At 44.0% G+C, this 60,948-nt stretch overlaps 5 protein-coding genes across 5 annotated transcripts; 2 read left to right on the top strand and 3 right to left on the bottom strand.

Moving 5' to 3' along the window:
- Positions 1-13,227: 13,227 nt before the first annotated feature.
- Positions 13,228-15,554, top strand: nanp (N-acetylneuraminic acid phosphatase). Its single transcript, XM_080017185.1, has 2 exons — positions 13,228-13,416; positions 14,707-15,554. The coding sequence occupies exons 1-2, from the start codon at positions 13,318-13,320 to the stop codon at positions 15,334-15,336; spliced, it is 729 nt and encodes a 242-aa protein (XP_079873311.1). The 5' UTR covers positions 13,228-13,317; the 3' UTR covers positions 15,337-15,554.
- Positions 15,489-26,138, bottom strand: polr1b (RNA polymerase I subunit B). Its single transcript, XM_080017183.1, has 15 exons — positions 25,955-26,138; positions 25,290-25,457; positions 24,840-24,986; positions 24,380-24,512; positions 24,109-24,245; positions 20,059-20,282; positions 19,755-19,926; positions 19,289-19,451; positions 18,650-18,931; positions 18,177-18,310; positions 17,916-18,086; positions 17,641-17,797; positions 17,320-17,516; positions 16,792-17,042; positions 15,489-16,617 (listed from the first exon to the last, which is right to left on the bottom strand). The coding sequence occupies exons 1-15, from the start codon at positions 26,123-26,125 to the stop codon at positions 15,741-15,743; spliced, it is 3,384 nt and encodes a 1,127-aa protein (XP_079873309.1). The 5' UTR covers positions 26,126-26,138; the 3' UTR covers positions 15,489-15,740.
- Positions 26,139-27,744: 1,606 nt separating this feature from the next.
- ttl (tubulin tyrosine ligase) lies at positions 27,745-33,731 on the bottom strand. The gene is made up of 7 exons (XM_080016150.1): positions 33,406-33,731; positions 32,723-32,801; positions 32,359-32,591; positions 31,899-32,034; positions 31,496-31,765; positions 31,062-31,205; positions 27,745-30,591 (listed from the first exon to the last, which is right to left on the bottom strand). The coding sequence occupies exons 1-7, from the start codon at positions 33,572-33,574 to the stop codon at positions 30,393-30,395; spliced, it is 1,230 nt and encodes a 409-aa protein (XP_079872276.1). The 5' UTR covers positions 33,575-33,731; the 3' UTR covers positions 27,745-30,392.
- A 996-nt stretch (positions 33,732-34,727) lies between these two features.
- Positions 34,728-37,924, top strand: fignl1 (fidgetin-like 1). The gene is made up of 2 exons (XM_080016762.1): positions 34,728-34,850; positions 35,688-37,924. The coding sequence occupies exon 2, from the start codon at positions 35,705-35,707 to the stop codon at positions 37,658-37,660; it is 1,956 nt and encodes a 651-aa protein (XP_079872888.1). The 5' UTR covers positions 34,728-34,850; positions 35,688-35,704; the 3' UTR covers positions 37,661-37,924.
- A 5,160-nt stretch (positions 37,925-43,084) lies between these two features.
- Positions 43,085-60,744, bottom strand: ikzf1 (IKAROS family zinc finger 1 (Ikaros); the record flags this gene model as incomplete). The annotated part of the gene is given in 11 exon segments (XM_080016243.1): positions 43,085-43,800; positions 44,614-44,748; positions 45,753-45,878; positions 46,746-46,913; positions 49,268-49,534; positions 54,377-54,487; positions 54,626-54,679; positions 60,360-60,514; positions 60,516-60,564; positions 60,644-60,695; positions 60,697-60,744. Coding segments are annotated over 11 exon segments (1,866 nt in total). The 5' UTR covers positions 60,730-60,744.
- Positions 60,745-60,948: the final 204 nt, after the last annotated feature.

The raw sequence follows: 60,948 nt of genomic DNA, 5'->3' as shown, positions 1-60,948 counted from the left end.
TTTCCACTTGGCGAGATGAAGCTTTACAGCATTTGTTGGAGGCGCCGTTCTTTCAAGAGACGTTTTGGAATATGTAAGCCATGATGGATGCAGGAAGACTCTACCGTGAATGTCTATGGATTTAATTACGGCCAACTATGTATAATTATAGATACTATTGAGTTTTGATTTTTTTTTTTTAACCCTTCTGGTTTTGACCTTCAATTGTCAGGATTTGCTCCTGACAGGAAGTACATCATCATTATGTTTATGAGTCCATAGATTTAGAATGTTTTGGAAATATTATCATTGCATTGTACTGTATATTGTACTGTATATTGTAATACCAGCACAGCATCTTAGCTGTGCTTAGGGTGATATAAATAAATAAATAAATATTTTTATTTTCTGTATCTTATCTTCACCAAAGTCTACGAGAAAAGTATCCGTGACCTATCTTTCTATAAAGAATGGTGATAGACACTGAGGTTTAATGACTGGACGTGATGGTCCACGAAGTCCATGCAGCCGGTTTATTGTAAACGATGCCGCCTAAAAAAAAGGGAGTTGAGTGGGAAGGGACGTGACACACGGAGAGTGAGCAGCAGAGCGAGGCACAGTCAGACGTCCCGTCTGACTGTGCCTCGCCAGAGGAAATGCCAATCCCCTCTGGGTCGGCAGAGTGCAGCTCATATGCAGTTCACTGTTCGGCAGATACTATCATCTGGTGGCACACCAGGTCAGGGTGTTGTAGCCCCCCCCCTCAAAAACGGATAGCCCTTATTTTTAAAACTGCAACAGTGTCCATGAATATTTTTCTTAGTAGATTAAAAATAATAATAATAATAAAAAAAATGACGAGCATAGAGATTTTTTTTTTCTTCCTCAAGCATCAGCCATTTGAAATAGCATGTTATTCAATGGAGCGACCGTTCTCAGTGCATTGAAGGGTCTTTCACGGACCTCAATCCTAAAACTCCTGAGATCATAGAAACCCATCCAAGTGTAGCATCCAAGTGTAGCTGTGGAAAACAATGCTAATATAAATAGTGGAATTTAGGTTCCAAATTTCCCAAACCCATCCATCTGAGTGGCAAAGTTATGCAGAATAATTTCAGACGAGGAAGATCGTACGACGTATGCATCATCACACTTTCAAGACAAAGAGATTGTTTCGGGGAGAGAACATGATGGACTCTTTTTCTACATTATTTTTGTACTCTTATGCCACGATATTTCACCCACGTCCCCCTCCTCCTTTGTAAGCCAAACGGAAAACTATTGAGGATCATGAATGAGTGTCACAGCAGATCTGGTTCTATGGAGAGAAGGAAGGTTTAACGGCAGCATTTGCATGTGTCACGGAAGCAAGTATGGTTGCATGTTTTTTAGTATTAAGTAATTTATAACATTTTACTGGTGCAGTAGAATAAAGAGGTCATATGTCAACAAAGAAATCCTTGAAATCTCTTTGATGGTTCTATTGTACGTGGGCATATTTTTCAATTAAAAACCTTGTGCGTACTTGTTGACTGTTTTAACCGTTTCTTTAATTTTTTTTATTGTATTTATCTTAATTGTCTTGCTAAATGAGATTCACAATGTTGACATCGCTTTCTAATTGAGGTCAAACAGAGGTGGCCATCAGCAGCCAGTGTTTGGGTGTGCCTGACAGTCCACAGCACAGGGACATGCTCTATTAACTCAGATTTAGAACTCTAATTAGACGACCATTTTTCTTTTTTTTCACACCCTCCACTCCCCTCCACTGCCACACGCACGCACACACACAAACATACGCACGCACGCACGCGCGCACGCACGCACACACACACACACACACACACACACACACACACACACACACACACACACACACACACACACACACACACACACACACACACACACACACACACACTCTACTCTTGCCCCAGTGGAGTGACAGACAGGCCTCCCCACCAAGGACCAAACCTCCTTGGTCTCCATCCCAGCTGGCCATGACCAACCCTCTACTTTTGGCAGCCAACCTTTTACGACACTGGAGCAATACAAACCGATTTCAACCCTTAAAATCACATTTTAATGTTAATAGGGAGGTGTAGCTTTGCTCCCTCCAAACCACACAGTGCCAGAGTCTCGTCGGTTTACTGCGCGGAGCCTTAACAGGGTCAGTATATCAAGGTGCACGCTGCCAGGACCTGATCGGACGGCATGGGAGTTTGATGTTTTGTTTCCCTGACTCGAGAATGAAAATGAATGAGTGCTGTCATGGCTTTGGTACTTTGGCGAGGAGCTGGGAGGCTGACCTGTCATTCTGGATTACTCCTGTCTCACCAGAGCTTTGATGTGCACTGACAGCTTTGGGTAACATTTACAAGGCGGAGGAAGATACACTTCCTCTCCCTGTTTGGGTTGGCTCCTCTATGCACCACACAGATACTTTTTGTCAATTGCAAACGTTGAGCGTGTGTGTGTGTGTGTGTGTGTGTGTGTGTGTGTGTGTGTGTGTGTGTGTGTGTGTGTGTGTGTGTGTGTGTGTGTGTGTGTGCATTTATTTATTATTATTATAATTTTTATTTATTTATTTATGTATACCTGTGTTTGGATATTAAAGTGTATAAATACAACCTATATGAACGTATTCGAAACTTACAGTATGTGAATTGGTTTGAAAATCGGTTTATTTATCTTGATTGTAATATCATCCTATTTTGCCCTCCGAGGCCCAGTGTCATCACAGTTCAGACAAATCTGAGGAGGCAGCGAATCGGGATGTTTGTTTGGGATGCAACTGCACTGTTTTATTTTTTTATTTATTTATTTTTTTTATGAATGGTATTGTTAGAAAGAGATTTTTTTTCCATTCATAAAAGTCAGAGCGCTCCGCTGTATGTCTTCCAAGTCGTCTCTTTACAGGTCGACTCATGACATCCTCTGAAGTTTACATTCTTTTTTCTCGCAGGAAGGTAATGGAGTGTGCGTGAGGCTGAGCGAAACACACCAAACTGGACGGGCAAGGTCGCAGAGGGAGCAGCACTCGAGGGCTCCAAACTCACACACGCACGCACACACACACACAGGCGCACACTCCCTCCGGGTGTCGTGACACACATCACACCTCAGAGTTTAATTTGTTGAATTTGTACATCGTCCCATTTTTAAGGTCTAGGAAATGAACAAATGCAATTTGAGTGCCTTTTTTTTCCTCTTATGGTCGATTTGTTATAAATGAGATTTAGATTCGGGGCGCACGCGCGCACACACACACACACACACACACACACACACACACACACACACACACACACACACACACACACACACACACACACACACACACACACACACACACACACACACACACACACACACACACACACACACACACACACACACACACACACACACCGGCGGCACAGTGACTCAGTGGTTAGCACTGTTGCGACGCAGCAAGAAGGTCCTGGATTTGAACCCTGGCCCAGGCCCTAGTGTGGGTTTCCTCCCACCATCAAAAGACATATATGTTACTTCTGTCAGCGCCCTATAATTTGCATATAATGGCAAAAGAGCTGGAGTTGGGCGCTGCACTAACGGCTGCCCACTGCTCCTAGGTATAGGATGGGTCAAATGCAGAGGATTTCATTCTCCATGTATGCTGAGGTATGACAATAAACAATCTCATATTTATTTCCTGTTTACTCTACAATGAACAGGATTTACAAAGTCTTTGAAGACTGTGATTTATTCGTGAATTTGCACGCTCACCCTTTGTAACACCGGAATTTGCGCTCGGCTTCTCAGTAGCTGAGAGCAAATGAGGGTGTTCAGCGGTAAGATGATCTGTTGGGGAGTTATTGTTATAGCAGCCGTCACGTGTGGCGGCTCTGCCCTGACAACTCTGTTGCACCGTCTTCTCACGAAAAGCTTGTGCGAGGGAGGGGAGGTGTTACCGCACAGGGAAGTATCTGATGAAGAATCTCTCAGCGGCTGCACGAAGGCTCTCATAGGTTTCCAACTGTGATCTGTTACATCACAGATATGTCATACACTCGCATGCCATGTCAGACACTCGCATGGATATCAAGATTTGGTCGAAAAGTTCCTTCCCTAAACTGATAGTGCAATAGAAATATGATAGAAATTCCCAAGGACATACTCAGTATGCATTTTTTTAAATCCATGAAATAAAATAGAAATTTTACATTTTAAATTGGATTGATTCAGGTTATCACGAATATCGCCTTTTAAGGGTATTTTATATATCCTAACTAAGAGTTTCATCTTGCAAAATCTTTTCAATTATTTATTTCGAGAAGCAGATCTTTATCTTTATTATATGTGAGCTTTTTCTTATTTCTTAATTTTTTTTTTTTAATTTTTTTTTTCATTTACAGCACGTTAGCACCGTTAGAGAATGTAAAACAATGGCTGATCGGCTTAAGCTGGACGTGGAGAGCAGAAATTTTGCCAACCAATAGCAGGATTCAACAGAAATACATATAAAAGATTTATCTCTTGTGTCAATACAAGAACAGCAAAATATGTTAATAAATAAATAACTAAAAGTGATCACATAGAAGGGACCTGCCCTGAGCACTTTATCTTTTTTGTAAAAAATTAAAATAAAATAAAAAAAATAAAAAAGTTGTTTCTAAGTCTGAATTTATAGGAGCCGAGTCATTGTGGCTGTGCGTTGTCCGTGACAGAGCAAACATTGGCCAAGAGATCCAGATTCTAAAAGACAAAACAAACGTCAAAACAGATCAAGCCCACAAAGTGAGTAATCTGGGTGTTAAAAAGGGAGAAAAAGAAGCGTCTTTAGTGGAAACAGGAAGTGAAGTTTTCGCGTGTAATTCTCACCAAACCGGAACACACTTCTCCAAATCAAATTCCTTTTTCCTTTTTTCTATCATGGGAAACATGTTGACTTCTTGCGTATTATTGCGTATGTGTGGGTGTCCCCACGGATAACCATAATCCAGTCCTTATTCTATTTCCAAATAGTGAGATTTGTGCTGCTCCTAATCCCCCCTCAATCAGAACGGTTGCACTGACACTCAAGCCAAGCCTCTTTCACCTCCTCAAAGGATGGGACGTGTCTGACATAGGTGTTCCATAATTGCCAGACTGCTGTTAGTGGCATTGACAGCTCCCCATTGTGCTGGATAAGCCCTGCCAGGCCTGCCTGGCATTAAGAGGAGTGTGCTGAATTCAACACTTTGGACTTAGTGACAGACCTTTGTTTTCATTTGTTTGCTCGTTGCTAATTGATGTCAACATGTGGGTAGCCTGCGCTCCTCCCACTTGTGATATTTATAACCTGCCCTGTGCCTGTGCCTGGAGAACATCCGGAGGTGAAAGCAATCAATAGTTTAACGTTGGAAAAAAGACAAAGGAATTCATCGAGATGTACAATCGTGCACAAACACAATTTAATGCACCGTCTACCTTAATCTGAATACCACGACTCTGAGATGAATATGCTGTATATGGCCATGCAAAGTCCTTTCCAAATGAATATCATCGAAAAAGTCATAATAGTTGGTATGATTTTACAGAACTTGACCAATCTCTGAGCCTGAGCCACCCTGGGGGTAAAAACCAGCTTCATGCACCGACGACAGTAGAACTTGTTTGAACCAAATTGATTTATTAACTGTGCTATACATGAAGAAATACACTAAAAACATCCGAACCGGCTTGCACTCCTTTTTGTTTGCATACAGATTTGTACAGCATACTGTATACCTTCCTGAACGAGGCTTGCGCTGTATGCGATAGCGCTATCAGGGCGCCAAGTTCTATTTTGAAACGCTGTAATTGTTCTGATCCCCTGGTTGGGAAAGGAATCGAGCCAGGCAAACAATACCGTGGAGCCATTTTGTCTGTTGTTGTTCATCCCTAAAGCTTCCTGGTTTTGATATAGGATACAGGGGGGAACAGTCGTTGCACAGAATACAGGGGGAAGGTATTACATTTGAGGTGACAAAATTTGATTAAACTGAAATAATTACAGAAAATAATGTGTGATTCAAAATAAAACGTTGTGTCTGGAAATTTCTTGTGTATCTGTATGGGTTATGTTTGCACATCCGTGTGTGTGTGTGTGTGTGTGTGTGTGTGTGTGTGTGTGTGTGTGTGTGTGTGTGTGTGTGTGTGCGTGTGTGTGCGCGTGTGCGTGTGTGCGCGTGTGTGTGAGTGTGCGCATGTGTGCGCGTGCGTGCAAGCATTTGTGTAACCATTGCGGTAGTAGCACTTAAGCACTATATTACTTGGCATAAGGCTATAATCTGGACTAAAGAGAGGCCCTGTCTAAGCGTGAGGAACAGTGCTGTGTTAAGAGGGGCACGGTGAGTAATTTAACTGATAACAGTCTTGAAAGATTCCTAAAATAACCTGAGGGCCACCTGAGTTAAAATCAGAATAGTATTAAGCTGTCTACGGTTCTTTTAAAGTACTGCACGGATCCCAATATGTTTCTCTACAAAAAACTGGACCTGGAGAGTCCCCCCCCCTCCCAGGCACTTGTTTCTACAATCGTCCCAGTCTCTCGGCGTAATTCCTGGGTTGCGATCCCTAGCCGTTAGACAAATGAAAAAATGTTTTAGAAATATTGCTCTGCAGACTTATACATGTCATGGGGAGGATAATCCAGCGGCTGGATTAAGGATTTGACACCCAACAATTATCCGTGTTCCAAACATATATTTCCTCTGACTAGCCGTTTTGAGTCACACCACAATTCTAGGAATCTGTTCTGAGATTCCCTTACTCACCGCAGTCACCCTAAGTCATGGAAAGGTGTGCTTCACCCTGAAATCATTACACGACTCATCGAGACAGTCGTGTGTCTTTAGTTTGTGTGATTCACGGAAGCGGGGGCAGATAACCTGCACGCCAAAATGGACAAATGTCCAAGATTGTAAAATGGAAGGTTTTTATCCGTGTTCTATCTTCATACCATCACCTCGGGGATGAAACCTGTTTTACATTGGGACCCTGAACTTAATTCCGCCCGTTCATGAGGGGCCCCTCATTCCTCCTCCCGTAGAGGTAAGAGCAGAGCGGTGCGGCGAGCCTCTGCCTCCCAGGGGCTGCTCGGCGCTCCGCGCGGTGGGCTTGCTCTACGGCACAGACAGAGGTGTAATTATCCTCCAGGTAGAAGTTATTGATGCGAGAAGGAGGTCACCGTCTGCCATAGGAGGCTCTTTGTCGGCGGAGGCCACGGCTCTGCCATGCCGTGCCAGCGACAAAGGCTCCCTTTGATTCTGCCGGCCGGGGTCAGAGGCCGGCTCACTATCAGCCAGGTGGGATATATAGAGGGCCCGTCTATCATTCTCCCTGGGGGCCATCTGTCGGCAGCCCTTATCGGGCCTCAGCGGGGCTCGTCTGGGATCCGGGGGGCGATGAGCAGGGGCGGTCTTGGTGATTTGGGGGCCCCATGCAGGACCAATGGGACAAGGTTTTTTTTCTGAAAGCAAGAGAAATTTTGCAACACCTCAGAACTGACAACTACTACTACTACTACTACAGTCAAGTGGAGAAGTGCGTCCAGCAGTAACAAAGGTCACAAGATGATGAGCCACAACACTGTTATTGTCATCAACTTTTCTTAAGGCTGAGATGGATGACGTAAAAACAAGGGAACGCGTCAGCTTTCAGTAAAGCAGCACCGACTGGAGCAAAAACATCTTTGTTTTCCGCCAGTTCTGAAGTGTTTCAAAACTTCCGCCACGCACGGCTTTCTCTCAAATAACCCCCTAGTGCCGCTATTCCCTTGTCCACTCCATGCATTCTCTGAGGGCCCCTTTGTCTAATTCTAATTATTGGGATACTTATGGGTTGTGAGTGATACACAGTGCCGATCACTAGAGAGACAGTTTTTATGAAAAATAAATAATTACACACAAATTCACGAGGCCCCCCCTAGCACACGAGGCTCCAGGCGTTTGCCAAACTATGCCATATGCCAACTATGGCGATAAGAGAACCGTGACGAGCCTCCCCCAACGAGAAGTTCAGTGGAGTGTGATGACTCCCAACCCTCAGTGACTCTCTCTCTCTCTCTCTCTCTCTCTCTCTCTCTCTCTATCCATCATGAATAAAATGTTTTATGGAGATTTACAGCACTGAAAACATGTATACTTTCTCTCTCACAGTATACATACAAGTATGTATAAGCAATGGCTGTGTGGTAAATATAGAAATGACAAATGTATCTAGACTAAATAAAATAACACTTGTAATATCAATGAACTGTTATAAATGTAAGGATATGTACATTAATATAGCCCTACAATAGTCTGATACAACTGAACAATGGCAGGGAGTGCAGGAGGTCACATTGGGATATTGCTAAAACAAAACGTCTTGTGGAGTATCAAGCACAATACCTTGCCACAAATATTTTGATCTGTATTGTATTAATTATACTAAACGTAAACAAAAGCAGCAGGATAAAAAGTATATACTATAATGATTATGATTATGATTATGATTATGATTGTGATTATTATTATTATTGTTAATAATAATAATAATAATATTATAATAATAATCATCACAATAATAATAATAATAATAATAATAATAATAATAATAATAATAATAATAATAATAATAATATAAAAAAAAAAATAATAAGAATACAATAAAGATAAGAATACAATATAAACAATAAGATTTTATAAATATTTTCAAATAAATACTACATAAAAACATTCTGCCAACAGACAAGGCTTGTGATTTTGTTATATTTCCTGGATATATGTGTGTGTGTTTGGGGGGGGGTTGTTGATTGGGTTTACAAAGCGTTGTATGTGTCTGTGTGTGTTGATTTGTGGTTTTAAATAAAAAATTCTACAGTCTGTTGTGACTGTAACAAATAAAAACAAAAACAAAAAAAAAACAGATAAGCTCTCTGCACTTGGACTTTTATATGTCATTTATCAGAGGTGGAATCACAGGTTTAGGCTCCACAATGAGCAGAGATCACAGACACAAGGTCTCGGGGCAATGAGACACACACACACACACACACACACACACACACACACGCACACACACACACTCATGCACACACACACACTCATGCACACACACACACAGGCACGCACACACACACACACGCACACACAATCCACATGGAGTCATGTCTCCTCGACGTCATCTCCAGGCCATCCATCTGGAAAGATCCCCTTTAAAAGAACCACCTCACTTGACAATGGAGATGTCTATCAACACTCCTGCAGTGCAGAGTGAAAGTGCAGTGCGTAATCAAAGAGGCATACACATAAAAACAACCATCTGTTTTCTCACACTGCAGGAAAAGTCTAGAGTGTAAAACCACTGTCAATGCCTACAGATGAAATGTTGAATAGAGTTAAATAGATAAGTCAAACTAATTAAGAATTTCATCTCACCAGGTCTTTTCATAATCTTTAGGAGGGCTTGTGTGTTTTTTCTCCCACTAGACCAACATAAGAACACAATTTTTGTTTTAAGCATTATAATCAGTTTTACTTTCTAATATAAAAATTGCATGCAAACAGACTGTGCTATGTGAATGAACATCTGAAATTTGCTGTCTGCGTCACATGTGTCAAAAATGCGGCATCAAAGCCTTTCCGACAGCCGGTCCGGCTCTCCTGTCTCAGCCTGCGCTGTCCTGCCCCGGCCTTGTCCAGTCATCCTGAAATGTGTACCTCTGGGATACAGTGACGTGATGCAAAATCTTCTCGAGGCTACCCATACCTCGTCTGTGAGTCAGGTGAAAGGTGAAAGGTGTCTCATAACACCATGATGTTCAGGGTGCATCGTATTGATTCTCCCCGCGTCCTAAACAGATGTGTAATGAACCTCCGCATGCTTCCAAGTTCAAGTTCATAGAAAGAAAGTGTATTCCTGGAGGATGTTCCTAATCTAACTTCACAAAAAAAAACAAAAAAAAAAAACCCTCAAAAAAACAATGACAGAATTGGATCCTACTGAGATTCAACTTTTGTCTCATTCCTCGACCGGCAACAGCCTGGCTCTTGAATGTCACTACAGATGGTTTTAACAAGACAAAAACAGCGGGGCGACTACTATTCAACCCATTCAGTCGTCCAGGCTCCCAGGGCTATACTCCAGTGACCACACATATTTAATAGGGGTGGCGCGGGGGGTTAAGCCCAAGCCCCTCTCCCCCTCCCGCTGCTGCTGCACTGGTTCACCGGCTGGTCAGGGGAGCTCAGGTGTATCGGCTGTGAAACGAGGGCTCTCGGAGGAGCTGGCTGCCTGCCAGTCCACTCCGGGAGGTCCCCGGAGGACTCTGCAAACTCTGGAGGTGGTGCACACACGCTGTCCCATGCTGCTCCACAGACAATGCAAGACAAAAATATGAAAACAAAACACGTGTAACACGTCGCACACGGACATACACTGTATACAACCACGTACATACGGCCGCTAATAATACTAAATATAATATATACTGACGATTTTGCTTACACACTACTGTCACCTTCAGGGCCAGAAGCGTACAGTTCACATAGGTTTAGCAGAGAGGTACAGTATATCTCTCCTTGATCACAAAGTACATTACATAACTGCCTGAGGAGGCACCATCCTGCCCCAGATCATTTTGTTTTTGTTTGTGTGTACGTGCAGGTTGCCAGTCTCCCCCAGTTGCCATGGAAAGTGCCATTAGGCACACCAGTGTGTCTCTCTTTAGACTGTAGTTCATACATTCCCCTGCCTTGATAAAATCTCACATCTATGTGTGTGTGTGTGTGTGTGTGTGTGTGTGTGTGGCCAGTGTCTGTCTTCATATCAGAAGTACGAACGATGCAAAGAGCTCGACGGAGATAAATAAGTTTAGCCCTCAATCACACATTTTTCACTTACTTTTCTCTGTCATGTATTATGACTATGAGCAGCCAAAATGAATATTTAAAGGGAATTTGAAAAAAACGGATGTGTACATTTTTTTATGCATAAATTTGAATGGTGCTCGTGATCTGCATTTTTATAACTGTAGCTCATGACACCTGATAGAATTTACCGTACATAGAGCTGCATTGGAATGCTAGGGTTCTGTGATCAATTGGATGAACATGGTAAGTTGCTTGAGGACAACATCTTAGTCACTGAGCTTTTTTCTTTAACAGGCGACTGGTTGTTCGGAACCACCCGCCCCTGTTGCTTGATAAGATTCTGTAGCCTGCGTGACTCTGGACATTTGCACAAATGTGTGTGGATGATGTATCACTCGTACACCCACAAAAAGGAACTGGAGTTAAAGGGTGACAGAACCAGGCTCTATAGTTTGTAAATATATTTCATTATTGTTGTTGCTGTTGATGTTGTTGCTTACACCTGCAAAATGAGTAAAAAAAACCAAAAACATGTGACAAAGATACAGGGGTTTTCCAGATGCTCTCGATAGGGTATCAGACTCTGATGGAACGTAACAATTGTTACTCTTTTTGTTGGTGTAGCACCCAGCTGAGGGATTGTGCACGTCAGTCCACAGCCACCCACAAAGATAAAAGAAAATGGAATGGTAATGGAAAAACGAGCTTGTAGATGCTTGCAATGGGAGCTATCTCGACATAAAGTTCTGTGAAAAAGATGTATAATTTTTTTTCAGCACATTGGGAAGGCCATTTTAAATCAGTGAGTACTTCCGCATATTGTGGATCCACACTGTTGAATCTTCATGGTCTGCTTTAAAGTTCGAAGGCAATTAAGCAATGCTTTGGAATTCATTTGCCAAATTTCAAGAAGCCTACTGTACTTCTCCCTCTCATGCAATCTGCAGGTGTTGTTTGTGCTGATAGATAATGACAGGTTAGTCTCGTGGATTTATGGCTCTTCATTTGTAGTTTATCTTCGACCTTCCAAGCCCGGGTGCTGCGTTTTGGCATCGTGAGGCGTCTCGCCGAGAAACGAGCTCTCTTTCCTCCCAGCTAACGTGAGAGATGATTGTTGTGATTTCTGATTTGGGGTTTTGGTTTTGACACAGAGCATGCTAAGCCCACACGAGATGGCGTGTGAACCTCTGGCACCTCGCCAGGCGAGAAAGCGAGCACAGGCACTGTTTGCATAAGAATTGAGGAAGTGTGTTTGGATAGTCATTGAATGAGCACATGTGACATCACGAAAGGCTCTCGTCCAAAAGCCGTCTTGACAGTCCACTGTTCACTCTCCCATTGCTTGGGAATGAGGACTTTGACGCTGAAAGTTGCTGTGGGTATATTTGTCTGTAGCGCACGCTGGCTTTCTATCGTAGCAACAATAATAAGAATAATAAAATAAATAAAATAAATTAGCACTTGACAAAGGTTATTAAAGTTCAATTATTAAATAAAATTTATATATCTGTACAATATATGCACATTATATATATATATATACATACACACGTATACATACTGTTCACACACACATACAGTATATTCATACATATATACATGCATTCTCATTTTCCTACATTTGTATTCAAAATGTGAATTGTTGGTTGCGCCGTACTGTTGTATACTGTGCTGTATTATCCCAAACACTACCTCACACTATTCACATTCACATGCCACTTTAATTCACATGCCACTTTAAATGCACATATCTGTATATACATAGGCATATTCCTTCTATATATTCCATTTTATTTCAATTTATTTTTATTGTATTTTATTCTATATATTTTTTTATCTTATTCTATAAGTATTCCACTTACTGTATTACGTTTTAGGAGTCAGTTAGTCGGTCTATTAGAAAGGAATTTTCTACTTTTTATTTTATTTTATTTTTGTACTTTTTCCTAGGACTTATTGTGTGCTATCACCGGGTGCGTTGCATTACATTTCACTGCATATATGTATGAAAGTATGTATATGTATGTGACAAATAAAAAATCTTGAATCTTGAATCTTGGTTGCAAAGGGTTTTTGGGTTTTTTTGGTCGTTTATTATTATTTTTATTATTGCGTTTTCTATTTTTTTTTTTTTAACGACCTGCTTGTTTTGATGCGAGCTGCCGTCAACGCTGAGATTCTTCGGCGTCTTTCTTTCGGCGAAGAGAGGCGCAGACTCGGGGCCGTCTCTGCCCCTTCTTCGAAAGGAAGCAGGAAGGGTTTCGAGGAAAAAAAAAAAAGCGGATCGACGCCATCCTGGAGGAAGGCGGCGACGTCGACGAGCCCGGACGCGTCCGTCCCCGCCGCGCCTGCGCCACCCAGTGGACGCGACGACGAGGCAACGCGCGGATACGAAGGACTACAACTCCCGGTGGAACCTCGCGGGGGGGTGACCCGCGCAGTCGCTCGCTCCGCCGGATCCGGTCGGAGTCGCGACGCGATGGACCGCAGGGCCGCGGGGGCCGCGAGGGCCGTGCTGCTGGATCTGGACAACACGTTGGTCGGAACGGCACACGCAGGCCGAGCGGCAATCCGAAAGGTGAGCGGAGCCGCCGTGAGCAACCGCCGCTGGTCGTCTAACGTCCACGCTGTGCTCGGCAAATCAACCGCCCCCCCGCGTGTCACGCGGAAAGCCGGCGGTAATTCGTGTTTTATAAAAGACATAAACCACGTTAGATCTTTTAAGTTCGTCACAGGACGGGTCATGGTTGCCTTTTAAAATCGCGTTTGCGGATACCGGAAGAGGGGGTAACGCTATAGAAGTCCCATGTCAACAAAAATAAACTCTACTCCACTACACCATGCATTCCGTGTGTGTGTGTGTGTGTGTTTTATTCAATAAACGCTGCAACAAGGTTACGTTTTTATTCGACTGCGTCACGACAAAAAGTCGCGAGATTCAGGGAAACATTATGCCGATTGCCCGGGGGGGGGGGTCGCATTGTGACGACATCACGATTCCCACCGTACACCCACGATTGCGGAGCTGCCGGTTTTTTTTTTTAACTGAAGCCCGTAAATGACGTTTTTTTTAATCTGATATATTAAAAAAATTTAAATGCACAGAGGTAATGCTAAACAACTCCCACATTTGACGTTAAATTACGCGACTTTGTGAGTCGTATCGGGTTTTAAAAGCTTTGCATCCGATTTAAAAAAAAAATAAAATAAATAAAATTCACACCCATATACGACGGATACTTGATGACAGAAGAGCCCGGTCGTGAACAAAGCCTCCAGTCCAACAAGTAGGAAAACGGACGTTTTTTTTTATTTTATTTATTTTTTTCTCATGGACTTGAACGAGGCTGCTCAGCTGTTTGCCTCTTCCGGTGAGGGGACGCCCCTTCCGGAAGCGTCTGTAGAAGTGCACTTCCAGGTGTTCGCCTGAGCATACCCACAATGCACTGCGAGTCTTGTTTTTGGTCTGAGTTCATGGAGGATCGCAGACACAGTGTGGGTGCGCAGCGCTACCCACTTTGGATTATTTACGCAAGACAACCGTTATTTCCTAAATTACGGGATGGGAGAGCTCCAAGTTATAAACCAGTCACATTTATTCAGTCTACATTCCAGTTAGTCATCCGCCGTTTATTATAGATGGTGTTATTCTCTTAATTTACCCGCCCTACACAAGGCAATGGAGCAGTTATGTTTACATCGTGTCTGGTGTCTACGCTGGATGACCGTGTAGGCCGCTCCGAATGGGGGTGGTGGCGGTGCACTGTGGCAGGTCGGACGTAAGGGAACGTAGGGACCCTTCATAGGAACCCCGTGGATCGGAACGCACCCAAAACGTAACGTCCCGCCGCCGTTTTGAATTCCGCAGGTCAACAAACTCCTAAAAGCGACGCTGGATCTCGACGACGAGGCGGCCGGCAGCGTCTGCGACAAGTTCCAAGAGAAGCTCCTGCTGGAGACCCCTGACCCCGCGGCGGCGATCGACGACGTCCGAGCGCGTCACTGGGAGGAGAGCATCCGGGAGGTGGTGGCGTGTGAGAAGCCCGCCCTGGCCGCCGAGTGCTACCGCCTCTGGAAGCGCAGCCGCTTGGACCTCATTGGCTTCACCCCCGAAATACGCGCCCTGCTGGAGGAGCTGCGGGGCGGGTACAAGCTGCTGCTGCTCACCAACGGGGAAAGCCAGACGCAGAGGGAGAAGGTGGCGGCGGCGCGGTGCGAGGAGCTCTTCGACGCCGTCGTGGTCGGGGGAGAGCACGCCGAGCAGAAGCCCCACCCCTCGATCTACACGCACTGTTTCTCCCTGCTGGGGGTGGAGGCTGAGGACTGCGTGATGGTTGGCGATTCCCTCGATACGGACATTCAAGGCGGCTTCAATGCTGGTGTACGTGCCACGGTTTGGATCAACAACTTTGGAGTTTCTCAAACTGGTTCGGTGAAACCAGACTACACCATTCCAACTGTGCTGGACCTACCAGCCATTCTCAAGGGACTTGATTAGATTCGACTAAATATGGAAATAGGCCATGTGTATAAAATCTTTCCAATTTGAGTCATTATTTGTGCATCATTTCAAGCTACGATGCAGGGAAAGGGTGACTGAGGCTTGAACAGGTTTCACTTTCTTCTTATTAACACACACAAAGACCAACATTGAAAAGAGTTACTATAAGTTTTATATTCCTTATTTAAACAGCCATAAATTCTGATTTACAATGAGTCCAACCGCTTGCCTTTGTTTCCAATAAAGTTCCATATGTTCTGTTTACACCACTGCTCGTAAAGCTTTAGTGGAGAAACTAGTACAAATATTTCAAATACATAATGACAGCTTGTCACTGAAAGGCAACGCAGCCTGATACGGCTCCATGTGACAATTTACATACTTTCTCTCAATGTCATCATTCACTTCACTTGCAATTTGACCTTGATATTCATTGCCGCGAGCTCGACTGCAAAGTAGCGGAAGACATGAGGCATGCTTATGGTGTCGATGGAGTCACTTTTGCCGCAGATGGCGCAGAAGGTTTTGCTGTGGCGGAGGGTCGACCAGGTGGGTTTCTCCAGCAGCGGGGAGAGCAGGCTGCCACAGTCGACGCACACTTCGACCACAGAGCGATCTGAGCAGTTGAAGAGTCTGTCGTGCAGCAGGAACGAGGTGCCGTGAGCGAGCAGGGCGTCGCGCTCCATCTCTCCAAAACGGACGCCGCCCTGGATGTTTCGCCCTCCGACCGGCTGGTTGGTTATCTTGTCCCGCGCCCCCGTAGTCCTCACCTGGAACTTGTCGGAGACCATGTGACGCAGCCGCTGGTAGTAGACCACGCCGATGAAGATGTCGGCTTCCAGCTCCAGGCCGCTCATCCCGCTGTAGAGCCGCTCGGTGCCGTAGTAGTTGTAGCCCGTCGCCTGCAGCATCTTGCCAAAGTGCTCCAGCGCAGAGTTCTTCTCGGAGAAGATGAAGGGCGTGGCGTCGTGGCTCAGGCCGTGCAGCGCGCCCGACTTCCCGGCCATGCTCTCGATCAGCATTCCGATGGTCATGCGAGAGGGGAAGCCGTGGGGGTTGAACAGAATGTCGGGCGTCATGCCGCTCTCTGTGAAGGGCATGTCCTCGGTGGGCCACAGGCGGCTCAGGATGCCCTTCTGCCCGTGGCGACTGGCAAACTTGTCACCAATGGTGGGGTTGCGTGGCACTCGCACTGTGATGCAGATGCGCTTAAGGTAGCCAGATCCATTTTCATTGCTGCAGATCTTTATGTTGTCGACCACACTGCCCTCTTTGGACCTGCCAATAGAGGGGGGGAGGGTTAAGACATTACATCATCCTCAGTGAACAACCATTTTAATGACTTCAATCTCCATATGTTAAAGATATGGAAATAAACAATTATTGAGCACAATTTTTTTTTCCTTCATTAAATTAGGGGCCACAAGTTAATGAATCTTTAGAGCGCCTTACTTGTAGAAACTGACATGACTCTGACCGGTGTTGATGTTGACATAGCTGTAATAGGGATCTCCATAGTTAAGCTTCGCCCCGATGAAGGGAAGTCCGTCGGCGTCCAGCTTGTTGCCCACCACGGGGTCACCTGGTTCAGCACGAAACACCAAGTTGTCCTCTCCATTATCCTTCACGCTGAGGTCCACCACGTCGGTCTTGTAGATACAGCCGTGGGCGAAGCCCCTCTCCCATGACGACTTGTTCACAATCTGTAGAAATGGAAAAAACGATTGGGCTATTTTCCTCAGGCTTCACAGATCAAAAGAGCGTGTAGCTCAATAGACAAACACTTTGGTCTATTGAATTATGCATTGATGGATGTTTTATTTATAAAAAAATATATATATACACTAGTTTCATAAAAATCTCAAAGAAATTAAAAGAAATACACCAGACCCAATTTATTCACATATCTTCTGTAGTAAAATTCTCATTGACTTTCTCCACATTGGGGTGAGTTGACAACACAAAACCCTAATGTCTCACCATTGCGTCCTCCATGTCATAGCCCGAGTAGGATATGACTGCCACGATGGCATTGGTGCCGATGGGGTATTCGTCGAGCTTGTAGTGGTCGTACATGTAGGGCCTGACCAGCGGGCTCTGAGGAGTCTGGATGCGATACAGCTTGTTGTCCGTACGGTCCTTGAAGGCGTGGAGGGGGAAGCCCATCGTCTGCTTCCCTGTGGAGATGGCAGCAGTTCATACTCTGGCATTAGTATATACTTATGCATCAGTGCAGGAGCAATAGACAATTTCTGGAGGACTTTAAATGTGGTATTTATTTCAGTCTAGTGTGATACGTACCCATCTGACACTGGTACATATTCCTAGGACTCTGGTTGTGGTCAGAGTAAGGAATGAAATTAGCCACCACACTCAGCATACTGTGGGGGAAAAGTTCCTGGTGGGTGGTCACACCGGGCTCAATTTCGTCTTCCATGACGGCCACATTGGCGTAAAGCTGCGGCGAGGTGCAAAAAAAATGACAGATCAGCCTCCACAGCGGCGCGTTTTTGATATGAGGTCCAACTCAATTGCGGAACAATGACACCATGTTTTCCCACCAAGTTTCCACGCACCTGTTCGAAGGTGCCAATCAACTCTTCCTTCCCCAGGGCGAGGTTGCGGACGGGCCGCACCATGCGATAGGGTGTGGTGAAGAGGTACAGGCACGGGTACATGCTGGCCTTGCCCGTGTTGGGGACCAGCACGACCTCCATCCAAGGCGGGATCTTCTTCTCCTTCAAAACCTGTGCGTAAAAGTTGATGAATGCGGGCATTTCGGAAGGAGGCGGACACCAACGGCACATTCATCCGTTCAACGTGTTTGCCTGGCATACCTTGAACCTGCGCAGTGAGTCAACCACGAAGGGGGCAAGCTCATCCTCCACCCAGCCAACCATGGCGCCGTCCAGGATGACTGGGTAGCAGTCTGAGTAGGCTTTACCAGGCGTTCCATCCACTGCAGTCACACCTTGTTCAAGGGAGCAGGACAGAATGCATTTTCACCCAAACAACCGCTTTGAACTTGCCCCCCAAGTTCAAACATTATTCATTCATTATTAATGTTGATTTTAATTTTACTGAGCACACTTTGGCAACGTTTCCATTTTGAAACAATGACCTTAATTCAGTATAATTCTATACAATTCACACCATATAAAATAAGAACATTTTGCACCCTAGAGAGGGAGTCAATCAATTTAGAATTAATCTCTACCAGTATCGAATATCTAAATGAGACGCGGCCCTGTACCCCTGCGCACACACACAAGCCACCGTCGCAGAGTACTCTTGGAAGGACCCTGCTAACCTAGGGAGCAGAGCAGGGCGGGCAGAGATGTGGTTAGCCAAGACTGGGACACAATCTCACAGCTGGCGGTCATATGGTTCATGAGGCCGCAGGGCTCTCCATCGGGTGTGTGGACAGGACACAAGAAGCCCCAGGACTCCGGCAGCAGCTTGCGCACGGTGGTGGTTCTCATCTTGGCGAACGCCGCCCCTCTGTGCACACAGCGGAAGTGGGACAGGTAGCGGATGAAGTTGAGCTTGTCCGCCACCACGCACAGGCCCGTGTATTGCAGTAAGCCTAGGCCTGAGGATTGGGGAGGAATAGCGCCTGGTTAGGAACAAACTCCCACCGGATTGCGTCTAGATCCAGATCACTGTTCATACATGGCATCAGAACGCGTCTCGACTTTTGAATTGGCTTCCCCTGCTCAAAATGCAAATACCCACGTACGCTCAAAATAAAAAATAAAATAAAAAATCGCCTGGTGGCGATATTAAACATCAAGCTTCCCTTTGGACCAAATAGAAAATTAAAAATCTTGTCTTGTTTGTGCTCCATCCACATTGATCCACTTTGCCATTCTCCCATGCTTTCATATGATGAGACGTATTTTAATGCCTGGTGTGAACAGGGCAGAGAAGCACCTTTGCAACCACATACCCGACTTGGACACCAGAGTCCCCGTGGCAAGAAGGTATTCAAAAGATCTGGTCTGGTCGACGGCAGCGTTGAATACCTTCATTAAGTTCATGGAATCGATTGTGTCTATCCGTCTCTTGTTCATTTGCATCATCACAGAAATTAACCAAGCATACATTCTTTCCTGTTAGGACAAGGCAGGAACAAAACAAGAACACACATTTAATTGCTTAGTTGATTATGACTTATAAGGTACACCGACATCGAATGTGCTGGTTGGTACATGAACAAAGGTGAACAAAACAACTAAAAACCTTAAAAGGGCCTATGTCAAAAAAAAAAAAAAAAATGTATTCCCTTTTTCAAAGTTAACCAACCAAAAAGATCTAATTCATGTAACAACAGCGTATGGAGGTTGCCTGGTGATCAGCATTGCATGGATGCCGTATGTAACAAGAATTAAAAATACATAAAAAGCGTGACGTGCCTTGAGAAACCGGAGGTAGAGCTGGCCAGGAGTGAGAACCTCCTGGCACATCAGACTGTCTGGGTTGTCCTCCATGCACTCTTGCTTGGCAAACCTAAACAGCTTCCTGGTCATCAGGCACAGCAGGTAGAACTTCTCCAGGTTAGTCTTGAGGTGGATACAGAGGCACTCGCTAGTGGAACAGGGGGGGGAAAAAAAAAAAGGAAGCGATTAGCGGCTACTTTACCTCTGATGTACCGAAACTGCGTTCAACCAGATGAGCTCATGCATTTATTTTCTGCCACGAGCGCTGCCAAGAACTTACTCAAGCAGGTACTCAGCAGCTTGGCAATTGGTGTACCACTCAGGCAGGCGGACCTTGACCCGGAAGCGCTCTCCGAGGTAGTTGAGCACTTGGCTGCGGGTGTTGCAGCCCTGCTCCATGACGAGTCGCAGCATCGCCGACACACAGCTCTTGTAGAAAGGATTGTTCTCTTGGCCCTTGATGAGCTCTTGGTATATTTGGAAGTCTGAGAAGTCAACCATGGCCTGCAAAAAAAAAAATCAATTAAATAGGATTCAAAATTTTTATATTTTAAAGACACGTTTTATCGAATTGTCATTTCCCATTTTTTAAATTGTCACTTTGAGATAAGAAATGAAGCCATGACATTTGTGCATCTCAATCGGGTACAGTGCATTTGGATCATAGATGGTAATCCAAGAAAGGACAGAGAAACAGCTCTGACCCATTGAGGCATGGACTCCACAAGACCTCTGAGGGTGTCCTGTGGTATTTGGCACCAAGACGTTGTCAGCACATCCTTTAAGTCCTGTAAGTTGCGAGGTGGGGCCCCCATGGATCGGGCTTGTTGTTCCAGCACATCCCACAGATGCTCGATCGGATTGAGATCTGGGGTATTTGGAGGCCAAGTCAACACCATGAACTCTTTGTCATGTTCTTCAAACCATTCCTGAACAGTTTTTGCAGTGTGTCAGGAAGCATTATCCTGCTGAAAGAGGCCACTGCCATCAGGGAATACGGTTGTCATGAAGGGATGTAGTTGGTCTGCAACAATGTTTAGGAAGGTGGTACGTGTCAAAGTAACATCCACATGAATGCCAGGACCCAAGGTTTTCCAGCAGAACATTGCTCAGAGCATCACACTGCCTCCGCCGGCTTAACTTCTTCCAATAATGCATCCTGATGCCATCTCTTCCCCAGGTAAACAACGCACACACTCAGCCATCCACATGATGTAGAAGTAAATGTGATTCATCAGACCAGGACACCTTCTTTTTCATTGCTCCATGATCCAGTTCTGTTGCTCACCTACCCATTGCAGGTGCTTTGGGCGGTGGACAGGGGTAGCAAGCTGTGATGCACTGTGTGTTCTGACACTTTTCTATCATAGCAGCATTAACTTTTTCAGCAGTTTGTTGGACAGTAGCTCTTCTGTGGAATCGGACCAAACGAGCTAGACTTCGCTCCTCACGTGCATCAATGAGCCCATGGGCGCCCACGACCCTGTCGCTGGTTGTCCTTCCTTGGATCACTTTTGGTAGGTACTAACCACTGCATACCGGGAACACCCCTAAAGACCTGCCGTTTTGGAGATGCGCTGACCCAGTCATCTAGCCATCACTATTTGGTCCTTGTCAAAGCAGGCATGCAAACTGTTGAGGGGTGAAAAAGGTGAGAAGGATGCGTGAGAAAAACACAGACCCACTAGGGCAGCGGTCGGGAACCTATGGCTCGCAGTATATGGCTCGCAGACAATTTTGAGCTAAGATTTTTCATCACAATTAACAAGTAATAAATAATTATTCTGTGTCATTTTAAAGTAAAACAGGTAAGAGAAATTACAATTTTGAAAATAAAATTCAAAATATAAATGTGATGGACAAAGGGGCGTAGTCAAGCACAGGCTGCGGACGACAGAAAGACTCCAAGGCGCCTTTTACTCGGTGCCCTGCCCCCCCCGGGTCTCTGCTCAGGCGCCACTTGTGGGAGTCTCTGCCCACAGGTGAGGGTTTAGGGAGGGAGACGGGAGTGCATGAGAGATGCGGGAGAGATGCGTGCTTAGCAAGTGACCCCACTCAACATTTTGATCTCCAGCAGCTAGCTGGCTTTACGTCCGATCTCCTGTAGTCATTCAAAGCGTGTTTTAGAGAATTTCGTGAGCGCTCTATTCTTTTTAAATTCAACACTCATACACACGAGTGTGCAGTGGACAAAGCCGACGTGACATGCATCCCCGGGGTCTGCATCAGAGACTTTGGGCTGGAAGTTGCTGAGCTGAAGGCTTCAGACATGTGGGTAAGTAAGTTCAGGTCTGAATGGAGAGTTGGAAAGACTTGTGCGACAGCGAGCAGAGCTGGCGAGTGAACACAAGTGGACAGAAATGGAAAAAACTTCAATATGTATGTGACAAATAATCTCTTGAACTTCAACCTGAAGACCAGCTGATTCTTAAAACTTGGAACGAGCTTCCCGTCACATACCACACAATGCAGCGTGTGAGTATTGCCATACTGACCATGTTTGGCTCTACATACGCATGTGAGCAGTCTTTCTGGCATCTGAGAAACATTAAGAGCAACCTACGCTCATGTTGAAGTGATGGAAGCCTCAACGCAGCATGAAGCTTAACCTCACAACGTATGAGCCAGACTACAAGGCCATCAGCAAAACCACGCAGCACCAGAAGTCCTATTAATGGTAAAAGGTATTTCATTTATTATTGGTTAGCTACAGTATAAAAACAATATTATTAAGAACAATAAAGAGTAATTTATTATATATATAGCACTTTTCTAAGTACTCAGAGATGTGTTATAGGTTAAGAATGTATGCCTTACTTGAAAAAACTCACACATTAAGTTGCATTCAATTTTATTAACTTTTATATGGCTCACAAGGAAATACATTTTGAAATATTTGGCTTTTATGGTTCTCCCAGCCAAAAAGGTTCCTGACCCCTGCATTAGGGGGTTCCGGGGTTATGGTCTGGGGGCGTTTCCTTTTTGAAAAGTAAGTTACTAAATGCTCATTTTCTATTACTTTGAGGATTACTTTAGGGTTGACTTGATCACAAGTTAAAAGAACTACAAGACTGAGCAAAATTACAATTTGGAGTACAAATTATGAATTTATTAAGTGCAAAAGGAAGCCCCACTAGGTACATAACTAATTACAAACTTAATACTCTCCAAGAACAATATTGCTAAACTAGACAATTCCGGGAAATTGTGTGGGCGCCTGCCAGCACACACCGCCAACTCAGTGCATGTCGTTGAGTTGCGTGGTGTGAATTAAGTGTGCAGTGGACGTAGTGGTCAGTTGCCAACAGAGCCGGTCCTGACCTCCGTGGGGCCCTACGCAAAATTCGATGTGCCTAATTCACCCTGAGGGTCTGTGTCAACGGAGAGGGTCCCTCTCACCAAGTTGATGTTGAGTCACTTTACTGAACACAATGGAATTATACTAATCAAAAAAACTTTTACCTACATTGTCATCATCACTTTCCACGTGACATGGAGGCGCTTTAGAGCTAAACACGTGTTATCTCCAATTGTTCACAACAGCGAAGGAGCCTCCGGAATGAGACAGCAGTTCTTCACGCCGGTGTGACGCATTCGGTCTCAAAATGCAGCCTACAAGGCTGCAACCCCTGAAATGGGACACAGCTTGTATGTCCATGTCCGTGCCCTCCTTGTTTTTCTTGAAGCCAGGTGACAGCTGGGCCCACTAGACGCCCGCGCATTTTGAGAGATCTGCATACAGATGGATTGAAACCCCCCCCTCTCCACAAATCACGTAGGTTGCCGATTTTGGTTTCAACACGGCGAATCTCGCTGAAAGTTGAAAAGTTTGCATGCCTGCAAAGTCGCTCAGATCCTTACGCTTGCCCATTTTTCCTGCTTCCAACACATCGACTTCAAGAACTGACTGTTCACTTGCTGCCTAATACATCCCACCCCTTGACAGGTGCCACTGGAGCAAGATGATCAATGTATCAGTGCGAGTAGCGTCGACTATGGTGGCTGAGATGCGCATGGTTGAGATAGTGAATTAATGGTGGTCATTTTGGTCTGAATTGGTTCTTTTTTCATGATAACCGCAAATGTTTTTAGGGCATACAATAGATCACAACATAGTCATGGATCTTGTTATGTAGATTTTTTAACCAATATTTGACTATTAGGAATCATGCCTCAAATCGTCCCCAGGCTTCGCAACCCCCACCATGTTCTCTGGCGCCCCTTTGTGGCAGCCAGGCACCCCAGGTTGGGAATAACTGGACTAGAGGGCTATGCTTTAAATGCCTCTGCTGCAACCATTGTCACTTAACCACCCGACAAACCAACTTACCTTGAGAAGAAAGCCCAGCGGTAAAAAGAACAGCTCTTTCTGGTAAATGAAGTTCAACATCATCGTCCCATTTTCCAGGTAATGTAGGTTCATGGTGCTGGCTGAATGCTCCTCCTTCACACTTTGCAGCGTGATACCTGCGGGGGATAAAAAAAAACAACAATATACTTTAACCTCTATTCCAGTCTGTATGACAATCCAGAAACTCGCACGTGACTACCAATTAAGCCTAAATATTCACAACAGACACTCTCCAAGCTGGTCTGCTTACCATATTGAGTATATCCCTGGCCTCTGTTTTTCCACTTGGGCCTGCACAGGACCATTGGGTAGTTCCTTCTCGGCATGATCAACAGACGGATCACCTTCTCCATCCCATTGACGATGAAATAACCACCCATTTCCTATACAGGTGGAGCGGGAGGGAGGAAATATAAGCACAACACACGGAGGAGATTTGATTGAAATACTGCAGATAGACACTTTATGAACCTAAAGATAAACAAATAAAGAATAAAAATGTGGTCATGTACAATAAACCTAATAAACATTAAATATAAGCCGATTAATTGACCACAAAAACAATAGCAAATAAACGTTGAATAATGTTGGCAATAAACCTTAAAAAATGCATCGTAAAACATACGCCTCTGTATCGACAAATTCTCATTCTGTCAGATCTGGCAGTTGTTCCACATGTATCCATGTCCATCTCCGCCTCCATGTCTTACCTCAGCCTCTTCGTGGTGTTTGACGAGCTGCGCTGGGGACATGCCATTCAAGTGGCACAGCTTGGACTTCACCATGATGGGGATGTGACCGATGCTCTGTTTGATGATGCCCCTTGGAACGCCATCGACTGACCAGGTGACATCCGCCTGAGGAGTCACACGGCAGGATGCATTAGATGCCAAAACAAAGACACACTTGGATCCAATCAAACACACTTGTTCGCCGTGCAGGAGGAGGAAATGTGTCATTATCTGCGTACCCCGTTAAGAAACCAAACACAGAAATGAAGGCTATGTCCTGTGTGTAAGGGTCATCTGGGACCTTTGCAAGAAAATGTGTTTTTATTACTGTCAGAAGCACCCCCCCCCCCCCCCAATAGTTTTCAACTTTCCATGTGATTAATAATCCATTGAGTGGTGGACGAGCAAGGAAAATCACCTGAAACCTACCACAAGCTTTCCTTTGTAGGTGCATCTTCTTCCCCTGCACTCTGCCGGGAAAACCCTCAGTTCCTTGCAGACGGCGTTCTTTGGAACCATCGGTTTCGTGATGGTGGCGTCGACGAAGGCGAGGGCGATTCTCTGATTCTTGTAGGCAAATTCCAACGGCGGGACAGCCTGGGAAAATGGACGTGACATTGCATTAACGGCGGCAGAATCCGGTCCCCGATTTTGATATACATAAATCCATATTATTATTATTATTATTATTTTAACCAGAGTAACCCGGCTGTTAGAAATATTAGATTTAATAAGATTAATAGAAGGGCACAGTTAGATATAAATATATATATATTTTTATTTTGAAATTTAGGGGGGAAATAGACGTGACATTGCATTAACGACAGCAGAATCCAGTCTCCTGATTTTGATATACTTAAATCCATATTATTATTATTATTATTATTTTAACCAGAGTAATCGGGCTGTTTGAAATATTAGATCTAATAGGATTAATAGAAGGGTACAGTTACATATAAATAAATATATTTGTTTTGAAATTTAGTGGAGTAAAAGTCTGAAAGATGGACTCGGTTACTTCCCACCACGTGTATGTAGTTGTAAATAACGCATTGAAGCGCAACCATTCCACAGCCCGAGCAGGACCCACCGACCTGCACCGCGCGGCTCAGTCCGTCGGTCATCGCCTGGTCGAAGGACTCGATGTGCGCCTTGGTCAGGTTCTGCGTGGCGGCGTGCTGGCGCTCGTTCAGCCGCCCCCCGTGCGCCAGGTGCTTTAGACTCGGACCTTTCGGCAAGTCGCCCCACATCGCGGAGGAATCCATTGCTCCGACCAGCGCGGAGGTGCGCGGCTTGTTTACCCACGTGTGGACGCGGTGACCCCGGAAGTACAACCGCTGACTTCCTCTGAACGACGACTTGGCGCCGCCCGCTGGTGGGAAGTGTGCGCGCAGGGATCCTAATCAATTTTCATTTTTGACGTTTGTTCTGTGATGTTCGCTAGTATTATTGAAAAGGGAGCTAAATTAAACTACAGGAAGAATTATTTTGAGGATTGCTGGTGGTCGTTCAAGACTTTCATTTGAGACGAATAAATCAAGAGAAGTAATAATTGATAACTACTCACTGAGTAATGATCATTATCCTTCAAGCTGTCTAAATGTATGACCCAAATCTGAAATTGAGTATATTTATTTATTTGTATCGCATGCCTTTTGTCTGCTTGCTTTTTGTTTTAAATTACTATTTGATTGCCTTCCACTATGTATGTAAAGTACTTTTGAGTTGCATGTTGTATATCAAAGATGCCTTACAAATTAAGTTAATGATTATTACTACTACTACTACTACTACTTCTATGTTCACCTCATTCAATTCTAAATTAGATTTCTATGGGAAATCAAATCGGTTTCTGAGGTCATAATAAAGACAAATATTGTTCTTATCACCATAACATTTACAAACTATTGAAAATTAGTAACACAAATTTCATGTTGACCACTTTGTAAGCCTTGCCAGACTGTGCAGGGTCCGAGGCATTTACATTTACATTTAGTCATTTAGCAGACGCTTTTATCCAAAGCGACTTACAATTATTCAAACACCGACGGACGCAGCCATCAGGAGCAATGAGGGGTTAAGTGTCTTGCTCAAGGACATTACAGCGTGCTAGCAGGAGGAGCCTGGGATCGAACCAGCAACCTTTAGATCACTAGACCACCAGCTCTACCTCCTGAGCTACCGTCCCCCCTAGTACTAGGCATCCTAGTATGCAACTCCAGCCTTCTTTATGTTACCTCCATGTACAAAAGTATGTATATATCTTTCATGCAGACTTAAACATACAAAAATAACAGGTGTGTGGTACAAATACGAACATCCGGAAAACAAGAGAGATGACGGATGGATGACAATTTTATTATGTATGTAACAGCATCTCTGATAAGGACAGGAAGATTTTCATGCAAGAGTTTGCTAGAACATCAAATAAAAAACACAGCAAAAGGTGCTTATTCTGACTCAGGATTCCTTCTGCTAGACCAGCTAATGGTGTAACTCTAATCACTAGCATCTACATGAAAAGTTCAAAATCACTCAAATCAACTTGGGGAAATAAACATCAGTATCTTTGGTAAAAAAGAGGGATATGGGATTTATTGTCAACATCGGCACTGAAGCATAAGAGAGGAATAATGTGCAAAGAATCTGTATGAGAGGAAATAATACTGACATTGTTTAACATTAAACGGTCGAAAAGTCTGGTTGATGAGGCAAATTCATTCCATACAATCAATCAAATAAATGAAGGTGCCTTTAAATGCAGGAGGTCAATTGCGTCTTTTTTAGGATAATCAACAGGCAATTTCCTCTAAGGCACCCCTTCCCTTTGATGGAAAGAACACCCCCCCACCCACCCACAAAAAACTATTTCAAGACACTGACTTTTAATATTTTAACATAAACAGCAACATTAAACATGTGCAGCCCATTTGTGCACAAAGCTATGACACAAATAACAATTTTCAATTCCAAACAGGATTTTTTTTTCCCAGGCTACACATGCTGGCATTGCTTCAGCTACACAAGAGCTCTTTTCAATTTCACAGACCTGGATTTATCCTTCAATACAATCATGTTATTTTTACGCTTAACTTTCCAGAACCTTTCCACTTTCACATAGAACAGAGATTTGTTGTTGTCACAGCGACTGGCGTTCTTTTTTTCATTGCTCAAATGACTTTCTTTTTTTCTAAACACAAAAACAGAGGAAATTAAAAATATAAATAAAATGTGTCCCTTAATTGCTCTTGCTTAATGCATTAGAGGCACGGCCTCACCAAATAAAATTGAGCTTAAAAAAAGTGTACTAAAACTGTGTTTACAGTAGAGAAATGCGAAAACACTTTAAATTACATTGTGATTTTGGGTGCAGGGGGTCATGTAGTGACTGTAATACTATGCTCCTAGAGAAAGGACCTATGCATCGTATGTTCATGCTGGAGACAACAGTGAATTTACAACAAGAAAGAGAGAGAACGAGAAATCAACTACCCAAACATGCATGTATCAAAACCTTCAAGCTATTGGAAGGTCTAAAGAGAAACCTACACATGACCCTTTTAACAAATAGTTAAACTCAAATAATAAAGATAATAAACTATGTCAATCAAACATGACACGTAAGATTTAGAATAAAATAAAAAAGATAACTAATCTACACAATGAACACACATTTAACTGAAGACAAAAAATTGCCTGAAGTAAAAAAGAAAATCCAATAAAAACATAAGAAAAAAAGAAGATGACATCACTGAATACAAAATGGTGTGCACCCACTTAGTGGCAACACGGCACAATAACTGAGGAGAATTTGTGGAACGGTGTTCGCGGAGGTGACCACTCTCATATTGAGGAGGCAGTGATGAGATATGAGTCATGTCTCACAGATTGACCATCAGATAGGTGCTCTTACTAAAAAAAAAAAACCTGTCGCAGTTTATCTTTGGTAAAGACAAGGAAAAAATAAAAGTGTGTGTGGATGAGTGGAATTGGGAGTTGGGGACTTGCAGTATACATTTACATGAGTCACAAAAAAACCTGCTACATGCTTACACACAACCATGCTCTTTTCCAAAATAATACACTAACAGAACGCCATCTGTAAAGCTATAAGAAGGATTAACTTTTATTTCCCCAACAGAATAACATAATTAGTTCTAGTTAGTAGAGTACTATCATAATAACCTTTAAAGCAATGTATGACACTTCAACATTTTGTATTCTGACTATTCTATACAGGTAATGGATGTGCCTTTTGAAGTATTCCGAAAAATGGCTTATTTTTGCAACTCAACTTGAAGCCAGTGGGCACAGATAGCTGCAAGAAAACCAAAACCGTTTCCAATTGATGCATAATCTTGTAAAACTCCAAAGCATCAAGGTATTCCTTCCTCTTCAACTTGCACGGATTTCACAAATTCATAACCTAAGAAGAACGACAGTAAACCGCACACCGACACACTTATTCGCCCCAAAAAGCAGCACTGAGGCCAATGGAGCAGCATCACGGTGGTAGAGGAGCAAGCTGAACTGACTGTCATCAGGGTGCATGGGTGGGACGTGTAAGGCACTGCAGTTCTTAGACCTAGAGCATCGTGGGAAACATCAGACGCGCCTCCATCCTCAACTCAACTAACGTTCACCATCTACTAGGGATGTTAATAATTAACCGTTTAACCGTTAACCGACAATAGGAATTTTGACGGATTAATACTATCAGTTAAAATCTTTTTTTTTTTAATTTATTATCATATATTTTTTTATATTAAAAAAAAAAAAAAGGTTGTTGCATGGTAACATAAAAATAGGCTATACAGTCACTTTCTTAAATACAACAATGGGGGGGGACGTACAACCACTCAGCTTACGCAGCCTTTCCCTAACCTGGAAGTGCCGGCCACGGTAAGCTAAGATGTCTACGAACTAAACAAAGTTATGAAATGAAAACGCTACATTTATAATAAACCGCTTAAAATGAATAAATGGTGTGTGACTGGATTATATATTATTTAAAGTTATGCAATCGTTTTTTACCCAATTAAAATTGTGTGCAACATCTAGTAAAAATGCGATGACTATACGTTGCATAAATACTGAGGTCCAGATCGAGTACTCATGCCCATTCCTAACCTTGTCAACAAGTCGGAATATTGTCATTATCACGATGTGAATTTTTTATCATATTAAAAATTATACCGGGTATTGTCGTGAACGATACAGCACACCCCAGACATTCGTCCACTCTAAATAATACACTATAATCTTGTCTGATAACGGTTAATGATCGGTTAACGAGGGTCGGCTATCGGTCAGAAAAAAGTATCTAAATGAGCATCCCTACAATCTACATCCACGTTCACACCAGTTCACACACACAGAGCGGCTCTAGGAGCGGAGAACGTATTCAGCGTTGCAGGGCAGCATTCCCCCGTGCTCGACAGGCGAGGGGCACTTAGGACTGGGACCTACAGCCTTTTGAAGGGATAGGAAGAGATGGGTGGATGGAGCACGAAGAGCAGGTGTTTTGTGTTCTTACAGACGGGTGAATGGCCCCACGTGGAGGGGGCCTCTCGGTTTGGGGGAGGAGCAGGAAGCAGTGGTGATGGAGGAGAAGGAGGGCGAGGAGGAGTAAGGGGAGGAGCAAGCAGCAGAGTCGCCACAGCTGTTGAGGGCGAAGACGGTGGAAATGGCGACATCCACAATACCCTGGCAGAGCTCCGGATACAGTTTCCTGGAGCAGGAAAGAGAAAAGTGAGAGATTGGGATTTTTTGTTTTTCTACAGTGGTTGAAACAACCTAATAAAACCCGGAAAAAAAAGGGAAATAAAAAGCGCGATTGGCTGCGTCAGATCAGAACACAGACCCGCCGTCCAGATTTGAAACTTGAGCGTGAACTCTGCGGCCGGATCTGTGTTTGAATTTCATGTTTTCGCAAAATATTAGAAATAATTGCTGGTAAAAATGGCGCTGGGTGCGAGAGAAGCTCTTCAGTTTTTTGTTTAAAATGTCATTTAGTAGTAGAGAGCGCTTTACTCATAATTTATGTGGATATTGTGATCAGATTGTAGTCTGACAACATCAAATTTTTATTTTAAATAAAGCCAGACCGACAGACAGACGGACAGACAGGCAGACAGACAAGAAGAAGGACATAGACAATAAAGAATAAACGGATCAACAGCGGAAGGTAAAAGCACTGACTGTGCGCAAGCTGGAGCTCCATTGATCTCGATCAGCCACACCCTGAAGCTCTCGTCCACCATGAAGTCGAAGCCGAAGAGCTGGAAGCTCTGATAGGACAAGTGCTTGGTGCTGATGGCAGGTTCGATACACGACAGGCAGCTCCTGGAAGGGCCACAGCAGAGCAATCGGTGAGGATGTCTGACTTCTCGCTGCGGTTAAAATAAACTAGAAAAACACTGAAGTAAAGACAACACATCGCATACTAAATGATTTCATCTAGAACAACGACTGGAAACATCACACGCTAGGCTTGGGCGATCGCCATATACGATTTTATTGGGGCGGGGTGGGGGTCATCAATGTCAAACGAGATCGATGGAGTCGATCGCTGATAGACCATTTAATCGCACATCTGCCCAAGCCTATCACAACCAAAACAAAAGGACGCATACTTGATGATTTGCTTGATCTGAGGTAAGATGGCCGTCTCCATGGTGACATTGTGGGTGGTCAGCAGGTACTTGCGGAACTCTTCGAAGAACATCTCGTTGCCCTCCTCGTAGCGTCCAAAGTTCTGGGAGTGCTCCTTCTGGATGCAGTGGTTGGTCAAGTGGCTCGTCATGTCATTGAGGTCAGAGCTGTTGTAGGGCTCCGAGGACGTACGCAGCACGCCCTCCCGGTACAAGTAGATGTTGTACTGGTGGTCCACCAGCACCCAGCTCCTGACAAATCACAGACCAGAGCACATGAAAACGAGCTGGACCGTCAGGATTTGGAATATCTCTTTGGACTACTCTGCTTGTTTGTGATATACTAGTATATACAGCATATAGAGGCCAAAGGGCGAAGACTTGCCTGATGTCAAACTTGCGATGACCGGGCTCCAGCAATAGTGGTCTCTCGAGATACTTCTGAATAACATGGACCTGCCCCTGATTATCAATGTACTCCAGCAACTGATTTGCATCATGGGATATCAAAATTCCAGCCCCTTTGTGAATTAGGAAAAAATGTCAAAACTCAAAACAACATATCTCTCTTCCTTGAGAAAAAAAAATAATTAAAAAAAATAAATAAATAAAAATAAAAAAGTCTTTCCATCATGTGCTTGGCATACATTTAATATCTGTCAACATTCCTAGATGGAGATAGCATAAATCGGTATTCCAAAATGAAGGTAATTTTTCCACACACCTCACTTAAAAATAATAAATAATAAAAACATGTTCGAAAGACAATGGACCTATGACTGGTAGCAGGTCGACTCTTGACACATGACATTATCGCGTACGTCAAATTACATTGCAAGGTTTACCTTTTGCTCCAGAAGACGACTTTGCTATCCACACTGTTCCCTCCCCACTGTCCTTCTTAGCAAGATAGGAGGCCAAGAAAACCTCTCGCTCGTCTGTCTTAGGGTTGCTCCTCAGGTGGCTTATGCCGTTCTTGGCTGGGGCTACCGGGGTGTTGAGGTTGGTGGGATAGATGATGTAGGACTCTGGAAACCAGTTGCAGGAGCCTGAGAGCTCCGGGCTTGTCTTTATAAGCCTACATTGGATGTGACAGAAGGAAACTGGTCAGCTAATGGTATGTCTAATGAATAATTTACTCAGAAAAAAAATAAAGAAGAGGCAAACAACATAAAGGCGATTTTTCATTTTTTAAGACAAGATACATACTTGACGAGGGAGGCTTTTCTGCAGAGCTTATCCGCACCTCTGTAGTAATTCACCAATTGCACCAGTCCGGGTTCGTGACCTGTAAAGGCAAACGGAATCACTGACATCATCGAACCACAGACTGTTCCAAGGCATCATCTTTGTGGTGACATGCATCTCAATATTCATACCACCGTCTCATCCCTAGATTAAATACATTTCCACAAGCAGAGATAGAATGTTACCCGTCACTCATCATAATATTAAAATGGCGATCCATAAGAACACCCGTCTTAGGTGGATTACATTACATATCCCATGATTCCATCCAAAACTCAACCTTTTTTTTAGCTTTACCCTCGTCTACGCTGTAAGACGGTGACTCTCCTATCTTGAAAGTTCGCCTTGTTGTGGTGGATTCATTTGTTTGGTTTTCCTTGGTCACTTGAGGTGGTGAGGACATTGTAATCAGCCGAGGTTGCTGATCCTTGTTCGTGAATGCTCATTCATGTTGTGAGTTTATTGACCAGTGCGAACAAGGCTGCTTTATCAAATTCACCACGGCTGCAGTTCCCCTATTGCGTTCCTGCCGATAAAGGCGGACCCCGCCACCAACAATGGAAGCGGCATATTGAGCATTTTTTTTTTTTTTTCAGCAAAATAAAACTGAGGGATTCCCACTTTAAAACGGACTCGTTTTTTACCTAGCCGTCCGAAGGGCAATCTGTTCCGTTCCCCCAGCATCAGGTTGAATCTGGGGTTGTCTCGCTTCAGCCTCTTCCACTGTCCGGAGGAAAGGAGGATTTTGGCAACTTCGGCATAAACGGTGCTGTTGTCGTCACGCGTGACAAAGGTATACACTGGGACGTTCATGGCGCCGCGGGGCAAAGCGGTCGAGGACGTAAACTACAAATGATATAAACTCAGTTGTTTGCGGCGGTTTCTCAGCTGGGCGGCACTGCAGCGGGCGGGCTGGCGAGGGTTATCTCTGTTTGCAACATGGTGGTAAGTCGGACATCTCCGATCGGAATGGCCGTAAACGCACCCACCGCAGAGTTCTGGGCACAGCCTAATACGAAGCGAGGCGGTCCACTTTATCTCGCATTACAGCCATACTTTCTGTCGGGGGGGGGGGGGGGTGGGGGGCGTCCGCAAACCGGGGTGTGACTGCTCTCGGTAGCGTCCGGGCAGAGGATCCTCTTCCCGGCTTTGCTAACTGACCGCCGCCGCAGGCAGCCCCGGGAACTTTCCGAGCAGCGAGCCTAGGGGACCGACGCTGACACGGTAAACGGGGAGCCAGCGACAGCCGGCGAGGCACTTTGACGAGGGTTTGAGAACGGAATCCGTGTTATTCTTCCCCTGCCGGACGTGGGCACGTCTCCCATCCTCTTGAGCTCGGCGGCGTCTGGCGTCCCCATCCGGCATCCTCGCCACAAAAGTGGACAGCGTCTGGGAAGTGTAGTTTAAGCCTTACAGCTATATTTCGAATCGTCGGCCAAAACGGCGTTCTTACGAAATGTCAACTATATTTTACGCAAGAATAATATTAGATATATAATTTATTCACACATTAAAATGTTAAAAAGGTTGTCATTACTTTAAGGAGTTATTTAGATAAGAGCGTAAATGATCGCAGAGGACTTCATATCCCAAGATGCAACGCGCCCAGCCGACTTCGGGTCATGAGGCAATATGGCCACAAGATGGCAGTGTAGACATCTCGCGTTCACGTTGTCACAGACCACGGTTAAAACGTGACGCAAAATAAACGCAGCATATTTTGATTTGTACTAATACGCGATCGCGCCCAAATGACACATGCATGCATACATAGCGCGCTATATAGAAGAGCAATTTCACGTTTTTAGCTTTCCCGTTTAAAAGATCAATCCTAAAAGCAACCCCCAAACACCGCAGGCAGGGCGAACCAGGAGGCTAAACCGAGCGTCCGCCGTCCCTCCCCCCAGACGTCATTCAGACGCTGTGGGCTGTGGCGCCTCGGACTCGTTTCTGGTGCGGGGGGTCTCTGTGTTCGTATTTCTAATGTTTGTGATTTTTAAAATTGGCATTTCGCTCAGTCGTCAACCCTGTAATTGCGAAAAAGTCATGTCAGGTCCGAAGGTCCGTACACGCTGAGGTTCTTCCAATCGTAAGTGAACAGTGTTTTAAATGAACTGGGCCTGCACCTCGCAGCCGGCGGGAAGTTTAATTGTTTTGAACGGCGTTTGTTTACCATAATAATGCACATCTAACTAGAAATGTGTCTTGTGAACATTAGTCTAGCTCTCTTGTGGTTAAGTTATGAACGCAGCGACAAAAAGTCATAACCACGACAAACAAATAATGTTTGTACTTGAGGTGAAAGTTGAAGAACAGCGTGTCTGCGGGGCCTTAAGTCTTAAAGACTTGAATAGAAGTTAGGAGGTCTTCATTTCAATAAAAACATGTAGTCTGAATTTCTTAAACCGTATATTTATTGTTGTCAAAATTACATAAAGAAACCAGAGTCAACATGGATGATGTTATAAAACCCTAAGCATACTTCTCAACCTGATAATTACCTTCATACCTACCTGCTATTTAGATAAACCAAACTCTCATTATACTTACATGTCGAGAGAAATCCAAGAAGATCCCTTTACTTACCTGTTTGGAATTCTGTGTGGAAAATAACAGTTCAATTAATATAATAATCATGTTCATAGCAGTCCCTTTCTACCCAATACAAAAAGCATTCCTAGATTTGGTAAAAATCTAGGACTTAAAAAGGCCTTCAAATGAATTACATTTTACTCTCTGGTACCTGCAGGCACCGGCTAAAGACATTCCATTTGCTCATTCTCATGCCCTGTAGTATCAAGGAGGTAATTGTTTTTTGCAGATGCAACTTTTTCTGTTTCAATGGATGATATTGTTTATAACGTCTGCCCTGGCTCTTTCTTGGGTCATGCATTTTTAATGACCACTGTCCATTCTCCTTGAGCAGGCTGGAGCAGGCCAGGCATGAGTGACGCACACCTGGGCGAGTGGCAGCGGAGGTCCTTTGACATTTCATCTGGCACCTGCACACCTGAACAGACGGCAGACGCCTATCGGGCACACATCCTCTCCATTCAGTATGCATGGGCAAGCTCCCAGCTCTCTCAGGCCGGCACGGCCAGCCTGCTCAGGACTTACTCGGAGCGCTACGCCGCAGTGCTAGACTCGGACGACCCGCGCACAGGTCTGAATAACTATGCGGAGAGCGCGTTGCACCTGGCCCGCAGTCAGAGGAACCACAGCGACAAATGGCAGTCGTCCCTGACCATGGAAAGTGTGTTGGAGCTGCCCTGCGTGCAGAAGATGATTCAGGCAGGGACAGGGGGAGCAGGTTCCCTGGTGGCCCCAGCAGATGTTAACATATCTGTTGGACAAGAGAGCAGAAGCAGCTTCCTTTCTGTTCCCTTCACTGGAGTCAAGGCAGAGCCTCCATTATTCAAATCCACAGGACCCCCATTGCCCAAAACAGAGGGTACCGGCGCCATCAGCAGTCCACTGGGTGGTGCCACTGAAAGCACAAATGGCTTTGAGGGTGTTTCCACTAACTCCTATTCATTCAGCCGCCCCACTGCACGCTCTCAGCATTTGTTTAGTCACACCACTACAGGTCCTCCCCAGGGAAACCCGGGGCCTGTCGGTACCACACACAACCAGCAGACGGCTTTCTTCCCCACCTCTAACTCATCTAAACGAAAGAATTTCTACAGCCCAAATGGAGAAGGCACCCGTGATGGAGGCCGGGGAATGCATGGGGGTCAGAGAGGCTCTGAGTCAAGATCAGGGGGCAACTTTAAAACGGCCCGGGAGCAGTTCATTGTTGACCAGCAGAAGAAACATTCTCACCAACCCCAGAGAGGTCAGACCCCTGGATTGGCCGCAGCCATGAAGAAATCCCTTGGTGCCAACAGGTCCAGAGGGACCTTCTCCAAGTTTGTGTCACCGCTACCGAGGCAGGAAGAGGAAGAGGGCTGGCCAAGTCACAGCTCCTCTGCTCAGGAACCTCAGATCCTGGACGAGCGACTAAAAAACTTTGAGCCCAAGATCATCGAGCTCATCATGAGTGAGATCATGGACCACGGGCCTCCTGTTGCCTGGGAAGACATAGCCGGCCTGGAGTTTGCCAAGGCCACTATAAAGGAGATTGTGGTCTGGCCCATGCTGCGGCCAGACATCTTCACTGGCCTCCGTGGTCCACCCAAAGGCATCCTCCTGTTTGGGCCCCCGGGAACAGGCAAAACCCTGATAGGGAAGTGCATCGCCTGCCAGTCAGGTGCCACCTTTTTCAGCATCAGTGCTTCATCGCTCACATCCAAATGGGTTGGCGAGGGGGAGAAGATGGTGCGGGTGCTGTTTGCCATCGCTCGTTGCCACCAGCCAGCTGTTATTTTCATTGACGAGATCGATTCCCTCTTGTCCCAGCGGACAGATGGGGAGCATGACTCGTCACGACGCATTAAGACAGAATTCCTCGTCCAGCTGGATGGGGCGACCACAGCGGCCGAGGACCGCATCCTGGTGGTGGGTGCCACCAACCGACCCCAGGAGATCGACGAGGCCGCCCGCCGGCGCCTGGCAAAGAGGCTGTACATCCCGCTTCCTGAAGCAGCCGCCCGGCGGCAGATTGTCACCCGCCTCATGGCTCGTGAGAAGAACCTTCTTTCTGAAGAGGAGCTTGAGGGTGTGGTCACGGGGACGGGCGGCTTCTCCGGCGCTGACATGACACAACTGTGCCGCGAGGCGGCACTGGGGCCGATACGCAGCATCCAGCTGAGCGACATTACCACCATCACCCCAGATCAGGTCCGCCCCATCCTCTACCAAGACTTCCAGGACGCCCTGAAGACCGTGCGGCCCAGTGTCTCCTCCAAAGACCTGGAGCTGTACGAGGAATGGAACAAGACCTTTGGTTGTGGGCGTTGAACATTGGACCTGTTGTTTCTTTGTAATTCTTTAATTCCTGTATCTCAAAGGTTTTTGTTTTTTTGGGGTTTTTTTATTGTTTAAAAAAAAAAAGTACTTGTATTACATTTGTTTAAACACATGAATGACAAAAGGAAGCACAATAGCAATGTTCTCTGTGTTAAGTCCTGTTAATAATCGTCATTTCATTGCCAAGCAGGTTCACTAGGTAATTGACAAAATCAAAGTTATACAATTATCTGTTTTTGCTCATTTCAAGGCTGTTGGTGCCCCTATGTACAGGCTGTGAAGTTGAAAGCGTTCTTATAAAATATATTTTGAAATACCTCTGTTGGGAAGCATTTTTCTTTTTCTCACAGAATGAAAACTCTTAGAAATGAGTATATGCAAAGCGCACTGGTGTATTCACTCCGTATCACTTTCCTGTCCAGTCCACAGAGGGCACTGTGAGCTCTTTCTTAAGACGTTTCCCTACATTTACTCTCAATTAGTGTCACTGACAACCTCTTCCGTGTAAATCTTTTCAGGCTCCCGAAGCGTTCCTGAGGCAGAAGTTGGGCAACACTCACTGTGTCCTGACCCATTTATAAAACAAAAACATCTCAGCTCAGCCTTTTCCTCTGTAGGCCAATAGAGTAGTGGGGTCTACATAATGACAAAATCTGCCAACTCAAATATTTTTAATATGTAACACATCTAAATGTTTCTCTTTATTGTAAGAATTGGTGATCACTGGTGGTTATGAGTTGAGGTAATCATGGTGCTTTTTATCTGATATCTAAGACGACATAATATTACGCAGGAGGTGATGTTAAATTCCTTGTGCTGGTATAAGGGGGCTACACACAACTTAATAGGTTAGTATCTTTATCGTGAGGCTGTGTCCAATTCATGTCTGCACTTGTCCTAAGGCCTCAGTAAGGACAAAGATTGCCACTGGCCACAAACTTAGTCAGGTCAGTGGCAAATGGTAGTTGTACAGAAAGATGGAGGGTCAACAGGGGCTTTGAGTATTTTCTGATAAAGCTCAATGTCTCTAGCCATACACTCCCGCTGAAGAAGGGAACTATTATAGATTGTCTACACATGAAATAAAATGTCATTTAATTTTCATGAAACAATCTTTGAGAAACTGGAAGACCATAAAAAACAAATTTCATTTATTTTTCATCTTTTTGTCAAGACCCTGTTAAATATTTCAGGGTCGTATAGTTGGCCTCGGTATCGAAACTTTGTTGAATTAGCCAGCAATGGAAGTAGTCACACATCCCAGAGGGTCTGGTAGGAGGCTTCTCAGAAAGCAGAGCTCCTCACAGCTGGACCCAGACAGATGTACACAATTCCTCTGGTACTGCCGGGATGGAGTGTCCATAGAGTATGGAATGAAAATTTCACCATATGCTGTGAGCTTGTATTTTAATTTTGTGACTTTGCAAGAATGGGTTTTGTTTTTGGCACATTTTAGGCACTATGATTACAAGCCCAACCAAAGAATACCCTCTAGTTGTAATTATGGATTGCATGCTTGGATTAACCTGCAGAAACACATTTAAAATCAAGACATACACCTTATCCCTTGGCTACAGTGAGGCTTGATTGCTATTTGTAAAATAAAGAATTCACCAAAAAGCAACATCAACGGCAATTCAACGTCAATCAAAAACGGTGATAAAGGGGTGGAAGCATCCCACCGTACTGAACATTTACTAGCCTACTTTAATTAATAAAAAAGTCATACATTTTGTGAGCATCAATTTTCGTTCATTCATTAATTCTAGAATTCCTAATGTGATGTAATCTCTTCTACTTTTAGAACATCAAAGACCAAACGAGGACTAAAAGCCCTTTCCAGGGTAAGCTCTGTAATCAATGTGACTTAATTATTAATTTCAGCATTTAACCTCTTTTCGTTTTTCTTTTGAATTATTGTAGTTCGTCAAAAAATGAAAAAATAAAAACATTTTCTCAAACCTGATCAAGTGACTTCATCAATATGTTCACTTGTAATAGGAGAATAATTCACTAATTGTAGAGGCAAGTAATTCTATTGGTTTACATCAAAATCATATAATAATTATATATACTGCTATTAAAGATATTAAGAAAATGATTATTGGAGTGTAGTGTTAACTCTAACAAAATAAATTTCAAATGGTTAACTATCATAGAGGCCCCTGAAATGAATCATTCCACACTGTCTCGTTTGACTGATCCCAGGCTTATTCTATCACGAGATTGGGAACTAAAACCAAAATACCCTGAACTAGTGAGCACCTGCTTCAACCTACACATCCTTGTTTTTTAAATGGGGTCCTTCCTCTTCTCCTTTTAAACCTTTCATTGCTTCTGTTAGGATAATAATAATGACACTCTGTGGTCTCTAAACTCACTTCACGTTGCCTCGTCCAATGGAATGAGAAGCTGGAAACCAATTTCCCTCCCCTTTGTGTACTGGAGACTCGAGCGTCTTTTGTGGGGTGGATGTATATTTTTGGGAAGGTTCAGAACTGCCTCAGCTCTAAGGCCTAAATAAATGTTTTTCAAGACATTTGGGAGTTCTCACCCAGAATGCATTGGGTCCATTCTGTTGTCCAAAGCAGTAACCTATCAAAAATATATCCAATTGCTGCATTATTGCATGGTGGGAGCAGCTCTTAGAAAATCTGATTTTGAGCCTGTATCTCTCCTGATATCAGCCACTCTGTTTATAGCACGTCACTACATACTTTATGAATCTTATAAACTATACACCTACAGATCACTGGAAAAGCCACACAAAATAATTTATTTATTTGTTTGTAGGGCAGACACTTTATGCACCCATGAAGCTAAAGCAATAAGTAACAAGGTAAATGAACCTACTCTTTTTAATTCTTGTTCAATCAAAACTTGATTAAGATCAAATAACAAAAAAAACACACACATTTTATATATATATATATATATATATATATATAATATATATAATCAATAAATAAATTTAATAAATAATCTTCACTGTCTATAAAACAAGGTGTGGGGAAAAATGCTCTATACTGTATATGTTTTTGGTCTACCTCGAGTGAAGGCATCTCCGCATTTTTGGACTCGGCTGCAGCACAACAGGATTTGGTTCACTTTGATTCGTAAAACTGTGGACTATTTCAGTCCACTGGCTGACAAAAATGGAGAAGTGAGATTTGGGATTCTGGCAGGGCCTGGCGGTGTTTGGCCAGATTACCCCTCTCATGCAAATGCCCGCCCTACCCCGTTAGGTCCCAGTGAAGCGTGGGGGGCTCGGCTCTGGCCTCAGCTGCTTCCCCTTTCTGCAGAATCCCACAGCAGCCATCTGGACGTCGCCATCGTCGCACAGCACTGATGAGCTCCTCTGCCCCCACCCTCCCCCCCTCTCCACCCCTCCACCCCACCCCTATGTCCCTCTCCAGAACAGCACTGGCTCTCTGAACCCCTGGTGCACCTCCACTCCTTCAGAGGGCCAGACGTCCGCCTGCCTACTCCCTCTCATGGTCCCTGACCTGACGTTTGTCAATATGCTCCGCTCCCCTCTCTCTCTTGGCGCTGCAGGTTCTGGATCTGCTTCCCCGATGCGTCTTATTGATGGGTTGGGCTTGCACCTTGGGCTTCCCTCCGTAGATCGCATAGAGTCAACATAAGTTTAGCTTTTGCCGCAGATAAGGCATTTTGAAGCTATCAAACAAAAAATGTTTTAGAGTGTTACAAAATATAAAGCCCCGCGTCAATTTTTACAATATTATTGCTATTATAGAGTAACTTAATTTTTTAAATCCATTGTTTATTCAGAACAAATCATCTACTTCAGAGTCTCCGACTGAATGAAAGCCAGTCATTCACTGCCTCCTTTATTTTCCTTGATGGTTCGGAACAAGCTACACCTCGAATTAAATTTGAGCTCATTTATTTTTGAAACTTGAAGCATCTTTTTCACTGTAAAATAAAAGCATTAAATTGAAACACGGTTAAATGGTGAACAACTTCCTTTCACCTCCAAAAAATCATTACGTCCATTTATTATTAAGGTGGAGAATATTGCTGCTTTATCAAAAAAAGATTGATAAATATATTCACTAATTATAAATACAATTTTCCAAAACATATTAACATCTATTCATACATTTTGCCTTAAGTGCTATCTGTAGTAAATAATAGACTTCTAGGTTAATCAATAAGAAGACAGTCATTCATTTCTAAAAGTCTAAATAAGAGACCATTGCTACCATTGCTATGGGAAGAAATACATAGCAATAATAACATACTTGAATCAATGTTTTAATGAATGAATTAAATAGTTAATGAAAATAAATAAACTGTCGTAAAAAAATTCTCTGTTATGTAAAATACCTTTTATTGATATTTCGCAAGCATAAATGTCCCTTTAAACATCCAAAATGTTCAAATTCTCTGTCCAATTTACAATTCTCGCCCACTCAGTTATAAAACAAGGACCAGGAAACCTTTTTTGAAAATAAGATGTAAAAAAAAGCCTTCAGCAGCAGTTGATTTTTAAGCTCAAACACATTTCATACAGTTGAACAGGAATATATGCAGTTTTTATAACTATTCTGCAGTCCAAAAAATAAAACACAGAAATAAATACAAAAACATACAGGTATGCAACTGTGACATAAATAACATAAATGCTTACAAATAGAATTACAAAACTGTGTTGAAACGGTGTCAGGAATGGAATATGCAAACTGAACAGGTATCTGGGGTCGTATACAGAGTTCATTAAAACTGAATTGACTTTTATTTTCACATCTTATAATCTTTGGAATTTGCTTGTGTTGCAAGCGTTTCACTCGTAGACATTTCAAACAGTTCAGTAAATTGATACGACGGAAGAAATCATTCATCAATTCTAAAACTAGAAAAAGAAAAATCGCTATGTCTATATGAGAAAGAGGAGACACGAGTATACACATTTTACAGATGCTTACTGAAATAAACGACTTCAGTCCCACAGTCTATACTGCAAGCTGTATAAACCAAACACGATAACTTGAGTCTTTTGAGAATGAAAATGAAACAAATCAGATGAATTTGCCTCCTTCTCGTGGTATTTCATATGAAATATAAATAATTTGACTTGCTTGAAAGAATTCAATGTTCAATCTTTTAACTGTGTTCTACAAACATGCATACTGTAATTAGTATTAAAATGATGACAGTGTATTTTACAATATTTAACTCATCTGATCTTGTGTGTGTGTGTGTGTGTGTGTGTGTGTGTGTGTGTGTGTGTGTGTGTGTGTGTGTGTGTGTGTGTGTGTGTGTGTGTGTGTGTGTGTGTGTGTGGTGTGTGCGTCTGCGTGTGTGTGTGTGTGTGTGTGTGTGTGTGTGTGTGTGCATGCGCGCGTGTGAATGTCGGGTGTATTTCCTTCTGCACATCTTTTTTCCTGCTGCTCAGTAGCGATGCTCCCCCCGCGTCATGTGAGAGGAGAACTCGTAGCGGTCCTGGCTGCGGTGGCCGCAGAGGTTGCATTCGAAGGGGTCTCTGAAGCCGTGGCATCCCATGTGGATGGTGTACATGACGTGGTCCAGGAACAGCACGCGGCAGTGTTCGCACTGGTACGCCCTTACCTGCTCGCCGCCGCCCGTCACCACCTTGAAGCCCTCGGACGCCATCTCTATGCTGGCCCGCATGGCCTCGTACTGCCTCTGCTGCTCCTCCTTCACCAGGGGCAGCACGCCATTGCGGCCCCCCGACGTGATGTGGTTGGTGAGGTAGATGAGCCCGGAGCCGCCGCCGCCGCCGGAAGGACGGTCCTCGTTGTTGCTATCGGTGTCGGTGGAGTCCTGCCCGCTGGGGCTGGGGGAGCCGTCCTTCTCACTGGATGCCGACTTGGACTTGGACAGCAGCAGCAGGTTCTCGGCCGCGCTGTCCTTGGCCGACAGGCCGTGGTTGTTCCCGGTGTGGCCGACCGACGGGGGCTTGTGGAGGGGGAAAATGGAGCCCAGGGTCACGTCGGAGGACGAGGCCGGGGAGGTCTGCACCAGTGGCCGCAGCGACTCGGCCCCCAGGTAACTGATGGCGCTGTTGATGGCCTGGTCGATGACGTGGGGCTGAATCAGCTCCCCCGGTCCCCCCTCGAAGGACAGGTCTGAGAGACGTTTGTCCCCTGAGAGCAAGGAGACATAGGAAGGGAACGTGAGACCACTTTACCCTCTGGACATTACACCTACCGCTCTAATGTCGTGAGACAGAAATCATTTTGACTTTAATATCACTGACTCCTTATTTCCACTGTGGGTTTTCACTGTTCTCTCATTGTCTCATACGTTGGAGAATGAAATTTAATTTTTATTTTAGCTCAGACTGGTCAGCCGAAAACAGCAATTACATAGAAACAATTGAATAATCTACACAAATCAAGTCATCTCTTAAAGGACGTAGAATAGTAAATAATAATACAAATCAACCCATAACTATTTCAAGGTGATTCAAACAATACATAAACCCTTTGAAGGGACACACACACACACACACACACACACACACACACACACACACACACACACACACACACACACACACACAGAAAATAAAGTACAGCATTGTGCTGTATTTAGTGGTGCAAAAGCTTGATGATGCCGGCAGTACCCTGTAAAGGCCAAATGCGCCTCCTTTCGTCACCAGAGGTACAAAATGACAAGGACGAGGACAAGGACACCAAGGACACAACGACGGCACCCGGGAGGGTACTGCCGGCGCACCAAGCCAATCGCACGCCTAAAGGTGCGATGCCGTACTTTATTTTCTAAGAGTGCATGCCGGTCGTGTTGATCCTACACTGCATGTGGTCTGCAGAGCCAGGGTGGCAAAGGAAAACACATCATGCTGACACAGAAGACAATCTGTCACGACAAGCAGAGTTTTAAGCAACAAGGAACAGCAGTGTTTGAATACAAAGGAAGCAGACTTCAGCCCTTACCCACAAACTTCTGTGGCATAGTGCTCTTACGTTTGGCTACATTAACAGCTAGTCTGTCTAGCACCAAGGCTCTGTCAGATCCCGTCTGGCTTAAGTCTTCCCTCTGCTCATTCTGGTTGCTTTCTTCCTTTACTACTGGAAAGCAAGACAGAAAATACGATTTTTAGATTCAAATTTTTTTAATTTTTTATTATTATTTTTTTTTTGGATCTGTTCAAAATGATGGATTGGTGTAAGAGGAGACTTTTCTTCTTCCAGAGCAGAGAGCTCTTCTGACGCATGTGAAGCACAGGGATCGGCGTTAACGTGTCTATTGACATTGACCCCAAAGGGTTCATGCAAAAAAAAAAATCGAAATAAGTACAAATAAATGGGTTAAAACGTTTTTTTGGGGGTTTTTTTAAATCAGAGACGATTTTCACACCGTGTCTGCAGATATCAGAATCAATATAAAAACCTTTTAAGAACTTTTGAAGTCAAATTGGAATGAAATTTAACACTGATCTTTGGATCACCTTTCTCTTATTCAATAATACATTCTTGCAGGTAAGTACTGTAAATTTAGTATAGGGCAGAAGTAAATATTTGTTAGATAAAGGGAAGGTTATAAAATAAATCATTCTGTTAACTGTTATTACGACACAGTTTCCCTTAGGTCAGATAGCAAGGTCAGTGATTAAGAGGCGGAATAAAAGGAATCATATGAATGGAATGACAGGTGAGTGTTAAGTCAGCTGGGTTAATCTAGAACAGCAGCATGTAAGTATGAAGGAAAGTATTCCGGCTTAAGGTTTTATAACATCAGAAATAACGACTGATGCAGAACTTGACTCGCTTTGAACTAAAGTTTATGTTGAAATTCAGAGTACATCAATTCAAAGTTGAGACTATTTAATGACTCCGAAGGCCTCATCTGCGTATAACCGAATCTAAGACATTTTAAGAATTTTTAAGGACCTGCAGACCAGTCACGCGGATGACATGAATTTGGTGTGACCCGCTGAATCAATTTGTCGTTGCAACACTGCGGACGCGGTGCACTGGGGTTGTGCACATAGCGACGGGTGCTGCGCCGAGGATTAACTGGGTCATTGTGCGTTCGGGTGGAGGTGTGCGCTGCGTCCCTGCGAGGCACCGACCGGTGTAGATGCTGTTCTGCAGTCCCATGCACTGGAGGTAGTTGTGGCACCGCTCCTTGTGCTCCTCCAGGGAGCTGCGTTGCTTGTAGCTCCGCCCACAGTATGCACACTTGTGGGGTTTTCCAACTACAGCAATAAACAGGGCAATTAGATACGATGCACCACACAAACATTTTTCGAAGTTGCAGGGATTGTGACAAAGTCTCGTAAGAATGCATGGTAGGACTACAGTGTGGACTACAGTGTGGACTTCAGTGTGGTTGTGAATAGTAATGAACCATTTTATTGACATGACACTTCCGCAAAATATGGCTGCAATGCATCTCTGGTTAAAGATGCAAGACAATGCCTAATACTTCCCCTTGTCATATTCACAGTTTGGTAGATGTTTCCGGCCAAAGTGCTTAAAGTGATCTGCTCTAATCTGATCTGGTATATAATTTAAACTCTTGTTCCCAATTAGTTATATTTAATTATGTGAGTAATATATTTGAACATGGGAATAATCTAGTTCCAAAATGATAATAAATAGTAATAGTAAATGCTGGTTATAATCACTCTCAGCCTCCCACATCTTGAAATTGCTTGATATGTCTACCCAGCAGTCCAAAACACAAATTATATTTAAAATGTAACATTGTGCTTGAGTAGCTGTCATTCTGTTTTATTGTTCATTGTCCATCATGTACGTGTATTATATAGTTTATTTTGTATGGCTGGCTTGGCCAGGTCTCCTTTGTAAAAGAGATTTTTGATCTCAATGGGACTTCCTGGTTAAATAAAGGCAAAATAAATCAATAAAATGATAAATGTGCAAATTAGAGCATTTTACATGATAAGTAATGATCTATCATTTAAAAGATAACTGAATTGAAAAAATGTTTGAGATACATTTTCTGTCAACCAGTTGAGTGATTGTTCGATTAATCACTTCTCCCCCGTTATAAAGTATACAGGTTTATTTTCAGCCACGGCGACGCAGAAAATACGAACCCGAGTGCGTGCGCAGGTGCCCGGTGAGGGCGTCCCTCCGGCGGCAGGCGTAGTTGCACAGGTGACATTTGAAGGGTTTTTCTCCCGAGTGCAGCTTGATGTGGCGCAGCAGGTTCCCCTTCTGGGTGAAGGAGGCTCCGCACTGGTTGCACTGGAACGGACGCTCGCCTGAGGATGGGAGCGGGAGCGAGAAAACACACGCACACGCACACGCGCACACACACGCACACACACACACACACACACACACACACAGGTGTGAGTAATTTGTCAAGGGTAATATTGTATACATTCTGGGGGTAAATATTTCAGATCTCTTTCGCGTCAGGACAGCAGGTCAGTGTTGGGCTCGTGATGGGTGGGAGCATGAAAAACTATCGTGCCCTTCCTGCTACCAAATTGTAACTTGTGCTGCAATTTTTTAACTGTGCGAAAGGGACCTTTTTTTCCCCCTACCCACATTGTTTTCCCTTTTCCATTTAAATGTATTGTGTTTCATCCCCTCCCTGACAGTGATAAAAACCAAACAGCATTCAGTTAAGCAGCCACGGGATCTGGCCGCCGCCGTGTGGATGTGGGGTCGCTCGCACTACAAGGATCCCCAACAGCGGAACACGGCGGATGACGGATCCACTCGGAAAAAAACAACAACAAGAGAACCGTCCAGGAGAGATTTCACAGCAGAGCGACACTCCATTTCTGCATAACACACACTCCCACACACACACACACACACACACACACACGCACACACACACACACACACACACACACACACACACACACATACACACACACACACACACACACACCATCCCTGGCCCGCTGAGCTCTGGCGCTCTGATCGAACAACAGCCTCTCAGACTCAGCCTGCCAGTTCCGTAATGCACCATTGCTTAGGTCAATTTGATCTGAAAATCTCATTTTTTCCTCTTCTTCGTCTCTAAAATAAGAGCCGCACATCACAATGCAAATTCAGCCTTATTTGAATAAAGCGAAAGGAAACACTTTGTGTTGAGAGCCAGTCTTCCTGATCAGCGCGTCTGAAATAAACCAATATCCAGCCTCTCCGAGTGTTGTGGCATTCTCTGAGAACGTTTTAATATGGCTTTTTTTTCAAAGGCCCCCTATAAAATACGACTCACCAGTGAAGCAGCAAAAAAATATAAAAAAGGAAACTCATTAAAAATGCATTTCAGGAGCAAAGACTCACCCCAGAATATTTTCTATTTAAATAGGAGGCACTTCATTATATCCTTTATTGTACATTCTTTTGCATTTACATTAGCCTAGTGTTCCTTTCTTCCATTTTGGGTTTCATTATTTTCTAAAGCTCGACAGTTAAGTGCCTTTTTCAAAAAATGTTCCCCACCACTGGTTTGGGCTCATTAGAATAGAATATCAATTTGGAAATGCGAAAAAAACTTTTAATAGTCGTATCATTGTAATTTCGCGGGGATTCCATTTAATTGCGACAGACATCACGTTTCCCAGCTGCTGTGTTTCTCGAAATGTATGTATCTCCTCCTGCACTTGTACGACACAACAAGCGGCCATCGGGTCAATCAGGAATAATTTAGAGAACAATAATAACTCCAAATGATAAGATCAAACTCTATTTCATATTGTGTACAGTCCGTATGCAGCTAATTGCACGGGGACGGTGGTGGTCACGGGTGAGTCACAGGTTGCTTTAAATTACAACAATCTCCTCAAACTCTTCCACTTCAACCAACACTGTTACTCAAGTGGCTTGGATAACGTCTAGGTATCCATTACAGTAAATGCCTGCGCTTTCAATTAGCGTACGCTTTGACGCCGTTTTGATTTCCTCCGGCTTCATTTGTGTGGAGGACCACCTCAGAAAACCATCTCAGCCCATTATTTAACCATTGGAAATGAAAGCGGTGCGATCGTTTACATATATATTCCTGATTCTCTCCCAGGGGATTAATGAAGTGTTATTTAATCTCTTGACCTCGTGACTTCACGTGTACTACTCGGCTTAACATAATGTGTAACATAATGTGACGTCCTAAAGGAAGTGAATAGGTTACTATACGCCCCAAAACAGTGATTCTCAACCATTTTTATGTATGAAGGACTGAGCCTCTGGGACCCCAATCTGAGAGGATTTCTATCGTTAGATGTGATTGAGTCCAAGCTTCCCAACCTGTCTATACTATAGTTACAGAGATAACGGTGAAACTAGGTTCAAAACAGTCATTGCTGTACATTCTGTAATGGTGCTAACGTCTTGTAAATTGAATAAAGGCGAAGCTTAACTATTAATAATTTAGCCGTTGACCCCCCATGGAGCACCTTGAAGGAACCTAGTGGGTGGACCCCGGAACCCACGTTGAGAACCACTGCCCTATAAGACGCTCCCGCTCGCTATACAGGGGGAGGGGGGTGCGGGTGGGCGGTAGCTGACGCTGGTGGGCGGTAGCGGACCCCCGGCGTCGGTCACACAGCACACAGTAAACATGGAAGGAAGGGCGAAAAGTATCGCAATGTCTTACCAGTGTGGCTTCGCTTGTGCACCATCAGCACATTGGGGCCAATGCAAACTATCCCACAGATATCGCACTTGAGCTTCCCGTTGGGGAGACGGATGCCCCCGGCCGAGGAGAAGGCCTTGGTGTCGGGGCCCACCTGCGAGCCGTTCACTTTGGCCCCTGAGGCATCGAGCACGCGCAAGTCTTCCGCACACTCCTCCTCCTCGCCATTCACGTCACTGGCGAGCCCATTCTCTTCGTCACTGCGCGCCTCAACTTTAATGTTACAGGCTGGAAAAGAGGGCAAGGGGGTGGCCACTGTTTAGAATCCCGGCATGGTTCTGTCATCATCTCACACAAGTGCTACACCGTGAAATACATAAAGCTCTATATCCGTATTTACAAGAGTGAAAATCTCCAAGTGTAAATCTCAGGTGGAATTGAAAAGGTAAAATACACAAATATGCAGAATGTGGAGATGGATAACACATCTTGGGCTTTGAGAGAGTCGCTCGTCGATGGGATGAGGAAATGCACGGAGCATCTCCATCTGACACCATCACACGTTCGTAAAACAAACGACAGCAAGATAAACAGGAAACAGAGAGACAGGAAACCGTGATGCTGGGGACGCCGGTGGTGTACGTTACACCAAAAGGGAGTGCAGCCTCTCTCGCTCTCTTTCTCTCTCTCTCTCACCCTCTCCCTCTCTCAAATAATGCTATTTTCTGAACGTCATGGGTTGAGGCTGTTCTTGCTGTTCTAAGCAATCCACATTACAAATGATTGTTTCTTTTTGTCTAAATATCTCTCTATCTTACGAAATATTCGTCAAAATTAGTAATATCAAGGTATTTGTCAAAAGAAAAATTGTGATATTTTGTCAATATCGCCCACCCTATATGTATGTATACAGTGTATACAGTGTATATAACACACACACATATATATATATATATATATATATATATATATGCATTGCTCCCAACTTCTCTGAATAGGGAAGTGTCCCGTGTGCGGAGCGGTCAGGCTCTCTCTCCCAGGCCAAGCGCTTGTGGCTTTGGCAACATTTGACAGAGCTCAAAATCTCGCAAGTCCCACGTCGACAGGCCTGTGGTTTTGCATGTCACCGTGGCAGCCCGATTTCCCCATGTCTTTACCTCTGTTTGTACAAGAGGAAGAAGAGGAAATCATGAAATATAGGAATCTATGGGAAAAAGGGGAAGCTTCAGCCTGTCTAACTGAAATACCAAGAATTATGGAGAAGTGACAGAAAGGGAAGCACGGACAAGGAATTGGCTGTAACTGAAACAGGCTGTTGTTTTTCTTTTGTTGTTTTTCGCTTGTTTTTTGAGGTTTTCACCGACAGACAGCGGAGGAACAACACTCCTGCCGTGTGTGACCTGCAACACGAATGTGACAGGATCCCAAAATGTTTAGTGCGGGCTTCGCATGTTCAGCCGCTCCTCACAATCTCCGTGATTTTATTTCATATTCAATGACAACCCTGCATATAAATGTGTTCGTAGCATCAACGGTTGTCCTTCGAATGGGACAAAAAGAAGGTACATCGAATAAATATTTTGGATAACCTCTGGGTTTTCAGTTATCGAATGTCATAACTGCTGGAGATGGATACTGATTTAGGGAAGGCTGACTAAAGCAGTTTTTTTGGTCAAATCCTGTTCAAAAAAGTATTTATTTTTATTTCCAAGATGTTTATAAGGCCTTGGAGGTGCAATGTATCAAGCTGGCTCTCGACCGGTGATTCCTAACCCGGGATGCCAGACCCCCAAAGGAGGTCTCCAGAGAATCCAGAAAGGCTTTGGACGATTCGAGGCACATGTTTCCTAATCGTCAAAATCAAATAGTGATTGAAAAAACTCACACGAGTGTCAGTTCAAATACAAATAAAATATAAAATCCATGACTATATGTAGTAATGTGTTGTGTTCTCTCAAAACGTTGCTCTCTCTGCCATGAAAATAAAACCAATTCGCCCAAAAACCACCAACCGTGAATAAATACACAAAACTAAGGCTATTGTGCCTTTTAAATAGGGGCTCTCATGAATCAGGTTTTATTGAGGTTGCCACTGAGGAAAAAAAGGTGAGCTGAGGAACCAGGCAGGACTGGGCCGTTTAAGGCAAAGGGAACCATGACTGCTGGGCTGCAGTTTCTCAGGAATATGGGGAAGTTGCGACTAAATCGGGAATAGGAAGAAGAGCTTTTACTTGATATCACAACTGTGGCACATCCCTATTTACCCATTTTGTGAAGCATGATAATATAACCAAGGGAGGACAAACAAAAGGCATGGCAAAAACGCCTTTGTTATCCACAGATTATAGATAAAATGGCGGTTATTCACCGAGTAAAGAAATTCGAATTTGCGTTGAAAAATCCAGAAAAGGCAAAATATCTGAAACGGTCTCAAATGTATTTCAGTATATGTACATGTAAAATCTACAATACATGTAAGACCAGCATTTCAGATAACCATTTGGAGACACGCTGCTGCGTTGGCTGCGCAGTGTGGAAGTAGAGGTGGCCGACTGGAAGTTCCTGTTACAGGCTCGCTCTGCTCTCACTGCCTGAAAATAGCTCAGTGTGCAAGGTAGTGGAACCACATGTGCTGAAACCACGCCATCAACACACTCGTCATGAGGAACACGGAAAACACAGTCTGCCTCTCCCTCGCACTTTTTTTTGAAACTTTCACATTTTTGGGAACTTGACAGCACAGATACAATCTGTCTGAAATAGAAATGGGCCCCGTGTGAGAGAGGGAGCGAGAAAAGAAAAAAAACTTCATCATTTTAGAGTGTGAATCTTCCCCCGTTCCGCGCTGACCTTTTCGTCTCCCCGTAGCAGCTTTATGCATCGAACAATTTGACAAGCACACAAGATAGGAAAACAAGTCAATACAATTAGTGCCAAGAAAGTTTAGGCCAACGCAACAAAGTACTGGAAGCCAAAGGCGTTTGTAATATAATTTAAGTGTCTGTGTGTGAGAACAGACCTGGCATAGAGCGCAGCGCACCGTGGAGATTTAAATACAATTCCTGAAATGCTTTGGGATTTCAACATAGTGGTACTAGTAGTCGATGTAATAGTAACCTTTTGGATCACAGGACTGTGAAATTCAAATTTGCACAGGAGACAAGCCAAAGCGGTGAGAGGAAAACAACTTGGCCTAGAAAGTTGACCTTTTTAAATGGTATTTTGAGGTTTCTGGACCACAACCCCCTGCACAACAAAAGCAAATTTGCACAAAATATAACAGATATAACAGGTAGATACAAATATAACAGATATAAATCAATTTCTTATGGGAGACCAAACCAGAGATCTCCCTTACTCAAGTTTCTCTGTCACCCTCATTCGGAATTCTGTGTGTATGTGTGTGTGTGTGTGTGTGTGTGTGTGTGTGTGTGTGTGTGTGTGTGTGTGTGTGTGTGTGTGTGTGTGTGTGTGTGTGTGTGTGTGTGAAGCGTGTGTGAAGCGTGTGTGAAGCGTGTGTGAAGCGTGTGTGATAGACTATGGAGACAGGCAGCTGCAATGAGATGAACACATACATGTCTTGAGCATCTTGTTGTGCTTGGGGTCACAATGATAGAGCTCCCTCATTCCAATGTAGTCGAGTTAAAACATCGTAACACATCATTAATAATTATTATTACTAGTTATGTCATTGATAATGAGTTGAGTTGCAGTTGAAATAGACGCCATCTTAGTTTTAAGCGGGAGAAAGTTTATCAGATCGTATCTGTGTTAAATATGTGTCTGTGGGTAAATGTGTGTAAATATATATATATATATATATATAAATATATGTGTATGTGTGGTTGTGTGTGTGTGTGTGTGTGCGTGTGTGTGTGTGTGTGCGTGTGTGTGTGTGTGTGTGTGTGTGCGTGTACGTGTGTGTCTGTGTGTGTGTGTGTGTGTGTGCGCGCAGGTGTGCGACCCGCAGCGATGCACAGCGCTGATCTCAGAGCGCCGCCCGGTTCCTTAACACTTTATCTCCAGGCGTGTTGAAACTACACTTCTTAGGAAACTCTTACACATCCTATTTCAGTTTCCTCTCACATGTGTGTTTGACATGTGCGGCGCTCTAAAGCCTTATCTGCGCCCTTATCTGGAGAAGTGGAAAAACACTTGCCGTCAAATTCTCTTCTCATTCCAGTTACTATCTACAGGGACATATTAGAATCCAGGTATTGTCAGATGGTGATTAAACATTTAATAATAATAAATAGGATTATCCAAGTACTGATAGAGTCCATGCACCAATAAATGAATGAAAGCTAGATCACTGTTTCAAGTCTGAATCCCCTCAGCGTGCAATAAAATTTGCTTGTCATTTCCTGCGGGTTTGCTTTTTTTTTTTTAATAAAAAAAATATCAGGATCTTTTCAAACCTCGATCTAAGACGTTTCCTGGTCTGTGACACACCAGCTCGCGTCCCGAGTTAAGCTTGTGCTTCAGATGTGAATCCCCGAACCAATCTCCTCCCTGATATGAACGATGTGATATTCCCTTGCTTAATGTTCACATCACCAAATCAAGGCCACATTAGCTATTCCCTAAGATTCTGTTTATAAATGACATGCCATGGATGAAAGAGCGTGTTTTAATCTCTCCTTTGCCAATGACCTAAATGCAACTCTGTGTAGATGTAAAGCAATGTTCTACCAGGGATTTAGAAAAGCAAATGTCTCCCACTGGATGTGCACGGAATTAAAGTTATTAAAGCACGTTCAGGATATTTCGATAAAGTCGCGTCCTAATTTTACCCTGGCAAGATTGGGTGATTTTGGTAATGGTACGTTTTCTGATTTTAAGGATTTTTCATGTGGAAAAGTATTCTCGTCTCAAAATGACGCTGAATGTGAAGGCACTGCTGCTTCACACCTTACAGCTGCATACTTCAGAACAATAATATCAATCATTTATAATTAGCAATAATACAACATTTTCCTATACTCGTTTATTAAAGAAAAAAATATATATATATGTAATTTATTCTTATTTTTATCTGGCTAAAAATATATTTAAATGACAGTTGTAGGTGAACTTAGTCACCACCGTCCACCCCCTGAAAAAAGGGGAGCACGGTTTCTCCGGTTGTACCTTTGTCTCCCCTGTTCTGCTGGAGGCCAGAGGTGGCGGACAGGTCCTCTGGGATGGCCATGGGCTCCTCCGCCTCCTCGGACGCATCGTTGTTGGGAGGGCTGCCCCTGCCTGCAGAGGCGGAAGCCAGCGAAACACCGTCACTCACAGAACCCATCAATGTGTCCACTATAACTTTTAGGGCCTATTGTGTCTACATTCTACCCCGCTCCGCCCGAGGTTGCAGTCACGCGGTGGGTAGTTCTTTACCTGGCATCTGGGACATTTCCTGTGCCTCCTCTGTCTCCATTCGATGCAGGTACTCTAATGGGAGAGAAATGGAGATGTAGATGGCCGTAAGTTTAATCAAGAGCACTCTGGGGAAACATTATAGGCATTATAAAAAAATCTCAGGCGGACGGAAGGGGTGAAGCCTCTCGGCGCGACTCCGTCACCCCGGCGAGATCGCTCTTGTCACAGGCGCCGACGCACCACTTTCTCCCACATTACATTACAAAGAATTACAGACATTTTCATTACAAGTGTGACACAGGGATCGCGCCGGGAGAGTGGCTCGGCTCCGTCTGAGCCGCTCGGCTGCAGGGTGGGGGTTGGAGGGTGGAGGGTGGGTGCGGGGGGGTGCTGCCGGAAACAGGATTTCAGACCACATTTGTTATTTATTGTTAATTTCCTGCCACGTAATCATGCAAAAATGCAAACTGACTGCCGCAAAATTAAGCAGAAAATTAACTGGCCTCAGGTCACTGAGGATGCGGGCGCTTGCCGGGCCCAGCTGATCGGCACTCGTGTTCTCTCTAATTTACTGAGCACGCATCGCTGAGCCCGCGGCCCTGCGCACAGACGCGTGCGAGCCTCAATCAGAAACAAAAGGCAGAGAACCCGAGAGAGAAAGAGGGGGACGGAGAGACGGAGACACGCGGCGGAGCGACGCAGAGGCGGAGGGCCACCGTAACGCAGAGGGGAGAGACGACGTGTGGAACCCAGGGCAAGCCCGCGCAACAGGAAGGAGGGGCGAGAAAGAGAAAGACAGACAGGGACAGAGAGAGAGAGAGAGAGAGAGAGAGAAAGAGAGATAGAGAGAGGGACACGGAGATAGAAAAACCCAAGCAGGCCAAAGGGGAGAGAATTCGTTTTTCTTTTTCTTTTCTTTTTTTTTTTTTTTTTTTTCACACGGCGAGGCGATCAAGTACAGAGCACTTCGTCTGGCCAGGGCTGAATATCTGAGGAGTCACCAGTGCACGTGGCCCCATTAATAATGGATGGCCCCTCAAGCCCGCGGCAGATGGGCCCAGCAGCCTCTGCCCCTGCGCCGCCACTTCAAGAAACCCTCGGTGGGGCCGCTGCCCAGTCCAGGCAGCCGCACGGGGAGACGTGGCGCTCCTGAAAATAGCGAAACAAGCCCGAGGGAGAAGGGGAACCAAGGTCTTCCTGTTTTACTGACAGATGGCTCCACACATTTGGAACAAATAGTGGGAAGCGATGGTGCCTTTCTGTCGCAACACACAGCGTTCTGTGGACCGGCGATGTAAAGTCAGGAGTTTGACCGCCGCAGACACCCTGGACACAAATGTGTGTGTGTGTGTGTGTGTGTGTGTGTGTGTGTGTGTGATCGTGTGTGTGTGTGTGTGTGTGTGGAGGAGGGGGGTGCAAAGGGTCATTGGTGCAGATGATTTGTTAAGCATATTGGGTGTTGCGTGCCACTATGCTGAACTACAGCACTGAGCGCCACCAGTCTTAAGCATCTGGAGTTTGGAGGGGGGGGGGGTATTCTCATGTGATTGGGCAGATGGTGAGAGGAGAAATATTGATGTGTCGTATGGGGGGGGGGGGCGGCTTTGACACATATATTCCTATAATCGACCACAGCCCGCTTGTCTACGCATGTTGAAAGCAAGGTGCAACATTCAGGAAGTAGTCTGCTCAAAGGCTGTTTCCGTACGGTTTGGGGGTCTTCTAAGAGTTTGCTTCGAGTGTTCCATTGGATCTCAAGGTTGCATTTCAGTCACCTTCCCCGCCTAAGGCAGGCATTCGCTGCGTACAAATATGACCCTTCGAACCGAAGTGTCCCAAAACCTTTTCTACGTTTTTTTTACCTCAATTGAAAACTCTGAGCCGACAATAAAAAAAATCCCTGAATTATTTTCAATGTTACAAGGGTGAGTTGCAGGCGGCGTGGCGGTGCAGCGGTGGCGGAACCTTTTTGCAAGGTCACGGGAGTGCAGCGGGAGTCCCGGCGAAGGCTGCGAGTCTAATAGATTCTGCGTCGGATTGGAAAAGTTTTGGTCTGAGCACGATGAGCGAAGGAGAGGCAGGAAGAGGCTTGTGGCTTCGTAGAATTCACAGTTCTCCGCTGTGTGCGTGCATGTGTCTGCATACGTGTGAGTCTGTGTGCGTGTCTCATTGGGCGGATGGTGAGGGGGCCGTGTGTGTGTGTGTGTGTGTGTGTGTGTGTGTGTGTGTGTGTGTGTGTGTGTGTGTGTGTGTGTGCGTGTGCGTGTGCGTGTGCGTGTGCGTGTGCGTGTGCGTGTGCGTGTGCGTGTGTGTGTGTGTGTATGGGTGTGTGTGTCTGGGGTCGGGGGGGCTGCCTAAAGTAGGGTACAAACCCACACCAGGGCTCAGGGCGGAGATGACAAACAGCCAAACCGTTAACAGATACTGTGGACCACACCAGCAAACTCTGGATACCGGGAGCAGCTCATAGTATGTGTTTATGTGTACATGTGTGTAGGTGTGTGTATGAAGCATGGTCGGGAGATACAAGAAAACTACAGGAAAAACAATTAATAAACCTCATTCATCAAGGTGGTAGTCCACAGGAAAACAAAGAATTGGAGGTGTACAAATAAATTCAATCAGAATTGTCAGAATCTAAAATTTTCAAAGTGTAACCCCTACATATTAAATGGAAAGATCAGTTAATATATGCATTTAAAATCTTCAGTTTTTGTTTGATCTATCCAAACTATCAAAGCCTTTCAAAATGTTAGAGCTCATTTAAGACATACTGTATAAGTCATATCTAATTTGTTGTACTTTTTTGTTTTTTAAATTGAACACATAACCAAATAAACAGATAAACCATGGATTCTGTGTATAAAAAAAACTGCTTAATTATGACCAAATGTTTATTATCTCATTATACCATTCCAAGTCTACTGGAATTATCAGACACTGTGATAACATTTATGTTGGACATTCATCTACACTGTTCCTTACATTGATCTTTGGATGATACAAGCAAAATGAAATAAAATAATTCATATAAATTGTAGATTTTCAATTTCAGGCCCTAGATTCATACTCAATCCATCGGAATTGATGGTTGTCACACAAAATCAGTTAATGAGAAAAAAATATGCTCCCTTTTTTCCCCCCATCTTTTAGGGAAAGACATTGTCTGACACCGCAGTGTGATGAGATGCACGCTCACCTTTGTTCACTTCAGATAAATATGCATATTGAGATCCTCATCTGTAATTCATGAAATTTAGGGCTATGTGGATAATGTTGGTGAGCAAACACATTATAGGAGTGTATTGTGGGGGTGGAGGTGCGTTGAAAAGAAGTTTCCTTCATTTGCATCTGACACACTTCAGTACTCAGCATTCAGAGAGCCATCATTTTAATAACTGTCTGTCTGTCTTCCACCTTCTCCCTCCAAAGCTTTCTTTCTGACAAGGAAGGCAGTGCACATGTTATTTATTTATATTGCTCAACATATAGGTCTAATTTTGAAAGTATTCAGAACATTTTTTTTAATAACCCACATCTCACATTTCATATTTTTTCCCCATGCATCTTTGTTCATGTTCGACTTTTTAGGACATTAATGTATTGTATTTTAAAGTAAGATTTTTAATTTGAGATTTCAGGATTTCAGGAGATTTCAGCTTCCCATAAACTGTAAAAGTGGTCAAAATAAATGTAAATCTATAATCCTACGAAAATTATATACGGATCAGGTAAGAGTAGATTGGCAGATTATAGCTGTACCATATACCTGTATAGGGGTGCCGAAGGCTGTACAAGACTTTTCTAAATTGAAACCTTGTGAAATACCACTCTTACAGCTTAATTATTTTCAACTATTTGTCTGGATATAGTATTGGATTATGGTGGCACTTTTGCTGTACAAGATTAACTGTATCTGCCATTTCCCCCATTGCAAATCGTAGGAAAAAATCCTTCCATAACAGCATTACGTCTGTTTATGGCTCATAATGACTTTGGGACTTTGTTTAGTCACACATTACAGAACAAAAATGGATATTTCAATGTTCTAAAGTAATTGAATTACATTAAAGTTACTTTGGTAATTACAAACAATAAAATGATTCTCTATTCTAGTGAGATCTTCCTAATCATGATCAGCCTGACCACTAAGTACATTTTCATTAGAATAAACAAATATTAATAGTTTTTGTGCTATTAATAATAATACTTAGTGTGAAATAAAGGGGAAAAAAGAAAAGAAAAAAGGTATACTCGTGTAATCAATCTGATATAATACATGCAAACATTACAGCTACATGTAGATGGCATTACTTTGACTCTTTTCATACATAAATATAAAAGCTATGTTTTAATTAATTAGGATGTTATTTATGTATTATGTTTTAAATAGAATGTGAAAGATCAAAACTCTCAACTTGATGCAAGGACATATAAGTGAAACTGAGGGTTGAAATGTTTCAAAAAAAAAAAAAAAAAAAAAAAGGACAAAAAGTTGTAGATCTGTTCCAAAGATTCTCATGTGATTTGGGGGGGAGTTATCATGTAAAGAAAATAAAAACTTTCCGTGAAATTACCCCTGCGAACAAAAAATGTCCCGCATTTACAGAATGAACGATATCTAAACTCGCGAAAACTCCTTGTCGGTTCGGTATAGTCATTGTTAGGATGTGTGAAAATCATAAATTAATATATGTATTTTCCAAATCCAGACGAATGGACAATGTAAAATAACATCCAAAGGGGTTTTGCTTGTTAATTTGTAGATTGTTGTAATGTTTTTGCAGCGCAAAAAAAAACCCCCAGTGACTTATTTCCTTAGTTCTTTTATGGGTGTTTTATGGGTGTAGCTGATCACTGATCCGCCTCAATCTCAACAGTGCGAAAAGTTTCATTAGTCCAGCCTACATGTACTTTTTTCTCCCCACACACTCCCAACATTAATGTGAGTCAGTGGCATTTCCTAAACTAAGTGCTTATTTTACAATTCAGCGATGTGTTTTCTTAATGCGAGACAGGTTCATATTCGGCATTAAACCGCATGTGTCGTTATGTCCTGTCAGAGTAAAACAGGATCTTAACAGTCGCAGATCTTCATCAGAGACACCTATCCAACATTTGTTTGAGGAAAAATCTGAAATATTTTTTTTCCTAAAAACTTTATTTTTATATATATATATTTTTTTTTAATAAAAAAAAAAATCGTTTTGTTTTTAACAAACGCACTTTGGTGCGGGATAGTTTGGTGCGCACTAGAAGCGCACACAGAGCAACAGGTGCTCTACCAAGAGTAGGAAGTATCATGAAAAAAGGGGGAAAAGTCTAATAACTTCATCAAATAAATTGGTGTTTTCTTAATACTTCTGTGTTCAGACAAAATGTATCGATACAGGAATATATGTCCCTTTCGAATAGAAAATGGAATATTGGGGACATTCGCAAAATTTCCCGATTTTTTTTCCCATCAAATGGTGGTGGCAGAGAATCTGTTTTGGTTCGAAATAAATATTCCAAAATAATAACTCATAAATAACAAATTGCGCGATGCGTTATGTCACACGCGCCTGACAGGGAAAGACGCACCTGCCCCCGAAAGTAAGGACATCATTTTCCCGTCTGGTGCTAAAAGTCCAGAACATTTCTCTTGAGGAAGAAAGAAAAAACCCGAACGGGAGGCAAATGAAAGGCTTTTAGTGTTAATCTCAAAGTCGCCTTCTCTGGAGGGGAAAAGGCGCGACGGCGCTCACTGTACCTGCGATCCCTTGAGTTTGCAGGATGAAGTTCTTCCAACTCTCCCCGGCTCCATGTGCAGAAGTTCGCAGCGCCGCCGCGGCCCCGTGGAGCTCCCTGGGTCCCTCCCCTCTCCACTGCACTTCCTCGTTCCAGCCCAGCATCACTGCCTCTCTGCTTGGCTGGGGCATCCTGCTCGCTTTTATCCAGAGGCCGAGCCACCAGCAGCAGCAGCACCAGCAGCAGCAGCAGCAGCAGCACCAGCAGCAGCACCAGCAGCAGCAGCAACACCACCACCAGCACCACCACCAGCAGCAGCAGCAGCCCCTGGCACTTGCTTTGTATCGTGCCAATAAAAAGCTGACACCCAGTGGACCATCACTGGCAGCCATGCATGAGATGGGATGAGGCGCACAGCAGAGTGCATGGACCATTCATTGGTTATTTATTTATTTCTGGATGGGGACTTCACTTCTCTCTTGCATATGTGCAGTACCCCCCCCCCCCCCCACCCCCGCAGCTCGTCCCCCTCCACCCCCCACTTGTCACCTGTTCTGGCACGCTGAGACAGTCCATGAAATTAACACAACTGTTTGTCTTTCCCATATAAT

Source organism: Zeus faber (assembly GCF_960531495.2).
Source record: "Zeus faber genome assembly, chromosome: 16".
Classification (NCBI taxonomy): Eukaryota; Metazoa; Chordata; class Actinopteri; order Zeiformes; family Zeidae; genus Zeus; species Zeus faber.
This window is presented reverse-complemented; position numbering and strand designations above follow the sequence as displayed.

Excerpts from the sequence above, each read along its gene's own strand:
- nanp (XM_080017185.1), top strand. The coding sequence starts at position 13,318 with ATGGACCGCAGGGCCGCGGGGGCCGCGAGGGCCGTGCTGCTGGATCTG. Across the intron at positions 13,417-14,706 it reads GCCGAGCGGCAATCCGAAAG|GTCAACAAACTCCTAAAAGC; the intron begins GTGAGCGGAGCC and ends TGAATTCCGCAG.
- polr1b (XM_080017183.1), bottom strand. The coding sequence starts at position 26,125 with ATGGATTCCTCCGCGATGTGGGGCGACTTGCCGAAAGGTCCGAGTCTA. Across the intron at positions 25,458-25,954 it reads GACTGAGCCGCGCGGTGCAG|GCTGTCCCGCCGTTGGAATT; the intron begins GTCGGTGGGTCC and ends CCATTTTCCCAG. Across the intron at positions 17,798-17,915 it reads TGATTGGCACCTTCGAACAG|CTTTACGCCAATGTGGCCGT; the intron begins GTGCGTGGAAAC and ends ACCTCGCCGCAG.
- ttl (XM_080016150.1), bottom strand. The coding sequence starts at position 33,574 with ATGAACGTCCCAGTGTATACCTTTGTCACGCGTGACGACAACAGCACC. Across the intron at positions 32,802-33,405 it reads ATTGCCCTTCGGACGGCTAG|GTCACGAACCCGGACTGGTG; the intron begins GTAAAAAACGAG and ends TTGCCTTTACAG. Across the intron at positions 32,592-32,722 it reads AGAAAAGCCTCCCTCGTCAA|GCTTATAAAGACAAGCCCGG; the intron begins GTATGTATCTTG and ends CATCCAATGTAG.
- fignl1 (XM_080016762.1), top strand. The coding sequence starts at position 35,705 with ATGAGTGACGCACACCTGGGCGAGTGGCAGCGGAGGTCCTTTGACATT.